This window comes from Eumetopias jubatus, unplaced genomic scaffold (assembly GCF_037043125.1).
Source record: "Eumetopias jubatus isolate StellerSeaLion01/CBP00866 unplaced genomic scaffold, mEumJub1_p1.0 scaffold_13, whole genome shotgun sequence".
NCBI classification, from domain to species: Eukaryota; Metazoa; Chordata; class Mammalia; order Carnivora; family Otariidae; genus Eumetopias; species Eumetopias jubatus.
The window spans coordinates 94,345,391-94,411,841 of NW_028274819.1; the positions used below are offsets into that span (position 1 = coordinate 94,345,391).

Below are 66,451 nucleotides of genomic sequence, written 5' to 3' on the forward strand. Positions count from 1 at the left end.
AGGATATAGTGCTGATCCTTGGACAACATGAGTTTGATCTACACAAGTCCATTTACACACAGTTTTCCATAAATACAGTACTGTAAATGGTATTTTCTCTTCCTTAATATTTTCTTAATGACAATTGCTTTCATCTAGCTTACTTTATTGTAAGAATACAGTATATAATACATAAGCAAAATGTCTGTTAATTAATTCTTTCTTTTATTGGTAAGGTTTCTGGTCAACAGTAGGCTAAGAATAGGTAAGTTTTGGGGGAATCAAAAGTTTTGCATGGATTTTCAACTGTCCAGGTCAGTGCCCCTAACTCCTGTGTTGTTCAAGGATCAACTGTACATTGTGACATCAAAGCCATAAAATGGGGGGGAGGGGCAAGAATAAAAGGGTAGAGTTTTTGTATGTGATCAAAGTTAAGTTGTAACCAGCATAAAATAGACTGATCTAACTATAAGATATTTTATGGATGCTTCACGGTAACCACAAAGCAAAAACCAACAGTAGATATCCAAAAGACAAAGAGAAGGGAATCAAAGTACACAGTTATAGAAAATCATCAATTCACAAAGTAGGACAGCAAGGGAGGAAGAAAGACATGAGGGAACTACAAAGGCCAAAAACAATTAACAAGATGAAAAGGAACTGAAAATAAATTTGGAAAATGTCATGACAGTTCGTATATAGTTAAACATATACTTACCATAAAAACATAGTAATTCTACTTCTAGGAATGTAGCCAAGAGAGATGAAAACCAATATCCACATAAAAACATGAACTCAACTGATCATAGGAACTTAATTCATAATAGCCAAATACTGAAAACAACTCAAGTGTTTACCATCTGGTGAATAACATACTGTGATCTGTACAATCTACATAATAGGTAATCCACCATAATAGGAAGGAAGAGATAACTGATACCTAAAACACTTGGATTAATCTCAAAGTATCTGATTAAGTGAAAGAAAACAAACACAAAAGACTATATGAAGACTGCATTTATGTATAAAATTCTAGAAAATGCAAATTACCCTGACAGAAAACACATCAGTGGTTCTCAGGGACTGGGGGACTGGGGGGCGGGGGGCGGGGGGAGAGCATTTCCTGCAAAAGGGCACAACAGTTGCTAAGATAATGGAAATACTGTAAACCATCATACTGGTGCAGGTGGCTACATGAAGGGACACCTGTGTCAAAACACAACCAACTGTACACTTAAATTGTCCATTATGTGTACTTCGGCTCAGGTCATGGTCCCAGGGTCCTGGGATCAAGCTCCGCATCGGGCTTTCTGCTCCGCGGGAAGCCTGCTTCTCCCTCTCCTGCTCCCCCTGCTTGTGTTCCCTCTCTCCCTGTGTCGCTCTCTCTCTGTCAAATAAATAAATAAAATCTTTAAAAATAAATAAATAAATAATAAATTATGTACATGGACATACAAATCTATGTAAAGAATCTCTTTTTTGGAAAGTAGCTTAAAGCTTATTTCAATACATGAGGATCATTTCAGAAAAAAAAACATGCTTTAAGTTTTCCAAGTTTCTAGTTCCCTGAGGTTTTAAAGCTGCTCTCCAAGTTTCTCTTTAAATAAATAAAATAAACAACAAAGAGAATATCCCAGGAGACCCTAACTTTATAACTGTGATTAGTTACTTCCATTCTGATGTTCTGTGATGGCAGTAATAATCATTACCCTTCTTTTATGCCATAGTCCCAGGTGCCATTGTAAACCAAATCTCTGAAGGTGAACACTAAATCTCATTAAATATCGGAGTTCATCCATTGTAAGCACTTCTGTAGAGTGCTTACTCTACTACTCTACCTAGGTAGAGGCAGGGTAATGTTATTTTCTGGAGAGAGTAAATAAAGGTGGTGATATGTAAAATCAAGTCACAGCATACCTGATGAATGAGCAGGAATGGTGACAGTTTAGAGAGATGTTTCAGTGAATGCAAATAGGAATTCTTCTGACAATCAGATGAATCCACAGAAGAAATCGAAATCCACTAAACAGAAGTTACATTCCCGAAGCTAAAAGAGAAAAAGCCCAGCTGAGATTTGGGGAAGCATTTGGCCACTTTTGCCAGAGATCCAGAATAGAAGTCAGAGGACCTGCTCTAGATCCAGCTGTGTGTGACTTCTCCATTCACCACCAAACCTCGCCACCCTGCCCTTCCTGACAAAAATGTGCTCCAGAATACACAGGACTTGAAACTCAGAGGAGTATTCTCAGGTTGAGATACACTGGATGTGTCACATGAAAGATGAAGAGATAATGTAACACTTAGACTTACTCCAGGTGTAAGTCGAGGCCTCATTTTTTCTGTGAAAATATGAGAAAGAACTGAGAAAAAGCCACAGAGGTTATGAAAAAGAACAATTTTTCATTCAGAGGAAGAAGGATGGACTATTTAAGCAAACACTGAATAACCATTTGGTGTGGTTTGGAAGGGGGATTAGCTACCACACGGGGAAAAGTCTCAGACTATGACTGAGATTTACACAGAATTCAACACTGAAGCCATCACAGAATTGACAGAATAATGGAGGGAATGCAGTAGGAAAAAAAACAACAACCCTACTTTGAGTTTCCTAACATACTCGAATAGAGAAAATACCAAGGGTGCTACAATCAGTATGATGTAAGTATACTTTATTATGCAACTATCCATATTTATATGTTAAGCAGTCAGAGTCTCACTAAATTTGTTTACATGTGTATTTTATGAATTAAAGTGTAATTACTGCTCTCCCCCAAGCAGCTGTAAAGTATGATATTTTTATTGTAAGTATGCAAATGGAAGTCTTTAACGTACTCGGCTTGCAATTAAACTTTGTCACATTTTACCTACAGCAGCAAAGATCCCAAATTATCCCCAATCCCCACCCCACCACATCTCAGGCCTTTTCTGTTCCTCCTTCCCCAACCCCATGTTCTTAACAAACATGCACTGAACACCAAATATACATACATCACTGTATTCATAGGCCCTAGCTGAGGACCTCAGTCTGTCACTGTCATTATCCTCATTTTAGAAAAGACTTAAGACACGATGCTTAGGAGTCTCATGAAAGATCCAAAGCTACAGTGGCCAAATGAAAGAAAGAAAAAAAAAAAAACAGGTTCTCTGATCCCAAATCTGCTGATTTTTCCATTAGTCCACATTTTTCTGAGTAAATCTGGAATCTTGAATTGTGCCAACGGGCGATTTAATGCCACTTTTCAAGGATCCACAAATGGTAACGAAGAACAATCTTCCCCCAAAATGAAGGTGATAATTAAATTCTTCGACACAGATGTCATAATCTACAACCTTTCCCTCTAGACAGGATGGGCTCGGGAGGGCACAGAGGTCCTCTAGAGAAGACTAGCACAAAGCCAGCTTGTTCTCCACTATCATGAAGTTAAGAGACTCCCCAAGGAGAGCAAAGCCACATACATCTTTAGCTCTTCTCAGAGTTTATTTGACCCAAATATAGCAGAATAGAAAGCTCTCGACGCCATTTTTTCCCATTCATATATGACCCCATGACAACCATGGCAAACAGCAACTCCATTTGTGTTCGGCCATCCCAGGATCTTGTTTCAAAATGGCACCGTGCTTTTGCACATCTCAACCTGTCTAGCTTTTACAACACCAGAGGGGAATCAAGCTCCTGTCAGGGTCATCAAAGACTAAATACCCAAGAAGCAAAATGGAGGACTTTAGGAAGGTTGGGAAAGAGTTGGCTAGATAAATGGGAGGAACAGTGGAACAGATGATAGGCAGCTGCATGAGAATCCACCTTTGTCTGCCTTAACACCTGCTAGTCTCCAGTGTGGTCAGTGAGGAAGGTGGGAAGGGGGACATGAAAGGCAATTTCAAAGCATTTCCACTTGTCCACATACCATGCTCTCGTCTGTTTTTATATTAGACCTCAGCAACATTAACACGTGTCCACCCAGATGTGGTTATGCCTTTTGTGCTGTAGTAATCAGTCTGGAAGTTTATTCCCTGGGTGCAGGAGCAGTGGGAGGAGGGGTGAGTGTCACAGTATGGATGGTGGAAGAAAACCGACAGGTGCAAGGCGCCTGTTTCAATAGGTCAGCGCCTCTGAGGTCATTTGATAACTTAAAAGCAATTGATTTTTGGAATAAATGAATGGGAAATACAAATAAGGAGCACCTACAAGGGCCAGAAAGAGTGCCAGCAAACTTTTCAAATGGAAATCCATTCAGAAAAAAGAAGTCTTTAAGGCAAAAAAGGCCGCTAGGAGTTATTTTCCCTACAGAGAGCATGAGGAAAATGACCTCCTTTCAAGAGGAACTCAATGGGCTCCAAACCTGGAGGTATCCTAGCTCAGGTTCACAAATCGGTCATTTGAACATAAAACTAAAGGATTAGTCATGAAATAAAACACCAAAGGACAGGGCTTCAACTGAATTATACAAACATGCAGTAGATGGTCACCAAAGTTGAGCAGTATTCCAAGAGGAGCATTCCAAACACCATCCATCTGCATCCACTTTCTTGCACTACTGTTAACAACCTGATGTTCAAAGTGCTGAAAAGAATATACATTATAAGAGAAAAAAAGACTATAAGGTATAAGGGATCTATTTAAGAGAACCTATAAAAATGCCCAATTGGAAAATGGGAGGGAATAGTTTTGTTGTTCTTTAGGATCTTGCCCTACACATGACATTGGAAGGAACAAAGAAGAAACACACTGATCATTTTTCTAAAAGACATTTTTCAAATGTATAAAAGAGGTTATGCAAATTATGAAGCATACATCGTGTACCTTCTTGCTCCATAACGGTGTAGACATCAAAAACTCTTTATCAGTATAAGAAGTAAGAACAAACTATGCAGCCTTATGAGAGATCAATTATTATTATACCAGATATCACACTGACATTCATGAAATCCCAAAAACAGCAGTGAGGAGAGACAAATGCAGGTCAGATTCCCTTTCGTTGGACTCTCTTGGCCAGTCTCAGGGTTTCTGCTCTTTCATAGGAATGATACCTGAACGGTTGAAATGATTTGGCAAAAAAGAACTCAACTTTTATTAACATTCCCCTTCTCCTTTTGCAATTTGGCTGGCTGGATTCTCAGTTAAGTATTGTCTCTTCTCAGGCACAGAACTTAGCTGGGAAAACAGGAGATCAGGAAGAATGCAAGACAGAAGGGAAGGAGCACTGGTTCAAAAAGGAAAACCATCGTAAGGACTAGAGCTTAATGGGACCACAGGGGTAATTTCATTCAACCAAAAATTTTAAATATGAGAATCCCGAGGTTAGAAGAAGTCAGGTAATTTACCCAGGGTCCTACATTTATTAGAGTGAATAAAATCACTCTTGACTCTACATCCAAAGCTTTTACTACTTCATCTTTAGCACTGACATTGAGAGTTGGAAATGTATTTTAGCTGATTTTCATCTCTATAATTTTTTTTTCAGAGATGTGCTGCCCACTACGTTTTGCATGAGATGGATATGCAAAATCAGACCACAGTGACTGAATTTACCCTGACTGCCTTCCCTATTATCCAGAAGCTTCAGATCTCCCTCTTTGTGGTCCTCCTGTTTACTTATATGCTAACTCTAACCGGAAATACTGCCATCATTTCCTTAATCTGGGCTGATAATCGCCTCCAAACCCCAATGTACTTCTTCCTCAGTAATTTGTCATTTTTGGACATTTCATACACTACTTCAGTTACCCCAAAGCTGTTAGCTTGTCTCCTAGAGGACAAGAAGACCATATCTTTTGCTGGTTGCATCACCCAAATCTACTTCTTTTTTTTCTTGGGGACAGTGGAGTTTATCCTCCTGGCGGTGATGTCCTTTGACCGCTACGTGGCCATCTGTAACCCCCTGCGCTACACCATCATCATGAACGGCAGGGTCTGTCTCCTGCTGGTTCTGGGCTGCTGGGTAGGGGCCTTCTTTTCAGTGCTGTGTCCAATTATTGTGGTGTCCAGACTGCCCTACTGTTATAGAGAAATTAGCCATTTCTTCTGTGACATTGCCCCTTTGTTGCAGGCGGCCTGCATAGACACTCATTTCATTGAGATGATAAGCTTCCTCTTATCCTCCCTTGTCCTTCTGACCTCACTGGTATTCACCACTGTGTCCTATACCTACATCATCTCTACCATCCTGCACATCCCCTCAGCCCAAGGCCGTCAGAAGGCCTTTTCCACCTGCGCTTCTCACATCACGGTTGTGTCCATTGCCTACGGGAGCAACATCTTCATGTACGTGAGGCCCAGCCAGAGCCACTCACTGGAGTTTGATAAAGTGACAGCTGTCATGACCATAATGGTGACCCCTCTTCTGAACCCCTTCATTTATAGCCTAAGGAATGAAAAGGTAAAAGAAGTTTTGACAGAAGCAATCCACAAAATTATGTCCTTATGGCACAAGAGAACTTGAACCTTTTTGCACAGGAGGACTTGAAAGTTTGTGTGCTCATCATGACTCTGTTCAACCCTTGGACTCCATGTGGAGAATAGCATGCTTGAAGACCATAATGTCAGAAATTCGTAGGAATATATAAAAAGGCTTCATGCCACCTCAGATACAAGGTATTACAGTCAAGGTCCAGAGTAGGCAATTCAAGCATACAGAAAATAACATGTTTATTTTTTAAAATTTTTATTATTATGTTAATCACCATACATTACATCATTAGTTGTTGATATTGTGTTCCACGATTCATTGTTTGTGCGTAACACCCAGTGCTCCATGCAGAACGTGCCCTCCTTAATCCCCATCACCAGGGTAACCCATCCTCCCACCCCCCTCCCCTCCAGAAAATATGTTTTAAACCCTATTGTTGCACTGTCTCACATACAGAATATCAGGTATTAATGTAAAATACTTAACTGAAGCCAGAAAACCTGAATTTTAAGCATGGCTGTATTTCTTTTTTATCACACGACACTTACACTATCTGAACTTTCATTTTCTCATTGTTAAAAGTAGGAAATATTTTACAATTTATACTTCTTTTCCTTTTTCTTTTTCTTCTTATAGTCTTAACCTTATGGCCTAAGAAATACAACCACATATAATTGTAAGTTCATGCTTTTTCTAGGTATTAAGAAGATGCAAGATGATTAGTTTTATCCTTGACAGCTGAATGCCCTAGAAAATAATAGTAATAATAATTAACAACAAAAACAAGGAAGAGCAGTAACATATCCCAGGGTTTGTACAGTTTACTTAAATATGAACTTAAATGTTGATGTACATGGAATTTATAAGAATATATATTTTAAATCACCTGAGTTCAAAATCCTAATTCCTGGAAGGAGGATCTGATTGGTCCAATTGAAGTGAGATATCCTCTCCCGATTCATTTCTTTGTTAGAGGAAGATTGGCAAGGGGCTAATTTGCCCTCTGTCCTTACCCCCACTGAACCCATGCTATGGGACAAGTAATCTTAAAGACAGTGTAAAAATAGGAACACGACAATAGGCATCCTTAAGATCAAAAAAGTTCTGACCAGTGTGGTCATTAACCTTCTAGCTACATGAACAATGACTGAGACCTTAAACTGGCATGGAATCTCTCATGGAAAATCAGATAGAGAAAGTGCTACCTTAAGAATGGACTCAGAATATTGTAAAATAACATAGTCCATCATAAAATATTGTAGCGAACAAATGTTTAAAGATCCAGAGAAGGTAGAACAGTATCACCAGGAATGAAGTAGTCATATAATGAACTGCTCTGCACTCATTATCAGACACTAAATACGATAAGATTTGGAAAGTTACAATATTGGTTTCCTGTGGCTTGCATAACAAATTTAGCAGCTTAAAACTATTCAAATTTGTCATCTGACCATTCTGTAGGTCACACATCCAATACAGGTCTCTCCAGGCCAAATTCAGCAGGCTGCATTCCTTTCTAGGGGCCCTAGGAGAAAATGGATTTTCCATTTCCTACTGGGAAATCCATTTCCTACTCCTCTGAGTTGTTGACGGAATTCCCTTCCTTGAAGATGTGGGACCAAGGTCCTGTTTTCTTGCTGGCTATCAACCAAGGGCCATTTCCGTTTCTAGAAGGTGCTTCGGTTCTTGGCTCATGGCTCCCCTTCCTCCACCTTCAAAGCCAACAGTAGTGGGGCAAGTATCTCACAAGTTTCAAATCTCTCCTCCTTCCATCTCCTCTCTGACTTGGCTGACAAAGTTCTCCATGTTGAAGGACTCATTTGATTGGAGTGGGTCCACCCTAATATCCAGGATAATATCATAGACTCAAGGTCTTTTTCCTGAATTACGTGTGCGAAGTCCCTTCTGCCAAGTAAAGTAACACACTCACAGATTTTGGGGATGAGGACATGAATATCTTTAGGTGCCATTACTCCGCTGGCCAGCGTTACGCTGCTGGTGGTAATGCTCCAAGAGAGAAAAAATAAAGAACAGAGCACAACAGGATTTTTTAAAGCCGGTACTCAATCCTGAACTCTCTCTAGTGGTCATCACTTACAATCAGAAGAATTTACAAATCCCAGAACATGAAAAGACTAGTGAAAAGCAGCAAAATATCTGACAAACGCATATTTTAAATTAGCTATGTTTGTTTTTATTTAAGTCATTTTTAGGTAATGATGAATATTGTCCCTTTGTGCTGTTTTCCTGTTCTTCATGAGTTCCCATATTACTCAAAAGCTCCAATCTGGTATCATTAATACAGAAAAGAATATCCTGAACAAATAAGAGAATTTAAGCATAATTTGGGTACCCAACTATACTGGCCCCAGGTTGGGCCAGGCTTGAAATTGAAAGTATAAAAAGACTTCATAAACTCTGAAAAATAACATAAATATACCCCTTTACTTTGATGTTGATTATTATTCTTATGATCAACATTGTTATAATACAGGATAATAATATCAGTTTCTACATTGATTCTAGTTAGTTACTTGTCCCAAATTTGGGGACACCTGAAAAGTCTCTTACTTTTCCCATACTCAACTATGACTAGGTATTTTAAACTACTCTTTTTCAATATGGGGGATAAAAGTGGGAACAGATTAAAATTATCTGTAGAAATTTCAAGCAAGATCCACTTGCTAGATAAACTATATTCCTCCAACTATGGACAAAGGGCATCCCAGCCAGAGAACCACTGTTGTATGTAATGAATTCAGTGATCGACTTCCCCTTGCCTGCTAATTCTCACATATTCCTTCCTCCTGACTCAGTTGTAATAAAGTGTTCAGTAACAACAACTACGAACATATGTCTCAACTAATCAGAAGATTCTCAAAGGCTGCAGTGAAATATACCAAATTATTTATTATCAGTGGTCAAGAGTTTAGCTAAGCTACGCCGTGGTATTGCTGCCTTGGCCCCCATTTGGCCAAGCAGCCTGCTGTGACTTTAAACCATTATTAGTCCCTCATGCAAACACATGCCCCAGATAGCAGCATGCAGAGTCACAAACACATGTAACTTTCTGACATGACCTCCCCAACAGCCCTTGTGCTCAACCATCTTTCCTGCCTGCCAGTAACTTCCCTTTATGGGTGCCCCACTGCCAGTAACTTCCCTTTATGGGTGCCTCATTGTAACTTACCAAAACTCGCTCTTTTGGTTGCAATTGACTAAACTGGCCTTGGTGGCCGGGGAACCCCAAAGCCCTCCACCCATAGATTCTAATGAAGGCATGTGCCCCAGGGCCTGCTTCTCTCTCTGTACCCTTCCTTCACCTCACAGTTGGCCCGAGGCCTGTCAGGTACTTCATCCAGGACCTGTGAGTAATAAGCCTCTCTATTGCAATTCCTCCTATGGTCTGTTGAACTGCAGCCCACCATCTGGGATCCTCTGCTCCACTTAAGAAATGTTAACTTGACAAATTAATAACAAGGTGGTACAACCACATATGATTATTTCCTTGATTCTTGAAATGTACTAAAAAGTAGTCGTGTGTGTGTGCATGTGTGGTACATTTCAGAGGTGTGTATTTTGTCTGAGATCCTTAAAAACTGTTTATTAAAAAAATTTCTTTGGGATACCTGGGTAGCCAATTGGCTAATCGTCTGCCCTCAGCTCAGGTCATGATCCCAGGGTCCTGGGATCCAGCCCTGCATTGGGCTCCCTGCTCGGCAGAAGAATATGCTTCTCCCTCTCCCTCTGCCCCTGCTTGTGTGCTCTCTCTCTCACTCTCTCAACTAAATAAATAAAATATTAAAAATAAATAAATAAATAAATAAATAAATAAATAAATAAATAGTTCTTTATCGTCTAGAATTGCTGGCTTACCCCATGGATGTTATTTAAAGTTAACTAGAGATTCACTCATTAACATGCTTTCTTATTTTCAGCATTTGGCACTATATAAGCTCCCCCTTATAAAATATGATAATGTCAAAAATCATAATGTATAAGCTCTTTCTGGTTTTAAAATTTATAGCAATTAACAGTTTTTGAATCTTACCCTCGTTCAGGTTTTTTAGCCATTCTGAGTAGAGATCTTGAAAAGAAATCACCATCATATGGCCATATAATTATTGTGAGGGAGGAACCTGAAATAACATGTTAAATAAGAGAACACTATGTATGACCAATAGATAAAAATCATTATTCTATTGCTATTAGGAATTATATAGTCTCTTTATGTGCACAAATGCATACATATGTCCTCTTGATGTGTCATCACCTAACTTTAGGAGAGTATATAAAAAATGCAGTGTCATTTTACTTGTTTAGGCAACACGTGTCATCCCATGTAGGCAGCAGGGGATGTGACTGGATTAGGCAAGGCTATACTCTGCATAAGTCCTGGAAATTAGTTTCATCTCATTAGTAAATTCATCCCATTAAACCCAAGAAAGAGGTTACTTGGCTATGGGTCAGAACAATGAATTAAGAGGTGGAAATGAAATGATGAAAAAGATCTTTAATATTGAAATATACATTTTAATCTCTAGAAACAGTACTTTCAAGCACTTCTTAAAAGTTTAAGCATGGATCACTTATATATGAAAAGTCATTTCAAAACTGGCAAGGGCACCTGGGTGGCTCAGTGGGTTAAGCATCTGCCTTCAGCTCAGGTGATTATCTCTGGGTCCTGGGATCCAGCCCCATGACAGGCTCCAGCTCAGCAGAGAATCTGCTTGTCCCTCTCCCTCTGCCCCTCCCCCCCTGCTTGTTCTTTCTTTCTCTCTCTCTCAAATGAATAAATGAATAAACAAAAAGTATACAAACTGGAAGAAAACACACTATCCAGCATGTTGAAACAATTGTGTGTTGAAGAGTAAGAATAGAACTATTATCTTAGTTAACTTTATATGTCAACTTGGCTGGGCCACGGGGGTGCCCAGATTACACGTTATTGCTAGGTATGTCTGAGAGAGGGTTTCCAGATGAGACTAACAGTTGTGTCTGTGGATCAGTAAAGTGGATGGCCCTCCTCAGTGTGACTGGGTATTGTCCAATCCATTGAGGGCTTGCATAAAACATAAAGCAGAGGAAGGGATGATTTGTCACCCTTCTGCCTGCCTGTTTGAGCTGGGACATCCACCTTCTGCTTTGAACTGGTATTTACACCACTGGATCCCCATGTTCTCAGACTAGAATGATGCCACCAGCGATCACGGGACTTTTCATAATTACAAGTGCCAATTCCTCATAATATCTACACATATATGCTCATATATATATATATATATATATATGTTTCATTTCTCTGGAGAACACAGACTACTACAGATACTTTTTTCCCCCACAATTTCAGAGCTTTTGAAATTTTGGAAGCAAATATTAATGTTTAATATAGGAAAATATTAATAAGCATAATTTTCACACATAATAAAATATATATTAGAAGGATAGTCAAATTCAGGAGCTCCCTGAAGCACAAAATATATTTAATAACTTTTCCTCTTACTTTGCAATTCAAGAAAAAAATTCTGAATTCATTTAAAAAATAGATTCATAAAGAATACTTTGTTAAATTGGGATCCCTCCGTAAAGATAAATACAAGTCTTTGGAAATTTCTACATCTTAAGCACAAAGTTGTTGGGACACATGGATTGCTCAGTTGGTTAAGCATCCAACTCTTGATTTCAGCTCAGGTCATGATCTCAGGGTCTTGGGATCCAGCTCTGCATTGAGCTCTGTGCTCAACAGGGAGTCTGCTTGAGACTCTCTCTCCCTCTGCCCCTCCCTCCTCTTTCTCTCTCTATCTCTCTCTCAAGTATATAAATAAATCTAAAAAAAAATAAGAACACAGTCATTTTTCTTGTATTATTCATGTAATTAAATGTTCTAGGGGCTTTTTTTTTATCTTGAACTTACGTTTTTGAAAACCAAACCTGAGAAAGGTGTTCTGAGAAAAACTGAATGGAATATTTTTTGAATGGTCACATTCCCTCTCTTGTATTGCAAAAAATAGGTGGAAAATTATTAAGTGTTGATACTTATTTTACAATTCAAAAAGTAATATGGGACTTTATTTCCAATAAGCATACTGGAAGAGTTCCAACTTTGGGAAGAAATGAGCCTCACAAATGAGAGACTGAAATTAGACAACCACCAGAGAAGTCTGCCGAGTGCTTAGTTAATTAAAAATGGCATGAAAGGGAGTGAAGATAGAATAACTACTAAAATTTCAATGAGTCACTATCAGATTTGGTGATCCCGATGTTCTACCAAATCCTCAAACTATAAAAGGACCACAATGGATTCGCTCAACTTATATAAGCTTTGATATGTTCTTAAAACTTGATAATTACAAAAAGAAGGAATCTATAATCCTTACAGCATCAATGCTGATTAAAATGGCATGAGGCAAAGGAGAGGATTATGAATCTGAGCAACAGGAGGCCAGGGTCTCAGTGAAAGATCTCAGCCACTTAGCACCGGTGCAGAGAAAACAGCCTGATGGAGAAAGTTGTCTGAGAATGTTGGACCCCGGTGCACAATGTACCATCATGATGCACGCCTCCTCTTCTTGAGTAGGTGATACGAGGTACAGCAGCTTGTCTCTGTATTTTCTTACCGTGCAGGGACAAGATTGTAAATCAATAACAAAAGATCACTAAACCAAATCTGCTAGGTTTGAAGTAAATAACAATGTTAAACAATCTTTTTATTTAAAATGATATTTCAAAGGAAATTATGAAATATTTTAAATTGAGTAACAGGAAACTATATGCAGCTCATTACTGCCTATGGAATAATTTACACATTTAAATTCATTTATCAACAAATTTTTTTTTAAACTTGAAAATGAAGAAACTGAGCATTCAACTCAACAGAATAGGCAAAGAAGGATAGAACAAATAAGCAACAACAACAAAAATGAAAGGTAGAAATTATAAAGACAATTCCAGATATAAAGGAAACAGGACTAAATATAAATAACAACAACAAAACAACAACAACAAAAAAACACAAACCAAAACCCAGTTTTGAGAAAAGTTTTCCCATACTTTTCAGTTGGTACACCATTGCCAAGATTTATCAATGGGAGAGAGAAAATAAATAAGAGAGAGAAAAGTAGATAAAATATAGAATAAGAAGTAGAAAATAATTACAGATACAACCATGGAATAAATTTTAAAACCTAAATTAATTTTAAATAAAGATCCTAGAACCTGAGATTAAATACACAAATTCCCAGGAGAATATAAAACGTAGAAAGGTGTACAGAAAGAAATAGAAAACATGAATAGGGAAATTAGCGCTATATATATTAAAATAATCATTAAAAATTCCCAGCAAACTAGGAGTAGAATACTATAGAGATGACTTGTGACAAATTTTGAGTAAGAAAATAATTCCTATTTTATAGAAGATATTCCAGATAATGGAATTACTAAACATCTAAAATTGACAAAATTATCAAAAATAAAGAACAGGGTTGAGGGCATTTACAATTGATTTCAAGATTTCCAGATTTCTTATAAATACTGAGTATATGGTATTGGCATAAGAAGAGGCAAAAATCAATGGAGTAAAATAGAAAGTTGAAAGATAACCATTCTTGCAAAGATGTCAAGCCTAATCAAAGAATTCAAGCTTTCCAAGAAATGTTGCTGTAACAACCAAACATTCATATAAAAATCACAATTACATCTCCCTATACATAAACTAAGCTAAAACCACAAAGTTACTAGGAAAAGACAGAGGGAAAAAAATCTGTGACGTTGGAGTAGCAAACTTCTTAGAAAAGGAAAACAAAAAAGACCAGACGCTTAACGACTGAGACACCCAGGCGCCCCAAAAGCACAATTATTGAAAACCAATCTTGTTTTTAATACAAAGAACTCCTACAAATCAACAATAAAAAACAATTTTTTAAATGCACAAAAAACTTGAACGGGCACTGCACAAAAGACTTGGTTTTGGGGCACCTGGGTGGCTCAGTCGTTAAGAGTCTGCCTTCAGCTCAGGTCATGATCCCAGGGTCCTGGGATCCCAGGACCCCAGATTAGATCCCAACCCCAGATTTTATGAGAAAGGAAAAGTATAGGCTAATATCAACCATCAATCTAGATGAAAAAAATCCTCAAGAAAATACTAGCAAACAGAATTCAGATATGTGTAAAAGAGTTGGGCGTATGCTAGGAATGCAAAAATTGTTTGACATCAAAAAATCAGGAAACATAATTTAGCATGTCAACACAAACTATTTTTCCTTATAATTGAAGCAGAATATAGCTGATAATATTCAACCTCCATTAATTATAAAACTTCCTTGCAAACTAAGTCTAGGACATTGTCTTAATCTGATAAATAGTATCTAACACATTCAAAACCATCGTTCTTGATTGTGACACATATTCCCCTTAAAATAACAAATGAAAATATAGTGCTTGTGTCACCATTTCTATTAAATATTATCCATTAAAATGGGGTGCCTGGGGGTGCCTGGGTGGCTCAGTGGGTTAAGCGTGACCTTTGACTCAGGTCATGATCTCAGGGTCCTGGGATCAAGCCCCATGTCAGGCTCCCTGATCAGTGGGATGTCTGTTTCTCTCTCTCTCCCTCTGCCCCTCCCTCCCTCTCTCTCAAATAATAAATAAATAAATAAATAAATAAATAAATAAATAAATAAATAAATAAATAAAATAGGGTGCCTGGTGGTACAGTTGGTTAAATGTCTGAATCTTGTTTTGGCTCAGGGTGGTGAGATTGAGCCTTGGTGCACGGAGTTGGCTTGAGATTCTCTCCCTCTCCTTCTGTTCCTCCAGCACATGCTCTCTCTCTTTCTCTAAAATAAATAAAAAATCTTTAAAAAATAATAAGTAAATAAATATTACCTGTTAAAGCCTAGCCCACGGAGTAAAAAAAGAAAAAAATTAAAAGTCATAAAGAATGAAGAAAAAGTAAAACTGTCTTTATGCATGCATAACATGAGTGGAAAACCCCCCTTTTTTTTTTTGCTCTATCATCCTCACAAGTCACTTCCATGCTCAAGGTCAACTTGTGGTCTTGAATGGTTGTTGGAACTCCAGTTATTACATGTTAACTCCCAAAAGTGTAAGAAGGAAAAGAGAGAAGAAAGGATCATTCCCTCCCTTTTAAGAAACCTTACTAGACCCGCTCAAAAATTCTACTTGCATCTGTTTGGCCAGAATTAGTCACATAGTTTCACCTAGGTGAAAAGAAGATTAAGGAAATAGTCTTTTATTCAGGCAGCAATATACTCAAAATAGCAATAGTCATACGAAAAAGGAGAAAGATCATGAATTTAAAATTATGCAAAATATATTCTCTGACCAAAACAGAATTAAACTAATTAGCAAAGGGGGTATGTATGAAGTCCCAAAATATTTGGAAATTAGAAAACAAAGTCATTAAATAATCTAGGGGCAAAAGAGGAAGTCAGATGGGAAAGTTAAAAATATTTTGAATTGAATGAGAATAAAAACACAGGGACACCTGGCTGACTCAGTCAGGGGAGCCCATGACACTTGATCTCAGGGTTGTGGGTTCGAGCCCCACCTTGGGTGTAAAGATTACTTAAAAAATAAAATCGTAAAAAAAAAAATAAATACCAGAAAAACACAATATAACAAAATTGTTACAGCTAAGGGAAAGTTTAAAGAGAAAGTATAGCATTAAATGCTTAAATTAGAAAAAAAGTAAAGTCTCACATTAATGATATAAACTTGCACTTTAATATTCTGGTAAAAAAAGGGGGAAAAATTAATCCAAAAAGAAGGAAATAGCAAAACTGAGGAACCAATGGAGAAAAATCACAAAGAAAATCAACAAGCCTGAAGCCTTGACTTGACAGAGAAAGAGGAATGGTCTTTTTTGGATACATTTTATCTACTTTGGTCTCTCATGATCTTTTACTATAATGTTGACCATAAAATGGTAAAACATGAGACATGGAAATAAACAAGAAAAGAATCCCAAATTAAGAAAAAAGAATAGTCAGTAAGAGCATACGCCCAGATGCTAGAATTCTTAGACAAGAACTTCAAACTAACTACAATACATCTGTAGAAGAAATTTTAGTGAAAAGGGTAGAAAACATTCATAAAAAGACATAAAATTTCCTCGGAGAGATGGGCAATTTTAAAATAAGGTTAATGAGGGGCTCCTGGGTGGCTCAGTCGTTAAGCGTCTGCCTTCAGCTCAGGTCATGATCCCAGGGTCCTGGGATCAAGCCCTGCATCAGGGTCCCTGCTCCGCAGGAAGCTTGCTTTTCCCTCTCCCACTCCCCCTGCTTGTGTTCCCTCTCTTGCTGTGTCCCTCTCTGTCAAATAAATAAATAAAGTCTTTTAAAAAAATAAAAAATAAAATAAATAAAATAAAATAAGGTTAATGAAATGCTAGAAGCAAAAAACACTCTCAAAAGTAACAAATCCACTCAATGGTGTTATCAGAAGAAAGGATCAGTGAACTGAAAGAGGACTTAGTATAAATTATTTAAACTAAAATACAAAGAAAAATTAAAAAGTAAGAATACTTAAATACCTGACTGACTTATTTCTCTTAGCATAGTACTCTGTAGCTCCATCCATGGCATTGCAAATGGCAAGATTTCATTCTTTTTTATGGCTGAGTAATATTCCATCGTATATACATAACACATCTTTATTCATTTATCCATCAATGGATATTTGATTCTTTTTCACAATTTGGCTATTGTTGATAATGCTGCTGTAAACATCAGGGTACATTTATCCCTTTGAATTAGTATTTTTGTATCCTTTGGGTAAATACATAGTATCACAATTGCTGAAAGGGTACTTCTATTTTTAACTTTTTGAGAAACCTCCATACTGTTTCCCAGAGAAGCTGCACCAGCTTGCATTCCCACCAACAGTGTAGGAGGGTTCCCCTTTCTCCACATCCTCACCAACATCTGTTGTTTCCTGTGTTGTTAATTTTAGCCATTCTGACCAGTGTGAGGTGATATCTAGACTAGTAGTTCCCTGATGATCAGTGATGTTGAGCATCCGCTCCTGTGTCCATTTGTATGCCTACAAATTTTTGTTTGAATGTGATGTAGTTTACATTTTAAAAATTCCAGACAGCTATAGTAAATTCCATTATGCTTTTTCCTGTCATGTCGCTGTTCAGAAAGATAAGCCCTTGGACTGAACTCAGCCCAGTCCAACTCTGTTCTTCCAACCTCCTGACTTTATCCCACAGCAGCAAGCTTGCTCAAGCAGCCACTGTAGTCTCTAATATTTATATTTTTTTCAACAAAAACTCTCTTAAACATTCTCCTCTTAGCCAAAACATGATACCTGTTTATCTGAACATGAATCTGAATTTCACTTGAGGACACTGATAGCCCTGAAGCTCCTGCAAGCAAGCACACCTCTTTTCCATGTTCCAGAGGGCTGGAGGAACGGGCTCAGGATTATTGTTGCTATTGTTAGCAGTGTTCTTTTGCTCCCAATTTCCACTTTCAAATCACCATTCCTCTGGTTTTTGATAAAACTTCCCCAGGGCTTATCTTACACAATCTTGTAAGTTTTCTTTGTTTCTGCCCTTTATTACCTGAGTTTCTAGGGAGCGGTAAACAATGGCGATGGAGTGTTCAGGTAAGACAATGAGGGAGGTTTTTTTAATTGAATTTCAAAACATGAAAACCATTGGTGGCACATTGAGTAAAGACTTTTTTTAGAGGTTCGTGGTCTTCCACTTCATCCTAAGGATTGCTATCATAGGAAACCTTAATATCTATGTGAACAGTTCATAAAATATACTAAAATTTGAATTTCTTAATCTTCCTTCCAATGAGTATCACCTGCATTCCTTTTAAACCATCAGCTCCATTATTATGACCTGGGTGTTACCTGTAGATAGAATTACTCAAGCTCTGAAATCCCAAAATCCAAGGTACCAATAGTGGACCACAATCTCCCAATTCTATAGTTTTATTTCCTAAACACATACTGCATGGCCTCACCTAGATCTCCAGCCTATGGATGACCCTATTTTTTCCTTATCAGCCTTTCTGCCTGATATGTGGATATTTATAAAAATGTGTGTGTGTATTATATATATTTTTTCAAATATATATTCATAAAATATATTTTTCTACAAATATATGTATTTCTACAAAGAGAAGAGAAAGAGGGAAGGAGAGAGAGAAGAGAGAGTGAAAGAGAATATATAATTCCTTGCAGTGGAATGAACACCTCCAAAATGGAAGCTTGTATAAAAACAAGAGCCTGTGGACAGTATTTTAAAACATATTTCAAGTAACACTGGGGAGATATATTATAATGCCTACTATTTTATGTGTAGTCTTGACATCTTCAAGCCTCCCAGGGGCACAAAGCCCTGATTAAGTTCCCCTACTTTTGCCAGATATACTCCCCCACTTGAGGAAAGGCCCCCGTTTGTCTAGTTCCCCTCTCAACCAGACCTCAGTCCTCAACTGACTGATGAATGGGTAAAGAAGACTGATGAATGTGTACACACACACACACACACACACACACACACACACACACACACACACATTGGAATATTACTTAGCCATAAAAGAGAATGAAATCTTGCCATTTGCAACAACATGGATGGAGCTAGAGAGTATTATACTAAGTGAAATCAGTCAGAGAAAGATAAATACCATATGATTTCACTCATATTTGGAATTTAAGGAACAAAGCAAATGTGGGACGCCTGGGGGCTCAGTCAGTTAAGTGTCTGCCTTTGGCTCAGGTCATGATCCCAAGGGATCGAATCCCACATTGGGTTCCCTGTTCAGCAGGGAGCCTGCTTCTCCCTCTGCCTGCCGCTCACCCTGCTTGTGTTCTCTCTCTCTGACAAGTAAATAAATAAAAAATCTTAAAAAAAAAAAGACTGAGATTAAAAAAAAAGAAAACAAATGAGCAAAGGGGGAAAAAGAGAGAGAGAGAAGCAAACCAAGAAACAGACTTAACTAAAGAGAACAAACTGATGGTTACCAGAGGGGAGGTGGGGGGGGATGGGGAAATAGGTGATGGGGATGAAGGAGGGCACTTGTCATGATGAGCACTGGGTGTTGTATGGAAGTGTCGAATGACTAAATTGTACACCTGAAACTAATACTACACTGTATGTTAACTAACTGGAATTTAAATAAAAATTTAAAAACAACAGCAACAACCAAACCAAACAAAAACCCCAAAAGGGTTTTGGTTCCTGCCAACAAAGCAGTTGTTCACTCTGCCTCTGAGTGCATCCCCCATGTGGTCCTGCATGGTATGTGGCATCCTCTTTCCTCAGCCGTAAGTGTATGTGACTAATAAGCTACTGTCAGTCTTATCTGTCCGGTATCAGGAATCTTGCTTTCAGCCATCCCCACATTCCTAAGGCAGAGCTCCTTTCCTCACCAAAGGGGTGAAGACTGACAAGGGCAACACTTCTCTCCAGCCGTGTGTGTGTGTGTATGTGTGTGTGTGTGTGTGTGTGGTGTGTGTGTTGTGTTGTGTTGTGTTTGGGATAGCCAGAAATGTAAATTGGGAGCAGTTTAGAGAGAGTTCTGGTGAGAAAATACACAAGAAATAATAAATGGGAATAGTGGTAAATTAGATAGGATGGCATCTCATGATTGCCTCTAAATAGCTGCCATGTAAACATTTATTCTCTGTGTTCACCACTTTGATACCCCAGCCAGCCAAACCTAACACAAATCCCTTGTTCTTAAACTTTTAGAAAAATAAGATGATTTGTTTTTAAGGAGTCCCATATCATGGGGATAAAATGTGGGAGGGGCTGTCTCTGGTATAGAGCAAACCTCTTCATTTACTGACAAGCCAAGAGTGTGATTTTGTAACAGATTCATTTGACTTGAACCCAAATTTTCTTTAGTGTTTTCCTCAATTTTCCTTCTCCTAACTCCACTCCATTATAAATTTTTATCTTCTGTATTATAGTTCTAGAACTCTCTTTTAACATCTAATAAATGTTTAATAAATGTGGACTGAATAGGAGGCTCGATGCCATAAAGGAAATAATATTAAATTGGCGAACAAAAGATCAGTTCTGGTTCTGGCTCTCTTACCACCTGGATCTTGAAAATTCTACCCTCAGCTCTCTCATTCGTAAAATGAAATATTTGAGACGGACTCTCTCTAAAGTCCTCTAATTCCTTGTCTTTGATTTTCTATCTGTATCTGTGGGAGATACTCACTGCAAATAGTTTTCCTGCAGTTTTTACCACAGAGAGAAACAGCGGGGTGTAGGAAGCAGGAGGATGGATTTTGAAGTCAGACCCATGGTTTGACTCCACTTGCTCACTGAGTCCCTTTGAGACAGTTATTTCATCTCTCAGCACCTCAGTTAGCTCATCTGTAAGGTGGGGATGATATTATCACTATAGGGTTATCCAAAAGTGACACAGAATGAAGCATGGGTGGCTGTAGCAGGTTGCCCTGCAGGTGCACATGATAAGTGCATTTTTTTAAGCTTTTATTTATTTATTTGAGAGAGAGAATGAGAGATAGAGAGCACGAGAGGGAAGAGGGTCAGAGGGAGAAGCAGACTCCCCGCTGAGCGGGGAGCCCGATGTGGGACTCAATCCCAGGACTCCAGGATCATGACCTGAGCCGAAGGCAGTCGCTTAACCAACTGAGCCACCCAGGCGCCCGGTAAGTGCTTTTTAATGAGCTGTGAATGGGATTAAAGCTCAGCAAGTCCCTGGGGATCGGGGCTTGAAGGAAGAAGTTGCAATGCCTCGTGAGTTCCCTAAAATGTGGTAGCTTTGTTCCTGCAACACTCCTCCAGGAAACACAGCTGTTGGATTTATAACTGAACTTGTGATAGGCCTTCATCTACAAAGATATATGGAGAAATACACTTTGGTCTAGAATTAAGCTACTTAACCCCAAGTTTATAGCCAGCTCATACATATTTAAGGAGTCTGTGAACTTGTACTTTCATGAGAAAATTTAAATTTGCGAATATGTGTGCCTTTTCTTCTGGTGGTAAGATTTTCCCAGTAGAACTTACTTGATTTTTATTTCTGATGCTGTCATTTTAATTGCCTTGCTTGTATCTCTCATTCTAACTCTGAAACTCTCTAAGTACCCCGTGCTCCGTCACTGTGAGCTGAGAATTTCTGGGTGTGTTGGCATCTTTCCTTCCATGTTCTCCTGGTTGGGAGCTAAGCTATTCTTTCCTCCAGTCTCATTTTCCTTCCATTGTTTTAAAATCAATTTTCACTTTTTTAAAGATTTATTTATTTATTTATTTATTTATTTATTTATTTATTTATTTTCGAGAGAGCACAAGCGGGAGGGGCAGAGGGACAGGGAGAGGGAAAGAAAATCCCAAGCACACTCTGTGCTGAGCGTGGAGCCCAACCCAGGGCTTGATCTCACCACCCTGAGCTCATGACCTGAGCCGAAATCAAGAGCTGGTCACTGAACCAAATGAGCCACCCAGGTGCCCCTGATTTTCATTTTTTAAACTAAACAGATTATATAGTTAAAAGTGAATGAATATTAAAAGTTTTGCACAGAAAAAGAGAGGTCACTTCCTCCTTCCGTTCTCTACTTCTTAGTCCTTTTTCTTATAGGGAATTATTTAAACACTTTTGTGGGGTGCCTGGGTGGCTCAGTTAGTTAAGCACACTGCCTTTGGCTCAGGTCATGATCCTGGAGTCCCAGGATCAAGTCTTGCATTGGGCTCCCTGCTCAGCGGGGCGTCTGCTTCTCCCTCTGACCCTCCCCCCTCTCATGCTCTCTCTCTCTCTCTCATTCTCTTTCTCAAATAAATAAATAAAATCTTGAAAAAAACACACTTTTGTTTCTTCTAATGTTACCTTCATATTTTTAAATAAATGCTTATATCCTTCTTTCTTAATTTATCAAATTTACACATTGTCTATTAAATTCCTGTTATGAAAGATGAGTGTTAAGTTCTTTGGTCATTTGTCTTCATCCTATATCCCCTGTACAGAGATATCATAATTTTTGATTGAACAAACTGACTTTTTACACTCTTGTGTTAATACTGTTCACTGTTGATACAGGAAGAGTATATCAAGCATTTCTTTTTCTTTGAAAGATACTTTTTCCTAATATCAATTCCATTATTTATTTAAAGGATTTTATTTTCTTAGAGCAACACTGGGAGGAAGATGCAAAGATTTCCCAAATACCCACTGACCCTCTGCATGCATGGCCTTCCCCATGACCAACATCCCTCACCAAAGCAGTACATTTGTTACCACCGACGAACCTGTCACATCACACAAAGCCCACACTTTACTTTAGGGCTCACTCTTGGTGTTGTACATTCTGTGGTGTAGACAAATGGATAATAATGTGTATCCATCATTACGGTATCATACAGAGTATTTCAGTGCCCTAAAAATGCTCGGTGCTCTGCCTATTGATTTCCCTCCATTCACACCACCACCGAGCTGTTTACAGACTCCATAGTTTTGCGTCTTCCAGAATGGCAGAGTTGGAATCATGGAGAAGTACCTTTTTCAAATTAATTCTTTTGTTTGATAATATGCATTTAAGTTTCCCTCTATTTTTTTTTTTTTTTAAGTGGCTTGAGAGCAAGTTTCTTTTTAGCCTTGATCAATGCGGGGCTTGATCCCAGGACCCTGAGATCATGACCTGAGCCGAAATCAAAAGAAGTCAGACACCCAGGCACCCCACGTACAGGTGTTTTCATAGTCACTCTTGTGACTGCTGCCTAAACAGAATGCAACATGTTTGCCTAAAGAAGTAAAATGACACACTGCATTTTTTTGTATACACTCCTAAAGTCAGGTGATGACTCTGAATTCAGTTCTACATCAGGAGGGTATATACATGTATGTCTGCACATGAAGACACTATATAAGTACTAATAGTATTAGAATAACTTGGTATTTTATTTATTGGTTGTATATGGTATTCTTTTGACATGTTATTTCAAGTTCTTCTCTTTTATATCATGTGGTTATATGATGCTCAATTCTTTTCAAGATCTCTACTCGGAACGGCTAAAACACCTGGGGCGCCCGGGTGGCTCAGTCAGTTAGGCGTCTGCCTTCGGCTCAGGTCCTGATCCCAGGGTCCTGGGATCCAGCCTTGCCCTGGGCTCCTGCGCAGGGAGCCTGCTTCTCCGATCCCCCACCTCTTCCTCCGCCCCTCCCCCTGCTCATGCTTTCTCTTGCTATCTCTCTCTCAAATAAATAAAATCTTTAAAAAAAAAAAAACAAAAATAGGTTAAGGGTGGAAAATATATTAATTACTAAAATTTTTATAACTAGAAAGAGCTTATACATTATCAATTTCAACATTATCATCTTTTTAAAAAGGGGGCTTACTTTCTGCCAAATGCTAAAAGCAAGAAAACGTATTAATGAAGGAATTCCTAGTTAGCTTTAAACAATATCCTTGGGGGGCGCCTGGGTGGCTCAGTTGGCTAAGCAACTGCCTTCGGCTCAGGTCATGATCCCGGAGTCCCCGGATCGAGTCCCGCATCGGGCTCCCTGCTGGGCGGGGAGCCTGCCTCTCCCTCTGGCCCTCACCCCCCCCATGTACTCTCTCTCTCATTTTCACTCTCTCAAAAAAATAAATAAATCTTTAAAAAAATAAATAAAAAATAAACAATATTCTTGGGGTGGGCCAGCAGTCCAGGATGATAAAGAATTTTTTTTTAATAAAAGATTTTAAAGTTCAAAAAGAAATACATACTTCTGAAATGTATCACACATGTGCGCACACACACACACACAACTACTTTTTAGTACATTTCAAGAATGAAGCAAATAGTCATATGTGGTTGTACCAACTAGTAATTAATTTGTCAAGTTAACATTTCTTAAGTGGAGCAGAGGATACCAGAGGGTGGGCTGCAGTTCAACAGGCCACAAGAGGAATTACAAGAGAGTTTATTACTCACAGGTCCTGGAGGAGTACCTGGCATGCCTGGTGGGGGGAGGGGGCAGGCTTGGAAGGAGAGTACAGAGAGAGAAGCAGGCCCTGGGGCACATGCCTTCATTAGAGTCTATGGGTGGAGGGCTTTGGGGTTCCCAGGCCACCAAGGCCAGGTTAGTCAGTTGCAACCAAAAGAGTGAGTTTTGGTAAGTTACACTGGGACACCCATAAAGGGAAGGTACTGGCAGGCAGGAAAGATGGTTGAGCACAAGGGCTGTTGGGGAGGTCATGTCAGAAAGTTACATGTGTTTGTGACTCTGCAGGCTGCTATCTGGGGCATGTGTTTGCATGAGGGGACTAATAATGGTTTAAAGTCACAGCAGGCTCTTTGGCCAAATGGGGGCCAAGGCAGCAATACCACGGAGTAGCTTAGCTAAACTCTTGACCACTGATAATAAATAATTTGGTATATTTCACTGCAGCCTTTGAGAATCTTCTGATTAGTTGAGACATATGTTCGTAGTTGTTGTTACTGAACACTTTATTACAACTGAGTCAGGAGGAAGGAATATGTGAGAATTAGCAGGCAAGGGGAAGTCGATCACTGAATTCATTACATACAACAGTGGTTCTCTGGCTGGGATGCCCTTTGTCCATAGTTGGAGGAATATAGTTTATCTAGCAAGTGGATCTTGCTTGAAATTTCTACAGATAATTTTAATCTGTTCCCACTTTTATCCCCCATATTGAAAAAGAGTAGTTTAAAATACCTAGTCATAGTTGAGTATGGGAAAAGTAAGAGACTTTTCAGGTGTCCCCAAATTTGGGACAAGTAACTAACTAGAATCAATGTAGAAACTGATATTATTATCCTGTATTATAACAATGTTGATCATAAGAATAATAATCAACATCAAAGTAAAGGGGTATATTTATGTTATTTTTCAGAGTTTATGAAGTCTTTTTATACTTTCAATTTCAAGCCTGGCCCAACCTGGGGCCAGTATAGTTGGGTACCCAAATTATGCTTAAATTCTCTTATTTGTTCAGGATATTCTTTTCTGTATTAATGATACCAGATTGGAGCTTTTGAGTAATATGGGAACTCATGAAGAACAGGAAAACAGCACAAAGGGACAATATTCATCATTACCTAAAAATGACTTAAATAAAAACAAACATAGCTAATTTAAAATATGCGTTTGTCAGATATTTTGCTGCTTTTCACTAGTCTTTTCATGTTCTGGGATTTGTAAATTCTTCTGATTGTAAGTGATGACCACTAGAGAGAGTTCAGGATTGAGTACCGGCTTTAAAAAATCCTGTTGTGCTCTGTTCTTTATTTTTTCTTTCTTGGAGCATTACCACCAGCAGCGTAACGCTGGCCAGCGGAGTAATGGCACCTAAAGATATTCATGTCCTCATCCCCAAAATCTGTGAGTGTGTTACTTTACTTGGCAGAAGGGACTTCGCACACGTAATTCAGGAAAAAGACCTTGAGTCTATGATATTATCCTGGATATTAGGGTGGACCCACTCCAATCAAATGAGTCCTTCAACATGGAGAACTTTGTCAGCCAAGTCAGAGAGGAGATGGAAGGAGGAGAGATTTGAAACTTGTGAGATACTTGCCCCACTACTGTTGGCTTTGAAGGTGGAGGAAGGGGAGCCATGAGCCAAGAACCGAAGCACCTTCTAGAAACGGAAATGGCCCTTGGTTGATAGCCAGCAAGAAAACAGGACCTTGGTCCCACATCTTCAAGGAAGGGAATTCCGTCAACAACTCAGAGGAGTAGGAAATGGATTTCCCAGTAGGAAATGGAAAATCCATTTTCTCCTAGGGCCCCTAGAAAGGAATGCAGCCTGCTGAATTTGGCCTGGAGAGACCTGTATTGGATGTGTGACCTACAGAATGGTCAGATGACAAATTTGAATAGTTTTAAGCTGCTAAATTTGTTATGCAAGCCACAGGAAACCAATATTGTAACTTTCCAAATCTTATCGTATTTAGTGTCTGATAATGAGTGCAGAGCAGTTCATTATATGACTACTTCATTCCTGGTGATACTGTTCTACCTTCTCTGGATCTTTAAACATTTGTTCGCTACAATATTTTATGATGGACTATGTTATTTTACAATATTCTGAGTCCATTCTTTTTTTTTTTAAGATTTTATTTATTTGACAGAGAGAGACACAGTGGGAGAGGGAACACAAGCAGGGGGAGTGGGAGAGGGAGAAGCAGGCTTCCCGTGGAGCAGGGAGCCCGATGTGGGACTCGATCCTAAGACCCTGGGATCATGACCTGAGCCGAAGGCAGACGCTTAACGACTGAGCCACCCAGGCGTCCCCTGAGTCCATTCTTAAGGTAGCACTTTCTCTATCTGATTTTCCACGAGAGATTCCATGCCAGTTTAGGGTCTCAGTCATTGTTCATGTAGCTAGAAGGTTAATGACCACACTGGTCACAACTTTTTTGATCTTAAGGATGCCTATTGTCTTGCTCCTATTTTTACACTGTCTTTAAGATTACTTGTCCCATAGCATGGGTTCAGTGGGGGTAAGGACAGAGGGCAAATTAGCCCCTTGCCAATCTTCCTCTAACAAAGAAATGAATCGGGAGAGGATATCTCACTTCAATTGGACCAATCAGATCCTCCTTCCAGGAATTAGGATTTTGAACTCAGGTGATTTAAAATATATATTCTTATAAATTCCATGTACATCAACATTTAAGTTCATATTTAAGTAAACTGTACAAACCCTGGGATATGTTACTGCTCTTCCTTGTTTTTGTTGTTAATTATTATTACTATTATTTTCTAGGGTATTCAGCTGTCAGGGATGAAACCAATCATCTTGCATCTTCTTAATACCTAGAAAAAGCATGAACTTACAATTATACGTGGTTGTATTTCTTAGGCCATAAGGTTAAGACTATAAGAAGAAAAAGAAAAAGGAAAAAAAGTGTAAATTGTAAAATATTTCCTGCTTTTAACAATGAGAAAATGAAAGTTCAGATAGTGTAAGTGTCGTGTGATAAAAAAGAAATACAGCCATGCTTAAAATTCAGGTTTTCTGGCTTCAGTTAAGCATTTTACATTAATACCTGATATTCTGTATGTGAGACAGTGCAACAATAGGGTTTAAAACATATTTTCTGGAGGGGAGGGGGGTGGGGGGATGGGTTAGCCTGGTGATGGGTATTGGGGAGGGCACGTTCTGCATGGAGCACTGGGTGTTACACACAAACAATGAATCGTGGAACACAATATCAACAACTAATGATGTAATGTATGGTGATTAACATAACAATAAAAATTTTAAAAAATAAACATGTTATTTTCTGTATGCTTGAATTGCCTACTCTGGACCTTGACTGTAATACCTTGTATCTGAGGTGGCATGAAGCCTTTTTATATATTCCTACGAATTTCTGACATTATGGTCTTCAAGCATGCTTTCTCCACATGGAGTCCAAGGGTTGAACACAGTCATGATGAGCACACAAACTTTCAAGTCCTCCTGTGCAAAAAGGTTCAAGTTCTCTTGTGCCATAAGGACATAATTTTGTGGATTGCTTCTGTCAAAACTTCTTTTACCTTTTCATTCCTTAGGCTATAAATGAAGGGGTTCAGAAGAGGGGTCACCATTATGGTCATGACAGCTGTCACTTTATCAAACTCCAGTGAGTGGCTCTGGCTGGGCCTCACGTACATGAAGATGTTGCTCCCGTAGGCAATGGACACAACCATGATGTGAGAAGCGCAGGTGGAAAAGGCCTTCTGACGGCCTTGGGCTGAGGGGATGTGCAGGATGGTAGAGATGATGTAGGTATAGGACACAGTGGTGAATACCAGTGAGGTCAGAAGGACAAGGGAGGATAAGAGGAAGCTTATCATCTCAATGAAATGAGTGTCTATGCAGGCCGCCTGCAACAAAGGGGCAATGTCACAGAAGAAATGGCTAATTTCTCTATAACAGTAGGGCAGTCTGGACACCACAATAATTGGACACAGCACTGAAAAGAAGGCCCCTACCCAGCAGCCCAGAACCAGCAGGAGACAGACCCTGCCGTTCATGATGATGGTGTAGCGCAGGGGGTTACAGATGGCCACGTAGCGGTCAAAGGACATCACCGCCAGGAGGATAAACTCCACTGTCCCCAAGAAAAAAAAGAAGTAGATTTGGGTGATGCAACCAGCAAAAGATATGGTCTTCTTGTCCTCTAGGAGACAAGCTAACAGCTTTGGGGTAACTGAAGTAGTGTATGAAATGTCCAAAAATGACAAATTACTGAGGAAGAAGTACATTGGGGTTTGGAGGCGATTATCAGCCCAGATTAAGGAAATGATGGCAGTATTTCCGGTTAGAGTTAGCATATAAGTAAACAGGAGGACCACAAAGAGGGAGATCTGAAGCTTCTGGATAATAGGGAAGGCAGTCAGGGTAAATTCAGTCACTGTGGTCTGATTTTGCATATCCATCTCATGCAAAACGTAGTGGGCAGCACATCTCTGAAAAAAAAATTATAGAGATGAAAATCAGCTAAAATACATTTCCAACTCTCAATGTCAGTGCTAAAGATGAAGTAGTAAAAGCTTTGGATGTAGAGTCAAGAGTGATTTTATTCACTCTAATAAATGTAGGACCCTGGGTAAATTACCTGACTTCTTCTAACCTCGGGATTCTCATATTTAAAATTTTTGGTTGAATGAAATTACCCCTGTGGTCCCATTAAGCTCTAGTCCTTACGATGGTTTTCCTTTTTGAACCAGTGCTCCTTCCCTTCTGTCTTGCATTCTTCCTGATCTCCTGTTTTCCCAGCTAAGTTCTGTGCCTGAGAAGAGACAATACTTAACTGAGAATCCAGCCAGCCAAATTGCAAAAGGAGAAGGGGAATGTTAATAAAAGTTGAGTTCTTTTTTGCCAAATCATTTCAACCGTTCAGGTATCATTCCTATGAAAGAGCAGAAACCCTGAGACTGGCCAAGAGAGTCCAACGAAAGGGAATCTGACCTGCATTTGTCTCTCCTCACTGCTGTTTTTGGGATTTCATGAATGTCAGTGTGATATCTGGTATAATAATAATTGATCTCTCATAAGGCTGCATAGTTTGTTCTTACTTCTTATACTGATAAAGAGTTTTTGATGTCTACACCGTTATGGAGCAAGAAGGTACACGATGTATGCTTCATAATTTGCATAACCTCTTTTATACATTTGAAAAATGTCTTTTAGAAAAATGATCAGTGTGTTTCTTCTTTGTTCCTTCCAATGTCATGTGTAGGGCAAGATCCTAAAGAACAACAAAACTATTCCCTCCCATTTTCCAATTGGGCATTTTTATAGGTTCTCTTAAATAGATCCCTTATACCTTATAGTCTTTTTTTCTCTTATAATGTATATTCTTTTCAGCACTTTGAACATCAGGTTGTTAACAGTAGTGCAAGAAAGTGGATGCAGATGGATGGTGTTTGGAATGCTCCTCTTGGAATACTGCTCAACTTTGGTGACCATCTACTGCATGTTTGTATAATTCAGTTGAAGCCCTGTCCTTTGGTGTTTTATTTCATGACTAATCCTTTAGTTTTATGTTCAAATGACCGATTTGTGAACCTGAGCTAGGATACCTCCAGGTTTGGAGCCCATTGAGTTCCTCTTGAAAGGAGGTCATTTTCCTCATGCTCTCTGTAGGGAAAATAACTCCTAGCGGCCTTTTTTGCCTTAAAGACTTCTTTTTTCTGAATGGATTTCCATTTGAAAAGTTTGCTGGCACTCTTTCTGGCCCTTGTAGGTGCTCCTTATTTGTATTTCCCATTCATTTATTCCAAAAATCAATTGCTTTTAAGTTATCAAATGACCTCAGAGGCGCTGACCTATTGAAACAGGCGCCTTGCACCTGTCGGTTTTCTTCCACCATCCATACTGTGACACTCACCCCTCCTCCCACTGCTCCTGCACCCAGGGAATAAACTTCCAGACTGATTACTACAGCACAAAAGGCATAACCACATCTGGGTGGACACGTGTTAATGTTGCTGAGGTCTAATATAAAAACAGACGAGAGCATGGTATGTGGACAAGTGGAAATGCTTTGAAATTGCCTTTCATGTCCCCCTTCCCACCTTCCTCACTGACCACACTGGAGACTAGCAGGTGTTAAGGCAGACAAAGGTGGATTCTCATGCAGCTGCCTATCATCTGTTCCACTGTTCCTCCCATTTATCTAGCCAACTCTTTCCCAACCTTCCTAAAGTCCTCCATTTTGCTTCTTGGGTATTTAGTCTTTGATGACCCTGACAGGAGCTTGATTCCCCTCTGGTGTTGTAAAAGCTAGACAGGTTGAGATGTGCAAAAGCACGGTGCCATTTTGAAACAAGATCCTGGGATGGCCGAACACAAATGGAGTTGCTGTTTGCCATGGTTGTCATGGGGTCATATATGAATGGGAAAAAATGGCGTCGAGAGCTTTCTATTCTGCTATATTTGGGTCAAATAAACTCTGAGAAGAGCTAAAGATGTATGTGGCTTTGCTCTCCTTGGGGAGTCTCTTAACTTCATGATAGTGGAGAACAAGCTGGCTTTGTGCTGGTCTTCTCTAGATGACCTCTGTGCCTTCCCGAGCCCATCCTGTCTAGAGGGAAAGGTTCTAGATTATGACATCTGTGTCGAAGAATTTAATTATCACCTTCATTTTGGGGGAAGATTGTTCTTCGTTACCATTTGTGGATCCTTGAAAAGTGGCATTAAATCGCCCGTTGGCACAATTCAAGATTCCAGATTTACTCAGAAAAATGTGGACTAATGGAAAAATCAGCAGATTTGGGATCAGAGAACCTGTTTTTTTTTTTTTCTTTCTTTCATTTGGCCACTGTAGCTTTGGATCTTTCATGAGACTCCTAAACATCGTGTCTTAAGTCTTTTCTAAAATGAGGATAATGACAGTGACAGACTGAGGTCCTCAGCTAGGGCCTATGAATACAGTGATGTATGTATATTTGGTGTTCAGTGCATGTTTGTTAAGAACATGGGGATGGGGAAGGAGGAACAGAAAAGGCCTGAGATGTGGTGGGGTGGGGATTGGGGATAATTTGGGATCTTTGCTGCTGTAGGTAAAATGTGACAAAGTTTAATTGCAAGCCGAGTACGTTAAAGACTTCCATTTGCATACTTACAATAAAAATATCATACTTTACAGCTGCTTGGGGGAGAGCAGTAATTACACTTTAATTCATAAAATACACATGTAAACAAATTTAGTGAGACTCCGACTGCTTAACAAATAAATATGGATAGTTGCATAATAAAGTATACTTACATCATACTGATGGTAGCACCCTCGGTATTTTCTCTATTCGAGTATGTTAGGAAACTCAAACTAGGGTTGTTGTTTTTTTTCCTACTGCATTCCCTCCATTATTCTGTCAATTCTGTGATGGCTTCAGTGTTGAATTCTGTGTAAATCTCAGTCATAGTCTGAGACTTTTCCCCGTGTGGTAGCTAATCCCCCTTCCAAACCACACCAAATGGTTATTCAGTGTTTGCTTAAATAGTCCATCCTTCTTCCTCTGAATGAAAAATTGTTCTTTTTCATAACCTCTGTGGCTTTTTCTCAGTTCTTTTTCATATTTTCACAGAAAAAATGAGGCCTCGACTTACACCTGGAATAAGTCCAAGTGTTACATTATCTCTTCATCTTTCATGTGACACATCCAGTGTATCTCAACCTGAGAATACTCCTCTGAGTTTCAAGTCCTGTGTATTCTGGAGCACATTTTTGTCAGGAAGGGCAGGGTGGCGAGGTTTGGTGGTGAATGGAGAAGTCACACACAGCTGGATCTAGAGCAGGTCCTCTGACTTCTATTCTGGATCTCTGGCAAAAGTGGCCAAATGCTTCCCCAAATCTCAGCTGGGCTTTTTCTCTTTTAGCTTCGGGAATGTAACTTCTATTCAGTGGATTTCGATTTCTTCTGTGGATCCATCTGATTGTCAGAAGAATTCCTATTTGCATTCACTGAAACATCTCTCTAAACTGTCACCATTCCTGCTCATTCATCAGGTATGCTGTGACTTGATTTTACATATCACCACCTTTATTTACTCTCTCCAGAAAATAACATTACCCTGCCTCTACCTAGGTAGAGTAGTAGAGTAAGCACTCCACTAAAATGCTTACAATGGGATGAACTCCGATATTTAATGAGATTTTTGTGTTCACCTTCAGAGATTTGGTTTACAATGGCACCTGGGACTATGGCATAAAAGAAGGGTAATGATTATTATTGCCATCACAGAACATCACAGAACTAATCACAGTTATAAAGTTAGGGTCTCCTGGGACGCTCTCTTGGTTGTTTATTTTATTTATTTAAAGAGAAACTTAGAGAGCTGCTTTAAAACCTCAGGGAACTAGAAACTTGGAGAACTTAAAACACTTTTTTTTTTCTGAAATGATCCTCATGTATTGAAATAAGCTTTAAGCTGCTTTCCAAAAAAGAGATTCTTTACATAGATGTGTATGTCTACGTACATAATTTAAATCCATTTTATTGATGTACGATGTACACATCTTGAACAATTTAAGGGTACAGTTGGTTGAGTTTTGACACTGGTGTCCCTTCACGTAGCTGCCAGCACCACTATGATGGTTTACAGTATTTCCATTATCTTAGAAACTGTTGTGCCCTTTTGCAGGAAATGCTCTCCCCTCCTACCCTCAGCCCCTGAGAACCACTGATGTATTTTCTGTCAGAGTAATTTGCATTTTCTAGAATTTTATATATAAATGCAGTCTAACTTCATGTAATCTTTTTTGTTTGTTTTCTTTCACTTAATCAGATACTTTGAGATTAATCCAAGTGTTTCAGGTGTCAGTCGTTTCTTCCTCTGTATTATGGAGGATTATCTATAAAATAGATTGTGCAGATAGATCACAGTTTGCTTATTCATCAGATGATGGATACTTGAGTTATTTTCAGTACTGGCTAATGTGATTAAAGCCTCTATGAACAGGGGAGTTCATGTTTTTATGTGTATATTTGTTTTCACTTCTGTTAGATACATTCTGAGAAGTGGGATTACTATGTGTTATAGTAAGAATATGTTTAATTATAAGAAACTGGCAAGATGGTCTCCAAAGTCATTGTATCATAGACATTTGTACTGGTACTATATCAACTCTTAGAGTTCCACATCCTTACTAATGCTTGGTGTTATCAGTCTTCTAAATTTTAGACAGTCTAGTGCTGGAATAATCTGATGCATTATATATTTTTTTTTTACTTTTTAAGCTTACTTGATGTATAATTGACAAATAAAATTGCACATGTTTAAAGTGTATATCATGAAGACTTGACATAAATATATATCTTGGGAAATGATCATCACAATCAATTAATTGACACATCCTTCACCTCACATAGTTACTTTTTTTGGTGAGCATGTTTTAACTGTCTACTATTTAGCGAATTTCAAGCACCCAATATAGAATTATTAACTGTGGTCACCACACTGTACATTAGATACCAGAGTTTATTCATCTTATAACTGAAGGCTTTATGCCTTTGGCTAGCATCTCCCCATTTTCCTCTATTCTGCCTGTTGAGTCATAAGGTAATTTGTCTGAAATGTTTATAGCAGCATTATCGACAATGGTCAAATTATGAAATAGCCCAAGTTTCCATTGACTGATGAATGGATAAAGAAGATGTGACATATAGAAATAAGTCAATCAGAGAAAGACATGTATCATATGACCTCACTGATAGGAGGAATTCTTAATCTCAGGAAACAAACTGAAGGTTGCTGGAGTGGTGGGGGGTGGGAGGGATGGGGTGGCTGGGTGATGGACATTGGGGAGGGTATGTGTTGTGGTGAGCACTGTGAATTGTGCAAGACAGTTGAATCACAGATCTGTACCTCTGAAACAAATAATGCAATATATGTTAAGAAAAAAAAAGAAGATAGCAGGAGGGGAAGAATGAAGGGGGGTAAATCGGAGGGGGAGATGAACCATGAGAGAGGATGGACTTGAAAAACAAACTGAGGGTTCTAGAGGGGAGAGGGGTGGGGGGATGTGTTAGCCTGGTGATGGGTATTAAAGAGGGCACGTTCTGCGTAGAGCACTGGGTGTTATGCACAAACAATGAATCATGGAACACTACATCACAAACTAATGATGTAATGTATGATGATTAACATAACAATAAAAAATTTAAAGAGGAAAAAAAGAAGATGTGACATATATATATAATGGAATATTATTCAGCCAAAAAAGAATGAAACCTTGGGGCGCCTGGGTGGCTCAGTCGTGAAGCATCTGCCTTCAGCTCAGGTCACAATCCCAGGGTCCTGGGATTGAGCCCCGCATCGGGACTCCTGCTCAGCGGGAAGCCTGCTTCTCCCTCTCCCACTCCCCCTGCTTGTGTTCCCTCTCTCGCTGTCTCTCTCTGTCAAATAAATAAATAAAATCTATAAAAAAAAAGAATGAAATCTTGCCATTTTTCGCAACATGGATGGAGCTAGAGAGTATAATGCTAAGCAAAATCAATCAGTCAGAGAAAGACAAATACGATATTACTTCACCCCTGTGTGGAATTTAAGAAACAAAACAAATGAACATAGGGGATAGGGAAAGAGACGTAAATGAAGAAACAGACTCTTAACTGTAGAGAACAAACTGATGGTTCCCAGAGGGGAGGTGTGTGGGGGGAGGGGTGAAATAGGTGATGGGGATTCAGGAGTGCACTATTGATGAGCACCAGATGTTGTATGGAAGTGCTGAATCACTGTATTGTGCACCTGAAACTAATATTACATTGTATGTTAACTAACAGGAATTTAAATAAAACATTTTTTTAAAGATTTTATTTATTTATTTGAGAGAGAGAGAATGAGAGACAGAGAGCATGAGAGGGAAGAGGGTCAGAGGGAGAAGCAGACTCCCTGCTGAGCAGGGAGCCCGATGCGGGACTCGATCCCAGGGACTCCAGGATCATGACCTGAGCTGAAGGCAGTCGCTTAACCAACTGAGCCACCCAGGCGCCCTAAATAAAACATTTTTAAAAGATTAAAAAAAAACTTTTAAAAAACATGCTGTGCTGATAGAGACAGAGGGACTACATGGCATCTGAAACTCTAGAATATTTATTGTTGGAGAACATTTTCTATTGTATCAATGACTTAAAAAGGATGAAAAGTTTTTTAAGTATTATCTTTCTTTTAAATAGATAGAGCAAAATACCCAGAAAATCCCCAAGGAACCCTTAGCAGGTCAATTTGGCACTTTCTAAAACTTTGTAATTGTGATTAGGTAGTTCAAACCCAAAATTCTTTTGTAACAATATTATTAATTAACTTCCTTTGACCCATATCCCCAAGAGCTGTTTTCATCTAAATCTCTAAGGCATATAAGCCCATAAAAAACATAGTTCATCCACCTACGAAAAAAAGTTCATAGAAAAAAGGAAACTTTATAGAGAAAAAGAACGGGGTAACTTTTTAAAAAATATTCAAGTCACCTTTAATCTGGTGATTTAGAGTACTCAAAACCATTTAGTAGAATCTCCAGTGGAAAAATTAGTATTCTACCAAACATAAAGGTAGAACGAGATACCAAAAACTATTCTAAGTTCCCCTCACTGGGCTGTCACTTGGCAAGGAAGTTAAGTGATGGGCTGTTAAGAAGGATTCTGCATCAGCCACAACTGAGTTAGTTGTACGGGGTTCTATATCCAACACAGCCCAGTTACTAAATAATTCAAATGATTGAGAATTAACCAAAAACTCAAAACTAGCCTTCTTGCAAGGGGAAAAAATACCTGTGAATTGAGAATCAATGATTTTCCAGGATAATTTTTTAAATAGAGTTAGGGACGATGTACTCTAATCCAGCTGATTTATTCCTGCAAGTTTTTCGAGCTTCTTAATACTTTACTACCACATTCTCTATCTGCAAAACCAGACTCTAGAGTCTTTTGTGTGGAACTCACTGGGAAGTTATGCGGCAAAGAGGATATCTAGATCATCGAGGTGTTTAAGGCCTGCCATGGTGAAAAAGGTCAGTATTTGGTTGGAAAGGTCAGAACATGAACGTGTATTTGGAATTTACAGAGTTTTGCGTTTAAGGTAAGAGCTTTTCACTCAGCCAGTGCTAAAGCAAGATAGAGATTTCCCACTCACTAAAGTCAGCCAAGCCATGGCTGGATGGAAAGGTAGTGAGGATGCTAATCACAAGGACACATATTGGCATCAGGTGGTTCAGTGACTTAGTCAATTTTATTTTATTTTTAAGAGCTATTTCTATGAGCTATGAGCTAGGCCTAGAAATAGAAGTGGCAAGAGAAAAATATCAAACTACAATATTTAGAGTAAATTCATGCACACATAATAATCACAGTTGGAGCCTCCTGCTATGTCTACATGTACAAAACATGGGAGAATCTTACATCATTTATACAATCCGTGAAATGTAAGTGTATTTTTTCACCTATGTTTTATTTACTAATATAGTACTTCTGTTAAATGTATCTTCTCATGTGTAGTCTCTCTGATCTGTCATATTCTTAGTGGAGTCAGATGCAAATCTGGGGGATTCAGATTAAGGATGCATTAAGAATATTCCTCAGTTCCAAATTAAACTTTCCATAATTTATTGTTATTTATTCAAGAAACAGTTCACTCTAATTATTCATCTCCTTTAAGTTTATCTCAATCCTTTCTGAATGAAGCCATTTTTTAAGCAAGAATCTGTTAGATAGGGGCGCCTGGGTGGCTCAGCCGTTAAGCATCTGCCTTCGGCTCAGGTCATGATCCCGGGGTCCTGGGATTGAGCCCTGCGTCGGGCTCCCTGCTCGGCGGGAAGCCTGCTTCTCCCTCTCCCACTCCCCCCGCTTGTGTTCCCTCTCTCGCTGTCTCTCTCTATCAAATAAATAAATAAAATCTTTAAAAAAAAAAGAATCTGTTAGATATTGCCACACATACGATTTAATTTAAACCTCACAGTAGCTCATCTTGAATGTTATATTTATCAAACACTTGAACCTGAAAGTGTGAACTATCATTTGCCTGTTGAACAACCTCCTGGAAATAATAATACAACACACACACAAAACAGACACTTGGTGCCTCAGACAGAAAGTTCACGTGAGATTTCACATGCTATTATGTTGGTATAGGTATTCATGTTTAGCCACTTCTGTGCAGTAATTTATAGAATCATTTGAGAGCTTGTGTGAGTTTAAGCACATACACACATCCATAATATCATCACCACAATTAAGGTGACAGACACACCCAACACCTCCCAGAGTTTCCTTCACACAATCACGTCTAAGGGTCATATAGTGTCTGAGTCTATGGACGGCACCATAGATATTTAGCCAATTGTTTAGTGTTGGTAATATAGATGATCAACATTTCCTTCCTGTATAGATAATGACTGAGTAAATATTCTTGCACATAAATCACATAAAACTCATCAAATTATGCATATTAAATATGTGCAGTTCTTTGTTGTTTTTTAAGATTTTTTAAAACATTTTTTTAAAGATTTTATTTATTTATTTCAGAGAGAGAGCGTCCACGAGAGGGGGGAGGGTCAGAGGGAGAAGCAGACTCCCCACTGAGCAGGGAACCCAATGCAGGACTCGATCCTGGGACTCCAGGGTCATGACCTGAGCTGAAGGCAGTCGCTTAACCAACTGAGCCACCCAGGTGCCCCGTTTTTTAAGATTTTATTTTTAAGTAATCTCTGCGCACAACATGGGGCTTGAACTCACGACTCTGAGATCAAGAATTGCTTGCTCCACCAACTGAGCCAACCAGGTGCCCCATGTGCAGTTCTTTGTATATCAATTGTACCTCAAAGAAGCTGATTTTAAAAAATGAGTGTGCAGAGTTCTAGTAATTGACAGGGCAATGATTATTATTTAAAAAAAAAAAGAAAAATAAGAAAAGCCAGTTACAAAATAGTATGTCAGCATCATTTATTTTAGATACATATGTAAGTAATTTAATTTTGAAATGGCCTGGAAACACAGTCACCAAAATGTTGTCACTGTATCTCTAACAGGTTTGCTTACAGATTATAATTTTCTTTTTTGCATTTGCATATTCTAATTCTTTGCACTGAAAAATGTGATGCTTTTTTTTTTTGTAATGGGAAACACTTAAAAAATGAAATAGGAAGGCAAAATTTTTGTCTTGGAAAAAGAGTAAGAGGGGAGGTGGGAAAAAGGAAAATGAGGGGAATAACCTCTAACTTATTTGTTAAGGAGAAGCTAAGTAAAATCTTGACAAAGAGAGCATGGAGGTTAAAGCATGGGTGCTTTTAACCTGAAATGGGGATATCTGTGCCAAAGAAATTTCTCAGAAACTGGGATAAAGAACAACTAGATGATCTTGATGTAGTTCTATGATTTCAACTAATCAAGTAACTAAAGTGAGCTAAATTATCTCTATTTTTACCTCCTGTGTATAATCTGTACCTCTCTGATTTAATCACATTGTCTAGTGTCCCCTTAAATAATCAGCCAGAAATAAGTCAGACAGACAAAGACAAATACCATACGATTTCACTTACATGTGGAATCAAAAAACCAAATGAACAAAACAACAGACTTGTAAATACAGAGAAAAAGCTGGTGGTTGTCAGAAGGAAGGTGGAGGGGGAATGGGATTAAGAGAGCCAAAATTCTAGTCATAAAATAAATAACTCACAAGGATGAAAAATATAACACATGGAATATAATCAATAATATTGCAATAACATATGGTGACACATGATAACTACACTTATTGTGGTGAAACCAAGTAATGCATAGAATTATTGAATGGATACATTATATACCTAAAATGTTGTATGTTAATTATACTTCAGTAAAAAATAATAATCAGCCAGATATATGATGTATAGCCTACGTACTTCACAGAGTTTGTAGAAGGTAGGTTGTGGACACAGGGCATAACCTAAAGATAAGATATGCACTATGCCCTTTTGATGTGTCATCTAAAGTGATTAGCAGGAACCATGAACCACTGTTCCTTTCAGATACTTCTGGTCTGTTCCCACAGATCTACATATATAAGGAAAAGACTTTCAAAATTGAGACTCTGGAGATAAAGTGAAAGAAAATTTGTTATAGAAAAGGCTAGAAAGTATTTAAAAGAATTTCCCTCTCAGTGACTGTAAACTTCAAAAAAAATAATTCTTGTTAAAGTGTGAGTCAGTACTTCATAGCACATTTTTATCCAGGAAAATGAAGCTGGGTGCACTGAAGAGAAGAGAAATTTCATTTAATGAAAATGAGTAGAATTTTATTACTGGAAGGAAGCTTAGAGGATTTTTTTAATCCACTCTTCTCCTTTCATTTTATGGAAAAAGTTGTGTCTAAATGGTATTTTGATTTTCCCAAGGATGCCCAGTAATGACCTTCCGATTGAGGGCTAATCCCCTGACCCATCTCCCAATGGAAGGCACGCTCCACAACACGTTTTCAACACATATTTATAAAATGACCTCCTAAGCTGATTTTCCTTTTCTTGTTTCTTAAGGGAGACCATGCCCACCATGTAGCCAAGGCCATGGGAAATTGGAGCACAGTGACTGAATTCACCCTGATCGCCTTCCCTGCTCTCCTAGAGCTTCGCATCTTCCTCTTTGTGGTTCTTTTGCTGACTTACACATTAACCACAACAGGAAACATTATCATCATCTTCCTAATATGGACCAATCATCACCTGCAAACCCCAATGTACATTTTCCTCAGTAATTTGTCCTGTCTAGATATTTTATACACCATGGTCATTACCCCAAAGTTGCTAGCCTGCCTCCTAGGAGAGAAGAAAACCATATCCTTTGCTGGCTGCATCACTCAAACATATTTCTACTTCTTTCTGGGGACAGTGGAATTTATCCTCCTGGCAGTGATGTCCTTTGACCGCTACGTGGCCATCTGTAATCCCTTGCGCTACACAACCATCATGAACAGCAGGACCTGCCTCTTGCTGGTCCTGGGCTGCTGGGTGGGAGCCTTCCTGTCCATGTTGGTACCAACCATTGTAGTGACAAGGCTACCTTACTGTAGAAAAGAAATTGATCATTTTTTCTGTGACATTGCCCCTCTCCTGCAGGCGGCTTGTGTAGATACGTACTTCATTGAGGAGACAAACTTTCTCCTATCTGCCCTTGTCATCCTGAGCTCCCTGGCATTCACTACTGGGTCCTACACCTACATCATCTCTACCATCCTGCACATCCCCTCAGCCCAAGGCCGTCAAAAAGCTTTTTCTACCTGTGCTTCTCACATCACGGTTGTGTCCATCGCCTACGGGAGCAACATCTTTGTGTACGTGAGACCCAACCAGAACTATTCCCTAGATTTTGACAAGGTAGCTGCTGTCCTCATTACAGTGGTGACCCCTCTTCTGAACCCTTTTATTTATAGCTTGAGAAATGAAAAGGTGAAAGAAATGTTGAGAGAGACAGTGAACAGACTCATGTCCTCGATACTTAGGAAAACTTGACATGAGTGTTTAGTACATCACACAACATTTCTTATCTTCAACACATTCATCCTGCATCAGTATAGTACCAGGTGGACATTCCAGAAACCTGGACTGTGTCAATAGGATGAGCTATGACCATACCAAACTGAAGGAAATTCTGCTTACATCTAGGAAAAAAAAAAAAATCTAACCTATCAAGTCTTGCATACATGGCTTTAAACCATGAAACATTACCTAAATAAGATCCGGAGGTTTCCAAATCCAGTCTTGGCTAAATCAGTTTATTTTCCAGGTGAATTTGACCATGTCACAACTTATCTGAGACTGAATGTCTCCATCTCTAAATGAAATAATAGATAATAAAGTATCACTACTTACAGCAAGACATGTAAAGTTAGAGCATTTTAACTTCTTGGGTTAGGCACTCTTGAAAATTTCAAGAGATTCAGTTTTCACCTCTTTTTATTTACTTAGACCAAATAAATATGATGTGAGAATTGAGGGTAAAAGAGGTAAGACTCAGGATGCTATCGAGCTTCTGGCAATAAACCTAAGTGCTCTCTCCGGCAACACATACACTAAAATTAGAACAATGCAAAGAAGATCAGCATAGCCTTGCACAAGGAAAACATGCAAATTCGTGAAGCATTCCACATCGTTTGGTGGCAGATGGTAACTAGACTTATCATGGGGATCATTTCATAATGTATAAAAATATGGAATCACTATGATGTACACCTGAAACTAATTTGTATGTCATTTACACTTCAAATAAGAAAAAAGGTACTGGGGGGGAAAAAAGAAAGAAAGAAAGAAAAGAAAACCTGAGTGAAAGGTGGAGATATTTGCTGAGAAAAGGAACATAAGAAGGGCAGATCATGAATGACTTTGGTAAAATGTTTAATAGAATTTTGGGGGTAAAAGCCAAAATAAAGTAGGTAGAACAGTCTGCATATATAAAGAAACAGAATAGAGAGTCAACACTTTCAAGAAGGTTAGCTGAGACAATAAGCAGTACGGTAATATAAAGGAAACATGGGTTAGAAAATATTTTCTAACAGGAGATGTGTTTGTTTATCGAATGTTGACTGGAGGAATATAGTCATGGCCTTAGGCTGAGGCAACAGGAGAGCGTGAAAGACTGATATGATGGGTTACCTGAAACTGTCAAAGGTGAAGACACCAAGACATGAAGGAAAGGATAGTTATTGGCAGAAGTTTGTGTTACATACTGATAAATAGGAATGGATGAACTCAGAAGTAGAACCTATAGCAACTAGGTGAAAATTATCACAGTCCTTTTGGATGGATGGCCCAAACTGAACCTTAAGAAGAAGCTTAGCCACCCAGGCCACCACCCCATTTCAGCAGGAAGCAGCCGGAGCGGTCATTGTCCCATTCCTTCATGGCACTTAGGGTTACTATTCCAGGGAGACGAAAAAGTAAGGGACAGGCGAGGCTAGGGAGGGAGAGATAGATAAGGGGCTCTGTGATCAGGCTTACAGAAATCCCAAAAATGTGGAGTTGTGGGGAAACCAGAGATAAAGGGACAAATTGGACCACCCTACCCTAGGGCTGCGGGGTGGGTGTCTTTATAATAAGCACCTGTGACCAACAAAGAATAACCAGGCCCTAAAAAGGAAGTAAGCCATTGAAGGTGTTATCAACAGAGGTATTAAAAGGATTTAAGTTCCCTGGTTAGCTTTCTATAAAAGACCAACCCTAAAGGCCCTCCTTAGCAACCGTGTCAGGACCCCTCTCACTTCCGAGAGCTTATTCTGTATCCTTGCTTAATAAACTTCTAACACTTAACTCACAAAAAAAAAAAAAAGAGAGAGAGAGAGAGGCTTAGCACCTAACTTCAGGTAGAAAAATGGCCAAAGAAAAAGTTTAATTTTTAATAATGCGTGCAGAATAGAGCAAATGAACCAGGTCAATCAGTGAGTAATGTGTTAATGTACACAGATCAAAGGAAATGATTCATTCATCCATTTGCCAAGTATGGTTTGGTGCCTCCAATGTACCAATAAAGCAAAACAGACAAAACTTCTGCCCCTATTGGATTTAAATTATAATAGGGGGAGACATACAGTAAGTAACATATACAGAAAAATTCTATAGAAAATTTTCTCCATGACAAAAGTTATGGAGAAAAATAAAGCAAGAAAGGGGAATAAAAGGTTTGGGAGAGAGAGTTTCGATTTTAAATAAGTTGGTTAAGGAGCTGTGGGAAGAGTTAGAGAAGCAAGCCCTTGTGCTGTAGCAATTGGTCACTGAGAGCAGAGACCATCTGAGAACCTCTGCGGCTGGACCCCAGGGACCAGTGTAAGCACCAAGATGGGAGCTACATTTACCAGCATGCTGCATTAGAACTAAAACCAAAACAGCAGAAGGGCTATACTAATCCCATATTGCTAAGGAACTGGTAATTAAACACAGTCACATTAAAGCAATAAATATTGACTACATGTAAGAAAATTTATTCTTCAGGGGGCACCTGGGTGGCCTCAGTCAAATGTCTGTCTTCAGATAAGGTCATGATCTCAGGGTTCTGGGATCGAGCCCCATTTCCAGCTCCCTGCTCAGCAGAGAGCCTGCTTCTCCCTCTGCCCCTCCCCCTTCTAGTGCACTCTCTCTCTCTCTCTCTCTCAAATAAATAAAATCTTCAAAAAAAAAAAGAAAGAAAAATAACGTATTCTTCAGCACAACCATACATGATTTATCCATGGTGTTGCTTTGATTTCTTTTGATGGATTGCTTTCATAACAAGTTTGAAGTTAAAGACAATTTTTTTAAAGATTTTATTTGTTTATTTATTTAAAAGAGAGAGAGAGCATGAGTAGAGGGAGGAGCTGAGGGAGAGGGAAGGGGAAAGAATCTCAAGCAGACTCTGTGCTGAGCATGGAGCCCACTGCAGGGCTCCATCTCACGACCTTGAGATCATGACCTGAACCGAAACCAAGAGTCCAACACTTAATTGACTGCACCACCCAGGCACCCCAAGACTTTTTTTTTTTTAAGAAACATCTGAAATAAGGACCTAATGATTTTGTTGTTTAGGACACTGATTCTCAAATTCTGGTTCCCAAACCAGCAGCATTAGCATCATCAGGGAACATATTAGAAGTGAAAATTCCCAGACACCACCCCCGGCCTACTGTATCTGAAACACTGGAGGCAAGCCCAGTATTTTAACAAGCTTTCCAGGTGATACTGAAGATAGCCAACATCTGAGAATCATGGGCTCAGGGAGAGTCAGGCAGGTGTCCAGTTACCCAGACTCATATTATCATTGCTATTGCTCACGAAGAGCCTTGATTAAATATTGCCAGGAAACTTGCCTTAAAATGTACTTGATATCTAGGGACGCCTGGGTGGTTCAGTTGTTAAGCATCTGCCTTCAGCTCAGGTCATGATCCCAGAGTCCTGGGATCGAGTCCTGCATCGGGCTCCTTGCTCAGTGAGGAGCCTGCTTTTCCCTCTCCCTCTGCTGCTCCCCCTGCTTGTGCTCTCTCTCTGTGACAAATAAATAAATAAAAATATTTTTTTAAAAATGTACTTGATATCTAGATTTTTTAAAAATCATATAACATGGTTAATTTTTTTACAAATTTTTATTTAAATTCTAGTTAGTTAACATATAGTGTAATATTGGTTTCAGGAGTAGAATTTAGTGATTCAACACAGTATTATTAATATGATCATTATTATGATAATTATCATTATTCTTCTGATGGCTACTTAATCATATCTGTTAATTTATTGGGATTGAATTAATTACAAAAATTAAATTTGTTCCTTTTGTGAAGTATTTTCCTGGAGTACTAGAAATAGCTACGTAAGTACTTTGCTTTTTTTTTTTTTAAGTACTTTGCTTTTGAGTCCTGGGCACCTGGCAATGAAATAAGGAGGACTCTCTCTCTTTTTTTTTTTTTTAAGATTTTATTTATTTTTTTGAGAGAGAGCGAGGGAGCACAAGTGGGGGGAGGGGCAGAGGGAGAAGCAGACTCTCCACTGAGCAGGGAGCCAGACAAAGGACTTGATCCCAGGACCCCGGCATCATGACCTGAGCCGAAGGCAGACGCTTAACTGACTGAGCCACCCAGGCGCCCCCAGGAGGACTTTCAAAACAGAGTTCCCAGCAATTGTATTAAAGGCCAGATTTGCTGGTCCTTTTCTCAGCCACCTAAATTGCCTGTGATCTCATTATGTCTGTTTTTTTCTGCCTCTAAAAAAGAAAAGAAAAGCTTTAGTTTAATTGTATGGTTCATTACCATCGTGTACATGATGATCATTTCTCCTCAGAACTCATTTTTTAGTCAGGGATTTACTCACACGAGTTGTGTTTAGGATACTTACTGAATCAGTATATACAGCCCAGTCTCTGGATCTAGGTCTTCATTCTGACATCTGCAACCAGTATGATTCGGGGCCAATCACTTCATCTCTCTGTACCTCAGTTTCCTTATCTATAAAATGAATTTCATAATAATTTTCATCCTGTAGTATTATTGTAAGAAAAACTTGAAAACACTTACATCACCGAATCAATATTAGCTATCCTCTTTAGGACCCTGTATAAAATTCAATGTGAGGTGATAAAGATAAAAAGAAACAGAACATGATCTCTACTCCTAAGTAATTCATATTTTTTAATTTTTATTGTTATGTTAATCACCATACATTGCATCATTAGTTTTTGATGTAGTGTTCCATGATTCATTGTTTGCGTATAACACCCAGCGCTCCACGCAGAGCGTGCCCTCCTTAATACCCATCACCAGGCTAACCCATCCCCCACCGCCTCCCTTCTAGAACCCTGTTAGTAATTCATATTTTAATTGGAGAAAAAATTATATGAAAGAAAATATCATGAATGATCCAGTCTGAAAATAAAGGAATTAAAACTTCTGATTTGGGACATAGTGGAGTAACCTCGCTTAGGTTTTTGACTTTTTGCTTTTTTTTTTACCTTTTGACTTAAACAACTAGAAAATGTAAAAGTATATAAAGCAACAATTTTCAGGCATTGAGTAATAAGCAATGGAGGATTGTGATCACTGCAAGAAGGGAAACAAAGTAAGCCCTGCAACTGCCCCAGTGTACAGTCTGAATGCAGTTTCTAGGCTGCAGCATGGTGGTGGAAGCCGTCAGCCAGAGGCGGGCAGGGTCTCTGAATTGAGCAGACAGAGATCAGAGTTTGGGGAGGTGGGTGACTTGGGTTTGTAGAGAAGAGGACCAGAGATGAGAGACATACACAAAAAGAAAACTCTGGAGATATGCAGAAGGATGCCCTCGAGACTTTGGCGGAGTATAGATCTAAGCATCCATTAAAAAAAAAAAAAAAAAAAATTACCTGAAGGTGTGAAAGGATCCAGGAGAAATAAATCGGCCAAATAATTTTTTGTGACCACATAGGGATGGACACAGTTTTTGTTCCTAGCAGCCAGAGTGAAAATTGAAAATATGTGAGGCATAAGATAAAGTAATGGGGATAAATTAATCCAAAAGCAAAAGCAAACCTAGCTTTTCCTTCAAAGAGTTTCAAAACAAGATTTGAAAGAATTAACCTGGTCCACAAGTGCCTATGAAGAACAACGCCTAGGGGCGCCTGGGTGGCTCAGTTGGTTAAGCGACTGCCTTCGGCTCAGGTCATGATCCTGGAGTCCCGGGATCGAGTCCCGCATCGGGCTCCCTGCTCGGCAGGGAGTCTGCTTCTCCCTCTGACCCTCTTCCCTCTGGTGCTCTCTATCTCCCATTCTCTCTCTCTCTCTCTCTCTCAAATAAATAAATAAATAAAATCTTAAAAAAAAAAAGCTAAAAAAAAAAAAAGAACAACACCTAACACACCTTAAAAGAATTCAGCCAATTTCATGCCTAGCAAAGTAAAATACACAGCCTCCAAACAAAAATGTGCAGGCATGGGGCGCCTGGGTGGCTGCGATGGTTAAGTGTCTGCCTTCAGCTCAGGTCAGGATCTCCAGGTCCTGGGATTAAGCCCCACACGGGGCTCCCAGCTCAGCAGGGAGTCTGCTTTTCCCTCTTCCTCTGCCTCTCCCCATGATTGTACTCTCTGTCTCTCTCTCTCTTAAATAAACAAATACATTTTTTTTAAATGTGTAGACATACAAAGCAGGATATGGTGATGCATAACCAGAAGGGGAGTCATCAACAGGAACAGACCCAGAAATGACAGGAATTACCAAAGAATATTTAAGCAGCAATTATAAAAACATTCCATGCGCCTGAGAATGTAGAATGTAAAATGATTTAATGATGCAGTCATTAAATGATTAAAATTAAATGATTAAAAGCGTTTATCATGTAAGTATTCTCAAACGGTGGTCACCATCATAACCATCCCCTTTATCCTGCACTTTTACAAATCTTTGTTTGTATTATTTTGTGTTGTTAACAACCATTATTCTTAGACAGAGTTGGCCATGATGACACCATATTCTCGAGGTATTCGACGAAGCTTTGTAGGAAACGTTTTTTGCCTGAAATGCAATAGGCATGAACTATAGACAAAATGCCCATAAAAAGGGTTTCCACTAGTTCTTGTACCCTTTCTCTTGCATGCAGGATTAAATGTAGGAGTTGGGACCCAATTTCCTCTTGACCTTACCAGTCTGTGAATACGAAGCAGGTCACGATAAAATTCCAAATGTCACCAGCGTTTGCCTTTCTCACCCAGACAGGTGCCATAGATTCTCACTCTCCTATTCGACTACATGTTGCTTGGAATCCCCAAGGGATGTTTCATGTGTAGTTATGCATGAACTGTCACTTAATATTATCAGACTCTGGCTGCCCTTTGCTGATTTAGACCATCTTTGAAGGAGCTTGAAAGCACAGATTTCTCATTGTCACCGCAGACTACTTCCTCTGAAAGAAAGTGGATGTTAAGTGACAAACTTTCAAAGTCTTTCAGTGATCCTAGAATAGCAGACCACTGAGATGTTAGATATGCTGCTCTGTGTTCTGACATATCTGCTATAGTTAGGGACACTAAGCCACATCCCCAGCAGGAGTGAGGAGAATCCCCATTATCCTACTTCACCACCTGGGTGCAGAGATAAGATGGAATATGCCCTATATCTCAAAAGGCCCTTCACTCTCTGCATACGGCCCCTGTTTATAAGGTTTAAAAATGAATCCACATGGCTTGGGTAAATAATATGAAACAGATGCCATGTCATCTTCCCCACCCTGGTGCTACCCATATGCGCCCACCATCTTCAGCCAAAATTCTCATATAAATTGACTCGGAATTTCTTTACCCACCAGTGTGTCACATATTCTTAGCCTCCATCTGGGACCCCTGAGGCACGTAAGTCAGACAGAATTCAAACATAGTGTATTTGAATATCTGAGATGACTTTGTAAGAACGCTCACATCCCTTTCAATTCATGCATTACTCATCCTCTGAGTGAACTGAAGAAACAACTAGAGCAGTGTTGTATATGCCTGGTACTGCCCAACATAAAACAGAGACACAGAGTAAGATATTAACATTCTTGGAGATGAAGTGCTCAAGAATGCCTTAGAAGTTTGAAAGTGATTAACATGTATTAGAAAAATTCTCTAGATACCGTTGTATTTATAAATTTAACCCCTAGATTTTTTTTAATATTTTATTGATTTATTTGACAGAGAGAGAGAGAACACAAGCAGGGGGAGCAGCAGGGAGAGAGAGAGAGGGAGAAGCAGGCTCCCCAACGAGCAGGGAGCCTGAGGCGCGCTTTATCGCAGGACTCTGGAATCATGACCTGAGCCAAAGGCAGACGCTTAACTGACTGAGACACCCAAGCATCCCTAACCCCTAGTCTTTAACATAATCAAACGGAAAAAAAAAAGACTCAATAATAAACCCATCTTAGTGGCAAACTGATAATTCATGAAAATCCATTCTCTTAACTTGAATTTAAACAAAAAAAAAAGAAGAAAAAGGAAATCCATTCTCTTAATTTAGTAATTTATCAGATATAGACCTTACTGATAGAAATTTTATGCTCTGCCTTTTAAATACCTAATCATGGGATGCCTGGGTGTTTCAGTTGGTTAAGCGTCTGCCTTTGGCTCAGGTCACGATCTCAGGGACCTGGAATCGAGTCCCACAGCGGGCTTTTTGCTCAGCGGGAGCCTGCATCTGCCTCTGCCTGCCACTTCCCCTGCTTGTGCTCTCTCCCTCCCTTTCTCTGACAAGTAAGTAAAAATCTTTAATAAATAAATAATAAATACCTAATCACATTTTTGTTTGTTTTTATAGTTAAATACCATAAGGAAGTTCTTGATCTTCTTAGGGGTTAAATTTGAAAATTAAGTTTCATTAGTAATGTACTCCAACCACAAGGGGGAGTGCAAGACACACAGCACCTGTCTCTCTCTCTCTCTCTCTCTCTCTCTCTCTCTCTCTCTCTCTCTCTCTCTCTCTCACACACACACACACACACACACACACACACACACACACACACACACACACACACACACGGCAATTTACCTTCTCCTGTAACAGGAGTAATTAACACAGAATTGCACTATTCTGGAGATCACTGCTCACATTGTACTCTATGACATTTCAAATTCAGGATCTATTAAAGCCTGAGTGTTTTGGTGCTTTAGATGTGGTAAGTGAATCAAGTTAAAATGTTTAAGAATCCTTGGAATCCCTTTTTCAAATATACATGGCTAAAGTATATATGTATCCTGCAGTCAGACAGACCGGGGGTCTCCTACTGCTGAAGACAAGTTTCCCTTCCCCTATTATAATTCCCACATTAAGCTATTATTGGTACAAGGCAGAGGGGCATGATGCCTTAACTGAAGGCCTGTGGCTCTAGGTCTTACAAATTCTTCTTTCCCCTGGTGTGCTTTCCCTTGGATCCTTTCCATGCTGCTTTTTTCTCTAATCTTTAATGTTTTGAAATATTTACTTTTTATAAACAAAGTATTTCTCTCTGAAAACTCATATCCAAAAAGTAATTTGATAAAAAATGTAAAATAAATTATGCCCTGTCCATTCAAATAACTTCTATGATCTAAATATTGAAAATTAACATCAATAAAATGAATATTTTTATATATACATGCATGTATCTTAGTAAGTTTTTCCAAGAATGCATCTTTTTCATTTCAGTGTTACTTTCTAAACATTTCAACAGGGGTGCCCAGGTGGCTCAGCTGGTTAACCACTCTTGATTTCAGCTCAGGTCATTCTGAGATGGAGCCCCAGGTCCAGCATGGCACTCAGCAGGTAGTCTGCTTGAGATTTTCCCTCTCCCTCTGCCCCTCCCATTTGCATGCACACAAGCTATAAAAAAAAAAAAGCACTTCAACAAAAAAATCTACAATTTTTTTCAAGTCACGTTTTTTTCTCCTCAAAGCTTCCCTTTGTTATTTATCCACCCCATGCTTTTTTCTTAATTAAAAAGTATACATATATGCTTAATTAAAAAGCAATACAGTTGCTTTCGTCATGGGCTAATAGGGACTATAACGAAATTTAGTGGAATTCCCTTTGTTTCTATAACCAGTTTGATTTTATACTGTTTGAAAAACCTTTAGATTTTGGTTGCATTTTGTTCGAAATAAACCAGCAATATTCAACCAAACTTTTTTAACAAATGGAGTGCCAAATAGTTTCATGTTTTAGGGCGTTAGAAAATAGCAATTATTGAAAATGGAGCTTGCAAACCTTAAGACATCGAAATGTTTATGTACTAAAGCAAGGGAAGAACTAAGCAAACTAGAAAATTGAAACTCCAGTTCATGGGGTTTTGGGATATAGGTGAGGTTCAATGGGGAGGAGTCTGGAGCTGATGACTAAGAAAGAATTCTTGAGACATCTTTGGTGCAAAATGGTGGTTTATTAAAGCACGGGGCCAGGACCCGTGGGCAGAAAGAGCTGCTGCCCCGGGGTTGTGAGCAGTGGCTGACTATATACTATGGGGTTGCGGGGGGGTAAGGGAAAAGGGAGGTTTCCAAAAAAACTTTCTATGCTAAAGAAGACTCACAGGATACCGGAGGCCTTGCCATTGTCAAGTTAAGGTTGTTTATCCCTCTAGTAAGGCATTACACATGAAGATAGTTGGGAACTTCCTGGAGGAACATAACACTCTGCCCACTTCAAGTATCTGTTGATGGGCTGCAAGTTATAAAGTCTTTAACTGTATCTACATTTCCTTCTGGAAGCTAGGTTACTGGTGATAGTATCGAATGCTTTGTTCTTGTAGATTGCTAGGACATTTGTAAACTGAGGGAGACTCTCTAAGTTAGTTTTTCCTTTAAGGCAGCCAGAAGTGCCTGAGGAATGTCATATATATATCCCATGGGGGGGTGGGTTGTGGGGTGTCAGCTTGTGCTTTGTCCTCAGCTTGCCTTCTGTTCCCTCATCATTCCCCCCTGAACAATTTGACTCTTAAATCTTTAAGGCTGTTGAAGGTGGAAGGTCTCATCCTCTGTAATGTCTTCCTGCTGAACAGGGGCGTAGAGATGTCCCTACCTATGGGTCAATATTGGTCAGTTGGGGAATGTATAGGGGAGTTACAAAAGGGGGAGGCAGCTGAATCCAACGCGGTCAACATCGATGAACCTCCTTGAGTGGAAAGGATCATCTGTTAGCTGGAAGTTATGGCAGTGAAGAAGTCTTGACACTAGGCAGGGAGACACCAGAAATAAAATAAGGTTAATATTATAATGAGAAAGAGAAGTCTGAATAAAAGATCACTGATAGTTGACCTTTGATAATTTTCTTCCAGTCCAGGAGTTTAAAGCAATCACTAAAGGAAAGAGATCATTCAAAGCACCAATATGAGTATTCATGTCAGGTAGAAACCCAGAAGTCTTTTGTGGCAATCTGGACTGTACATAGCATTCTGTCTTTATAATGGCACAAGTTCCACATGGGGCAGCAGTTAAAACATCTAATGCCATTCTAGTTTGTAGAACTGCTTTCTGCATTTGAGTCATCTCACTATTTAGTAGAGAAATACTGTTTTGGGTTTCATTTAGGGCTTTTGAGCATGTACTTAAAAGAGTTTTCAGGTGTCAAACAACATTCTCCAGTCTCAAAGAGGTACCAAGGATGGATGCTAGGTGGTTATACCAATGAGACACAGAACATACCCACCGTGGTTTTATAAATTTCAAGGGTTAGCTGGGTTGGTAAAGGTTTTAATAATGCCATCTGTGCATCCAGGCAAAACCCAGAGTACAGTGGCCTATCCAGCCTGGGGGAAGCCATGGCCACAGGTTATAGAGCTGCATAGCCATTGGGTCCCAGCCAGGAGCCAGCCATCTAATACTGGGCCTCCTTGAACTGCAGTCAGGATTTCAAGGGCTACTCGATTTTGGAGGGCCGTTTTTTTTTTTTAACATGCAATAATTTCAGGCCCATATTTGATTGGGGAGTTATGGCTTGATAATAATCCCCTTTTCTTTAAATTACTCCAAGGGCATGTAAGACTAGAAAGGCATATTTGAAGTCAGTATAAATATTTTTAAGGCTTTTGCCAATAGCAAAGCACAGGTCGGTGCTATTAATTCTGCTTTGGGGCAGGCGTGTTTGCTGACAGGGCTCTGGCCTCAACAGTCTTGAGTTAGACCGACTATAGCATACCCAGCTTTTCTTACTCCTTTTTCCGTGAAACTATTGGCGTCAGTAAACCAGTTGTCATTCGCAATTTTAATAGGGGCATCTTAAATCTGGTCAACTCAATAACCTCTGAACAGTTATGAAGTACAATGGTCAGGTCCAGGCATAAGGGTAGCTGGGTTTAAAGTTTGACAGGTTTTAAGTGTTATCTCAGGCATATCTATAAGCATTGCCTGGCGTTTAATAAGTCGGCCTCCCATCATCTATTGGTGGCCTTTGGTCTCTAAGACATTTTGAACCGGATATGGAAGTCATTCCAGTCAGGGACTGTCCCAAAGTGAGCTTGGAGGCTCCTTTTACCAGGAGCACTGTTGTATGCTTAGCTAAAATTGTGCATCCATAGAGGTGGCTTCTAGGGTAAATATAACTATGAGATGAAACCATTAAGAAGCCCTTTTTTTTAAGATTTTATTTATTTATTTGACAGAGAGAGAGAGGGAACACAAGCAGGGGGAGTGGGAGAGGGAGAAGAAGCAGGCTTCCCGCTGAGCAGGGAGCCCAATGCGGGGCTCAATCCCAGGACTCTGGGATCATGACCTGAGCAGAAGGCAGACGCTTAACGACTGAGCCACCCAGGCACCCCAAGAAGCCCTTTTTGTTTGCGGTAAAGCATTAATATCTTAATTACAAGGAATCACTGGCAAGTGGGAGAAGACTTGTCAAGAGAGAAGGGCATCCCCAGGTACATTATCCAATCCAATCATAAAGAAAGTGGGGTTCTCCATTATCTCCACAAGTCCATAGTTAACCCTATGGAGTGGGATATGCTCTGGCTTTTAGGGAATGATTTCATCATCCCGGCCACATAGAATTGGTCAAGGTGCTAGAAGAGTTATACAATTGTTGGTGAATCGATCCCATTTTCCAGTTATTCAAATAATCATACACCCATGGGATCCTGTTATTATCCCCCAGAATAAAAAGCACAAAGACTGTCTATGAGCTACTGTGGCAATTTCTCTGAAATTGACCTCAAGTTGTCTAGCTTAAGCAAACGTTTAACGATAACCAAAACTAGGATTTAACACCTGCAAAAGTGGGTTATTGAAACATAATTTTTCCCCTCCCTAACCCTCATTTCTGGAGATAGCCAAATCAGGATTAATTTGAAAAAACAAATCAACTTTTAAACAAAGTAACACATTAATTAATTTATTAATTAATTATTTGTTATTATTTGTTATTAATTAATTGATTAATTTGAAAAAAAACAAATTAACTTGGCCTAATCATTTACATAAGCTCAGCAAGAATAGTGATTGATCATATAGATCTTTTTAGAATCTGCTTTGCTGGAACATTTATAAGGAATCTTTAGATTGAACGTTTCGAAGCCTCTCCAGGCCAGAAGCCAAGCCAAGTACCTGCCATCAGACATGCCTGCAATACCTGTAGATTTGGGCCAATTCCTCTTCATGGAGATGCCCAAAGAATCCTGAGGTTCCTGCACCTGCCAGGAAGTGATATTCTTTACTCACCTGGTGAGGCTGCTGGGAACTCTAAGCAAGGTATCAGGCCAACAGTTCCAAGGGGCTTTATGGCTCCAGGTTTCATAAAGTCAACCTCAGTTCCTTAAAGCTGTTTGGTCATCTGAGTCTATGCATGTCTCTCTCAAATATGACATTCCAGTCAAAGCCTTGGTAAAATAACCAATGTTTCCAATGGTGTCCTGTTACAAGAGGAACAGATTCTTATTGAACTTATGCAAATGACTATGATTGCCATGGAAGAAATACTTACAGAGACCTTTTGAATGAGAGGATTCAGGTAGAGAGAAAAGTTAAATGCTTCAGTTTGTTTAGAGTATTTTATCACATTTCTGTAAGTCATTGATATCTTTTTTTTAAATCACAGCTCTCAACACACATGTGCTTTTTTTTAAAGATTTTATTCATTTATTTGACAGAGAGACACACAGCGCGAGAGGGAACACAAGCAGGGGAGTGGGAGAGGGAGAAGCAGACTTCCTGCTGAGGGAGTCCGATACGGGGCTCGATCCCAGGACCCTGGGATCGTGACCCGAGCCGAAGGCAGATGCTTAACGACTGAGCCACCCAGGCACCCCAGTCACTGATATCTTAAGAGAAAGTCTCCTTAGTCTGGAAGAGTAAACATTAGAAAAAGAGGAATGTTTCAAGCAAGAGTCACAAAACTCTCATCATCTTTTTTAGTTCATTTAGTCCCATGTTACTATTTCTTAGTTTGAGTGCAGCTTTAGTTAGTTCTGGAAATTTTTACCCATCTCAGTTCAGTTTTAGGATTTTTAAAGATATTGAATACCTGTATTTGTCCCAAAAGTCCTTTTTATGAATCTCCTTGAAGATGAAACTCATTTTGCATGAGAATAAGAACAATTATAAATGACAAAAACTCAGAATGGATATGGTTAAAGATCTGATGATGAGAGTTTACAATATAGCTGGCAAAGAAATCAGGTTATTTCTGTGACACATAACACTTCAATAGCCAGAATATCAAGTGATGATGACCTTATATAAAAAACATCAAAACTTTAGGAATTGCATATAACCTCTAGAATAGTTATAGCATTTATCCAAATGCAACCTAAAGCTTATCATTTGTTTAACAGTACTTCCGGAGTGACGCAGCATACCAAATAAAAGGCCTAATGAGTTAGAGACTTCAGTTATAATTTAAATCTTGGGAAGTTTATTAAAACTTCAGAAAGTTATAGCACATGCCTGAATAGGACTACAGATCATTACAAAACAATTACTTTTATTTAACCAAGGTGACAATAAGATTTGAAAGGCAAATATGTAGGCTTCTATAGTTGTTACCAAAACTTAACTCCTCTAAAATTTTAACCCAGTGATCGAAGACCTGATAATTACAAAACATAGAAACTGGTTTTCTGGACAGACGAGAAAAAAACCTTTGTTTACATTTTCTTATCCAGAGAAGATGAACAATTCAAGAAACCTTGTCTTCTGAACAGACAGAATTTCAATCTTATACCAGTGTACCTTTAAAATCCATTCATTTCAATCTTAGTCTGTACTGACCACACCTAAAATTCCTTTCCAAAGATTTCCCATCAATCTTAATTACATTTAGCAGAATTCTGCACTTAGTCTCCAGTGAAAACTAAGTAGTAACCAATTGTGAACAACACCAGAAATCTTTAGATGGCAAATTTGTCCATCAGTTAAACACAAAACATGCTTACCAACAGACTTAAATATCCTTAGTTTTTTGCAATAGGAAGTCAAAAGCACAAACCTACAACCAGTAATTAATGATTTAGCACTTTATCCTATTTGGAAAAGACCTAGATGTTCAATAAATTTAATTCCATTTATCATCCAAACAACTTTTTTATACAGTTTCAGGTTACCAAAGACTTTGAAAGCAAAATACCCATAAAAACTTTGAGACAATGAAACGTTCTAGTTGTCTTTTTGCTAACAAATTGCAACAGAGAAAACAGGAATTTGTTTGACCTTCAGTAAACCTCAAGAGTAAGTTTAAAGTTATCAGCACTAAACGTCAAAGGCATGTCTATCTTAATCAAACCAACAAAATTAGTTTACATACTGAATTATGTTCCACCTGGATCCTCCCCAATTGTCAATTTTTTTTTTTTATCTGAGACACTGGTGGGGAAATCTGGAGTAGGTGGTGTTAGGTCCAGGAGGTGCTCTTCTTGCTCCTTGACAGTGAAGGGAGAAGCCATGGACTCCTCCAGAGTCTGTGGACTCAGCCAGACACTGAAGATGGTACAGAAGCCAATTCTGCAGGCAGCACCCAAGGTGATGCAGGAAACAGGAGAAGGGGGGGGAGGAGACAGAAGAGGCAAAGTGCTGCCAGAAGGCAGAGAAAGGGTTCCCAGTTTTAGGGCTCATCAGCTCCAACAGGAGCGGACCCCATGTTTTCCCACCAACAAGGGGGGAACAGGCAGTTCATGTCCGGCCAGAGAAGACAGGGAATTTCCCCGAAACAAAGGGAGTTTTGGGACTCCCTGCTTGGGAATATTCTTTAAAGTCCCCATCCCGAGGGAGACTAACCACAGTTGGCTCCAGTTACAGCCATTAACCCCGGAAATGAGTGAGGGAGAAGCCCCCACATCTGTTAGGAGGAACAGAGAGAGTCAGCGTCCCCTTTGCTAGGGAGGGCCTGTGTTACCTCCAGCAACCTTGGTTTATTCAGAGGAGGCTTATTCAGATAACCATCATCTATTATGTCATGAGGGGGTTTACTAGCAGACACATTTGGGCAATCACATTCTGCAAGAGGCCCTTAGGTCGGGGTCCTGGTGTAGAGCAATGAAGGCCCAGGTACGAGCTATGAAGGTACCCCAGGTCCATTTGCCCTTTTCTGGCAGAAGAGATCTAACTTGATAAATCCCACTGAAGCCCTGCAGTGTTACAGGAGATGAGAATTTTCCTCAATTTTGCAATCCGAATTGTTTCCAATGGGTTAAAAGGCATCCCAAGGGAGAATCCTTGGGAACTGAAGCAGCTCCCACCCTCTTTAACATGGGACGGGAGCTTCTTCAGTGGGTACTAGAGAGGGTCCATTACCAAAGAAAATCCCCTCCCGACTCCCACCCAGGTGGTGTCCCACGCGCAGGATGTCAGAGGTTCCTGGTGTCAAAGCGATCCAAGGTGTCCGTAACAAAATCGCTGTGATCACCGCCGCCGTTGAAGGACCCTGTAGGAGGGAGGCCTGCCCTCCCCCCGCCCCCCGCTTCCCCATCGCATTCTAGACTATAATGGGTGCCGGCGAATGGATCAAAATACCTTGCCTTGAAGAACCTGCCATTTTGGGGCGCCTGGGTGGCTCAGTTGGTTAAGCGACTGCCTTTGGCTCAGGTCATGATCCTGGAGTCCCAGGATCGAGTCCCAGGATCGAGTCCCAGGATCGAGTCCCGCATTGGGCTCCCTGCTCAGCAGGGAGTCTGTTTCTCCCTCGGACCCTCCCCCCCTCTCATGCTCTCCCTAATTCTCTCTCTCAAATAAATAAATAAAATCTTAAAAAAGAAAAGAACCTGCCATTTTAAACCCATGGAGAACACTAGAAAACTTTTACAAGGGTGAAATTATCCAATTTTGTACCTTAAGTAGTTAGAGGACATTGACGGAAAACAGTAAAGATAGAAATCCAACATGATCTAAGCAACATTCCAACACATGTGGTCTTCACAGCCAACTTCCCTAGAAAACAGTCCCCGGTTGGGTTTTAATTCAATCAGGGACTGGTTTCAGTCGGCTCCCAGTGGAGGTCCTGAGGCCAGAAGCGGCTAGACCAGGGATGTGAAGGGGATCACATTAGATCAATCAGGAGGAAACCTCACATGGGCGTCTTAAGATTGGCAGCCGTCCTGGTGACTTAGGTGGCTGTCCTGGGCCCAAGACAGATGACTTGGTACAAGGACAGCAGTAAAGAGAGGGCATCCAGTTTCTGGGTCTTATTACCATCCTGGCCAGGGTACTAACTTCCAGCCAAAAGGCAGACTTTCTCCTCCCCACAGAGTAGCCACGGGCTGGAGGATTTGAGCCTGACCAATTGACATGCAAGTGTTCCAATAAGACTGTACTCCTTGGGGCGCCTGGGTGGCTCAGTCGTTAAGCGTCTGCCTTCGGCTCAGGTCATGATCCCGGGGTCCTGGGATCGATACCCGCATCGGGCTCCCTGCTCAGCGGGAAGCCTGCTTCTCCCTCCCCCACTCCCCCTGCTTGTGTTCCCTCTCTGGCTGCGTCAAATAAATAAATAAAATCTTTAAAAAATAAAAAGAAAAGTACTCCTTGAAGGGCCCCAGAAATAAGAGGAGAGAAAGTACTCACCAATTTTCCGCGGAAGCCGAGTCCAGATGTAAGACTCAAAGCCCCACGTTTGGGTGCCATATGATGGGGTTTTGGGATATAGGCGAAGTTCAATGGGGTGGAGTCCGGAGCCGACGACCAAGGAAGAATTCTTGAGATGTCTTTGGTGCAAAATGGTGGTTTATTAAAGCACGGAGGCAGGACCCGTGGGCAGAAAGGGCTGCTGCCCCGGGGTTGTGAGGGGTGGCTGACTATATACTACGGGGTTAGGGGGGCGGGTAAAGGAAAAGGGAGGTTTCCGAAAGAACGTTCATATGCTAAAGAAGACTCACAGGATACCGGAGGCCTTGCCACTGTCAACTTAAGGTTGTTTTTCCCTCGAGTAAGGCATTAACATGAAGATAGTTGGGAACTTCCTGGAGGAACATAGCACTCTGCCCACTTCAAGTATCTGTCGATGGGCTGCAACTTATAAAGACATATAATTGTATCCACATTTCCTTCTGGAAGCTAGATTATTGACAGAAATGCTTTGTTCTTGTAGATTGCTAAGACATTTGTAAACTGAGGGAGACTCTATAAGTTAAGTTTTTCCTTTAGGGCAGCCAGAAGTGCCTGAAGAATGTCACACAAGTATCCCATGGGGGTGGGGCAGGTTGTGGGGTGTCAGCTTCTGCTTTCTCCTCAGCTTGCCTTCTGTTCCCTCATCACAATGGTGTACAATACTGAATTTTAAAATTCTTTTAATTGTTTAGGGTAATATTAGTGTGTTTTTAGGGAACACATTTCTAGAATTAAAACTATGTAGTCTTGGAAAATATGAACACTTTTAAAATTTAAATTGCCCTCCACAAACTTTATATTAATTTTTACTGCCAAATGCTGTTTATAGAAACTACTTCTGACTTAAAAAGTATTCCTGAAAGAGAACATTAGACCCATTAAGATATAATCTCAGAAAACAAAGGTAGACTGATAGATAATAATGTTAGTGGATAATTAATATTAAGTTGTGTCATGATTACATTACTTTAAGAGTAATTTTTTATTATTATTGTAGCAAGAACACTTCACATGAGATCTATCTCCTTAACAAAATTTTAAGTGTACAATACAGGATTGTAATCTATAAGCACAACTTTGTATGGCAGATCTCTAGGAGTTATTTTTCTTACATAACTCAAACTTTAGACCTTTGAACATCAACTGTGCTCAGCCCCTTTCAACCACCATTCTACTCTCTATTAATTTGACTATTTTAGATTTCTCATATAACTGGAATCATGTGGTATTTGTCCTTCTGCAACTGGCTTATTTCATAATGGACTTCAAGTCCATCCATGTTGTCACATATAACAGAATTTCCTTTCTTTTTAAGGCTTAATAACATTCCACTGAATGTACATAGCACCTTTTTCTTTATCCACTCATCCATCAGTGGACATTTGAGTTATTCCCATATCATGGCAATTGTGAATAGTGCTACAATGAACAGGAGAGTTTAGGGGAGGAAAATGTTCTCTTCTCCTATTCCAAGTTTTTTGCCTGGCCTAATAATTAAATTGGTATAAGACAGATTAACAGAAGAAAACCAAATTTAATTCCATACGTACTGAAGCCGCACAAAGAGAGGCTCTCTGATAATCAGGCAAATGAGGCTTGCATGCCACCCTGAGTTAAAAAAGAAGGGGTTTCAAGGTCTGTGACTTCAAGGGGAAGGAAGACAATTCACAGGGAAATGGGAAGAGCAAATGTTTGGTAAACAAATGTTTGTCATGCCAGGTGGAGAAGTTTTCTTATGTTAAAAAAAAAATAGAAAGTTATCTTTGGTGATAGCTCTCTTCCTGGTACAGGCTACCTATCTAAATTATTTTAGGCAATTAAAGAGGAGGTAAAAAGTTCTTCTTGAGTCTTTTGGACCTTGATTGTCTTCAGCTAAAAATAATCAGCATGCCAAAGTGGCACATTCTTGGGTGCTTGCTCTAAACCCCATCAGAGGGCAGCAATCCTGATTCAAGATTATGGTTTCAAATATTATGGATATAGACCCAGAAGTGGGATCCCTGGACCATATAACAGTTCTTTTTTTAATTTTTTGAGGGACTTCCATACAGTTTTCCAGATTGGCTGCACCATTTTACACCCCATCAGTGGTGTCCCCACGTTCCAACCTCTTCACATTCTTGCCAACAGTTTCTGACTTTTGTTTTCTTATAATATCCATTCTAACAGGTGTGAGGTCATATCTCATTATGGTTTTGATTTGCATTTCCCTGATAGTAATGGTGAGCATCTTTTCATATACTTATTAGCCATTTTCATGTTGTCTTTGGAGAAATGTTTATTCAGTTCTTTTGTCCACTTTGATCAGTTACTTGGGGGCTTTTTTGCTACTGAAATGTAGGAGTTCCTTATATATTTGGATATAATCTCTTATTAGATATATGGTTTGCAAATTTCTCTCCCATTCTGTTTACTGCCTTTTCACTCTGCTGGAAGTGAAGGAAAGGAACTTTTTTTTTTCTTTTGCTGTGCAGAAGCTTCTCAGTTTGATGCAGTTCCACTCGTTTATTTTTGTCTTTGTTTTCTATGCTTTTGGTGTCACGGTCAAGAAATCATTGCCAGCCCCATGTCATGAAGTGTATCCTCATGTTTTCCACCAGCAGCTTTACAGTTTCAGGTCTTATGTTTAAATCTTTAATCCCTTTTGAGATGATTTTTGTGTATGGTGTGAATCCAATTTCATTCTTTTGCATGTGGATATCCAGTTTTCCCAGCACCATTTGCTAAAAAGACTATCTTTTCCCCATTCTGCATTAGTGGCTCCCTTATCAAATGTCAGTTGAGTATATATGCAGGGTCTATTTATGGGCTTTCTATTTTGTTTGTTAAAAAGAAAAACCACAGGCCCCAAATGGAGTCCCGTAGGCCACATCACCAAACTAGGGCTTAATATCTCACCTAACTGCAATTTCAACCTCCTCCAGAAATGTAGTCTTAACTGATCAGTCAGGAATTTTCTGGTCAGCACCAAAGAGGTAATCAGTGACATGGGCCTCTCCATCCCCAAAAGGAAGATGAGGTAATCTGCATGATAAGATCCACTACTCCTGGGCGCCTGCGTGGCTCAGTTGGTTAAGCGACTGCCTTCGGCTCAGGTCATGATCCCGGAGTCCCGGGATCGAATCCCGCATCGGGCTCCCTGCTCAGCAGGGAGTCTGCTTCTCCCTCTGACCCTCCCCCCTCTCATGCTCTCTCTCTCAAATAAATAAATAAAATCTTTAAAAAAAAAAAAAAAGATCCACTACTCCTTCCCTTAAGGGAAAGTGAACTTGCCTGAAACAATCCTTTCTTTTCCCTTTGCTAATTATCCCACCCTGTTTCTGTCTATAAAATCCTTCCATTCTGTACAGCTCCTTGGAGTTTTTTTCTGATTGCTAGATGTGATGCTGCCTGATACATGAATCACTTGATAAAGCCAATTAAATATTCAAACTTACCAGTATAAGTTTGTTTTTTAACATGTTCCATTAGTCTATATGTCTGTTTTTATGCCAATGCCATACTGTTTTGATTACTGTGGCTTTGTAATGCATTTTGAAATCAAGAAATGTGAAGCTTCCAGCTTTGTTCTTTCTCAAGATTGCTTAGCTATCCTGGGGTCTTTTGTGGTTCCATATTAATTTTAGGATTTTTTTTTCTACTTCCTTAAAAAAAATACCATTAAGACTTTGATAGGGATTACACTGAATCTATAGATCACTATGGGTAGGATGGACACTTCAACAATATTGTCTTCCAATCCATGAACGTAAATGTCTTTCCATTTATTTGTGTCTTCTTTAATTTCTTTCATCAGTGATTTATAGTTTTCAGTGCACAAGTCTCTCTTCTCCTTGATTAAGTTTATTCCTAAGTATTCTATTCTTTTTTTATACTATTATAAATGGGATTACTTATTTAATTTTTTGGATAGTTTATTGTTAATGAATAGAAATGCAACTGATTTTTGTTTGTTGGTTCCCATCTCTGCTTCTTTATGCCAACAAAGTAGGAAGATATCAAGGACCAATATTAGAGTGTGACCCTGAGGTGTGAACTGAAGCTACTTTTATTTTTTTATTTTTTTTTTAAGATTTTATTTATTTATTTGAGAGAGAGAGAGTATGAGCCAGTGGAGGGAGGGGGGGAGGAGCAGAGGGAGAGGGAGAAGCAGACTCCCCACTGTGCAGGGAGCATGATATGGGGCTCCATCCCAGGATCCCAGGATCATGACCTGAGCTGAAGACAGACGCTTAACCGACTGAGCCATCCAGGTGCCCCAACAAAGAATAATTTTTTAAGAAAGTGAGAAACAGGGCGCCTGGGTGGCTCAGTTGGTTAAGCGACTGCCTTCGGCTCAGGTCATGATCCTGGAGTCCCGGGATCGAGTCCCACATCGGGCTCCCTGCTCAGCAGGGAGTCTGCTTCTCCCTCTGACCCTCTTCCCTCTCATGCTCTCTATCTCTCATTCTCTCTCTCAAATAAATAAATAAAATCTTTAAAAAAAAAAAGTGAGAAACAGAAGTCTTCTATATCAAGTGTGACAAGGAGGTCATGAATGAGCCACTTCTATAAATTTATAAAAGTATTCTCATTTCCACAAACACTATTTTTTTTTAAAGATTTTATTTATTTATTTGAGAGGGAGAGCACATGAGAGGGGAAGGTCAGAGGGAGAAGCAGACTCCCTGCTGAGCAGGGAGCCGGATGCGGGACTCGATCCAGGGACTCCAGGATCATGACCTGAGCCAAAGGCAGTCGCTCAACCAAATGAGCCACCCAGGCGCCCTTTCCACAAATATTATGAAGGCATTAGAGACATAAACTTGCAATTTGGGCCCGGCGCACATGGCATATTGATAGAAAGCCCAAGTGCACTCTCTGTTCTTCACGCATGAAAACATACTGCAAATACACAATGCCAGAAGGTCACTGGCAGGAGGAAGACACAGCTGTCTCCTACATACGGACCAACACAGTTCTACAGGACTGAGAAATAAGAACAGCTGAGAGGAACAGCTGAGGCTTATGACAAACGGGCACAGATTAGAGAAGTGAAAACCTGACCAGGGATAAACTCTGTGAAACCTGGAAATGACAGACTACACTGTGGTTTAGAAATTACCCTTCAATGAGAATCAGATATTCTGGGTTCCAGTCATGGTCCAGCCACAAACTAGGTCAGTAGCTTCATGGAAGTCACTGAATTTCTGAGGTGCTTCAATGATAAAAGATGTGGTTGTGTCTTACAGGATATCAGGCCTTCATCCAAATCTATGACAGTGCTTCTCAAACTTTAATATGCATACAAATTACCTGAAGATCTTGTGAAAAAATGTAGATTCTAATTTACTACAACTGAAGTGGAGCTCAATCTTTTGCATCTCCAATAAGTTCCCATGAGACTCAATGCTATTTCTTTGCATATCATGCTCTGTGTAGGAAGGCACTAGAATTTGCTAGTTCAATATTCCTAGGCAGGATCAATCAATGAGGGAACACTAAGTGTCTAATTGGCCTTTTCAAATGAAGAGATGAAGAAGGAAAGTAAGTAGAAGAGAGATTAGGCCAGGAAATTTGACAAGGACCAAAACCCAACCCCAAACCATTAAGAACTGAAACCAGGGCTTACCATGCGAGTAGTTGCTCAATAGTGGTGTCAAATATCAAAAGATAAGAGCGTTGCTAAGAACACTTGAGTCAGTAAGGAACAGCAGCCCTAGGGGAATTTCATTTGTCAGGTGGGTTATGCTGCTAACGGTTAAAAAATACTTATAAAACTATTCTCCCAATTGGTCATCTGTATATTAAACTTTCTATTAAAGTCTTAGTTTTGAGAGAACTCAGATTTATCAATTCTGTGAGTTATAATTTATGATTTTGAACTTTAGTTTCATCCAAAAAAAGCACTCACCCCAGATTACGAAATCATTGTCCTACATTTTCTTCTTCACAGTTTTGTTTGGTTTTAGAGAGTGTGGGCAAGAGCGGGGTGGTGGGGGAGGGGCAGAGGAAGAAAGAGAATCTTAGGTAATCTCCACACCCAGCACCGAGCCTGACTCAGGGCTCCATCTCACCACCCTGAGATTGGGACCTGAGTCAGATGCCCAACCAACTGAGGCACCCCTCTTCTCTACAGTTTGTTTTATTTTTTTCACATTAAGGACTTTAATCTGTCTGGAATCTTCCTTTTCTTGAAATGTTTTATACAGAACAGTTTCAAGTCTCTTCTGTTTGTCACCCTACAAGCTTTCTCAATTAGAGATTTTTTTTCCCCTAATTCTGGGAAATGTCTCTATTATTTCCTCAAATATGACCTCTCTGTTTTTCTTTCCTACTGAAACTCCTCTGTTATCTCTTAGCTTTAAAAAAACAAAAAGTTCTATCTTGTCCTTCTTTCCTGTTGCCTTCTAGAGTCCTCAGTGTGACCTTCCAACTCATTGATGGTTCTTCAGTTTTATCTGTGCCACAATTTATTGTGTTTTTTATTATATTTTACATACTAACATCTATCTGGTTCTTGTTTGTGACTTCCTGTTCTTTTTTATTTCTCTGGTATCTTCCCTTATGTCCTTGAATAGTCTTACTTTCCATATTTAAATTCTATTCTATCAATAACACTACTTCAGTTGGTAGGTGGTGTTAGTTGTCTTTTTTTTTTTAATAGAAATCTTATTCCTTTCTGTATCTTGTTTGCCTGTGAACTCATGTATCTTGGGAGACGCCAACTGCCCTTCTTGGTAATGCATGTTGGTAAGGAGCCAAAGGTCATGTACTCGTCTAATTACATGATTACTCATGTAATCAATCTGATTAATGTAAGGCAGTAGTCAACAAACTATGGCCCATGGGCCCAACTGGACCCATTGCCCATTTTTATAAATACAGTTTATTGGAGCACAGAAACTGCCATTGGTTTACATGTTGCTTATGGCTGTGTTAGCACTACAGGGACAAAGCTAAGTAGTGGCAGAGAGACCAGATGGCTCACAAAGCCTAAAATATTTACTATCTGGCACTTCACAGAGAAAGTTAGTTGACCCCTGATTTAAGAAGTGGAGAGAGTGGAGACCCAGGGTGGAGAGCGACAACTACCACCAACCCTGGTCCTTGCATCCAACTGCGGCTCCTCCCTCAGGCAACACCTCTCTGGATTTCACCTGGCGGTGGCTCACCAAGGCTGTAACACCCAGACACCAGGGGGGTCGTGAGGGAATGAAGGCTTGTGTGTGGCTGGTCACTTAAGCTTCCATCACTTCCTCACTCAGTCCAGAGCTTGGCACTGCCCTGATATTTCATGGTTGGACTGTTGCTACTTATTTCTGTCATGATAGGGCAGGCAAGGACTGTCTAAAGGCATTGCACATGAAAAGCAATCTAGTCTCCCAATGCTTCCTCCTCCTGCCAGGGTCCAAGTGGCCACCGTGCACCCAGGGAAAAAAGACGACTTTCTGTCTCCTTAGAGTTTCTTATGCTTTGTGGTTGTCGTTTCATAGTAATTATCATTAGATTCTGGAAACCATGCCTCCCTCTTGTTTCTTTGGCTTCTTCCAGATTGTTTTTTGTCAGGGAGCCAACAACACATGTTGCTTCACCCTTTGACAGAAACCAGAAGCCTCTGATGTTTATATAGATTAAGCCCATCTCCATGGCAACATCTTTTCCAAGCCCTTCTTCACTCATTCCTAATCCCTCCCAACACAAAACTAATATAGACATGCCTCCCATTTTATTGTGCTTCACTTTACTGTACCTTGCAGATACTGCATTTTTTATAAATTGAAGGCCTGTGGCAATCCTGAATCGAACAAGTCTATTGGCACCATTTTCCCACAGCATTTGCTCTCGTGTCTGTGTCACATGTCAGTAATTCACGAACTATTTCAAACTTTTTCATTGTTATTTATATTTGTTATGGTGATCTGTGATCAGTGATTATGGCTTACTGGTTTGCATTTTATAGCAACAAAGTATTTTTAATTAAGGTATGCACATTGTTTTTTAGATATAATGCTATTGCACACTTAACAGACTACAGTATAACGTAAACAACTTTTATATGCACTGAGAAACCAAAAAATTTATTTGACTCACTGTATTGCAATATTCGTTTTACTGTGGTGACCTGGAACTGAAACTACGATACCTCCAAGGTACAACTGAA

At 39.5% G+C, this 66,451-nt stretch overlaps 3 protein-coding genes and 1 non-coding gene across 4 annotated transcripts; 3 read left to right on the forward strand and 1 right to left on the reverse strand.

Annotated features, from left to right (window-relative positions):
* The first annotated feature begins 5,471 nt into the window (after positions 1–5,471).
* On the forward strand, positions 5,472–6,419 carry LOC114225980 (olfactory receptor 6M1-like). Its single transcript, XM_028125861.2, has one exon. It carries the CDS (start codon positions 5,472–5,474, stop codon positions 6,417–6,419), a length of 948 nt encoding a protein of 315 aa, XP_027981662.2.
* A 21,410-nt stretch (positions 6,420–27,829) lies between these two features.
* On the reverse strand, positions 27,830–28,777 carry LOC114225983 (olfactory receptor 6M1-like). The gene has a single exon (XM_028125863.2). The coding sequence runs from the start codon at positions 28,775–28,777 to the stop codon at positions 27,830–27,832; it is 948 nt and encodes a 315-aa protein (XP_027981664.2).
* An 11,098-nt stretch (positions 28,778–39,875) lies between these two features.
* On the forward strand, positions 39,876–40,817 carry OR6M1 (olfactory receptor family 6 subfamily M member 1). Its single transcript, XM_028125862.1, has one exon. The coding sequence runs from the start codon at positions 39,876–39,878 to the stop codon at positions 40,815–40,817; it is 942 nt and encodes a 313-aa protein (XP_027981663.1).
* Positions 40,818–41,353: 536 nt separating this feature from the next.
* LOC114226095 (U6 spliceosomal RNA) lies at positions 41,354–41,459 on the forward strand. The gene has a single exon (XR_003612677.1). It is a non-coding gene; the product is annotated as a U6 spliceosomal RNA (small nuclear RNA).
* Positions 41,460–66,451: the final 24,992 nt, after the last annotated feature.

Bases quoted from the DNA above. Each gene is read 5' to 3' on its own strand.
- LOC114225983 (XM_028125863.2), bottom strand. From the start codon at position 28,777: ATGGATATGCAAAATCAGACCACAGTGACTGAATTTACCCTGACTGCC.
- LOC114225980 (XM_028125861.2), top strand. From the start codon at position 5,472: ATGGATATGCAAAATCAGACCACAGTGACTGAATTTACCCTGACTGCC.
- OR6M1 (XM_028125862.1), top strand. From the start codon at position 39,876: ATGGGAAATTGGAGCACAGTGACTGAATTCACCCTGATCGCCTTCCCT.